The 72,089-nt window shown below is 39.2% G+C and overlaps 3 protein-coding genes across 3 annotated transcripts; 2 read left to right on the top strand and 1 right to left on the bottom strand.

Moving 5' to 3' along the window:
* The first annotated feature begins 12,175 nt into the window (after positions 1–12,175).
* On the top strand, positions 12,176–15,943 carry irx4b (iroquois homeobox 4b). Its single transcript, XM_023272252.3, has 6 exons — positions 12,176–12,681; positions 13,079–13,261; positions 13,486–13,598; positions 13,990–14,146; positions 14,320–14,473; positions 14,558–15,943. The coding sequence occupies exons 1-6, from the start codon at positions 12,637–12,639 to the stop codon at positions 15,139–15,141; spliced, it is 1,236 nt and encodes a 411-aa protein (XP_023128020.2). The 5' UTR covers positions 12,176–12,636; the 3' UTR covers positions 15,142–15,943.
* Positions 15,944–20,879: 4,936 nt separating this feature from the next.
* On the bottom strand, positions 20,880–24,720 carry ndufs6 (NADH:ubiquinone oxidoreductase subunit S6). The gene is made up of 4 exons (XM_023272255.3): positions 24,552–24,720; positions 24,190–24,243; positions 23,686–23,808; positions 20,880–21,017 (listed from the first exon to the last, which is right to left on the bottom strand). Exons 1-4 carry the CDS (start codon positions 24,693–24,695, stop codon positions 20,949–20,951), a joined length of 390 nt encoding a protein of 129 aa, XP_023128023.1. The 5' UTR covers positions 24,696–24,720; the 3' UTR covers positions 20,880–20,948.
* Positions 24,721–30,679: 5,959 nt separating this feature from the next.
* Positions 30,680–58,471, top strand: lpcat1 (lysophosphatidylcholine acyltransferase 1). Its single transcript, XM_023272241.3, has 14 exons — positions 30,680–30,892; positions 40,887–41,026; positions 42,780–42,994; positions 43,439–43,551; positions 43,777–43,837; positions 48,053–48,111; positions 49,996–50,030; positions 50,363–50,417; positions 50,629–50,711; positions 50,835–50,960; positions 53,045–53,198; positions 55,091–55,189; positions 55,265–55,406; positions 55,916–58,471. The coding sequence occupies exons 1-14, from the start codon at positions 30,806–30,808 to the stop codon at positions 56,047–56,049; spliced, it is 1,503 nt and encodes a 500-aa protein (XP_023128009.2). The 5' UTR covers positions 30,680–30,805; the 3' UTR covers positions 56,050–58,471.
* The last annotated feature ends 13,618 nt before the right edge of the window (positions 58,472–72,089 follow it).

The following is a 72,089-nucleotide window of genomic DNA, read 5'->3' on the forward strand; positions in this document are numbered from 1 at the left end:
AAGTGATATAAAAGCTGCGACCTAATCCCAGCTATTGTTTCGGAGATGCAGTAACATGAGGAAAAAATCTCCATCTGCCACATCTTAGACAAAACTCTGACCTTATGTATCATCTCTCACTTTGCAAATCCAAAGTCCAATCTTGAGCATATTGCAAACATTGTGCAGATATCGTCTCTCTCCGTCATTGTTGTGGGTCTGAGTGAAGCCACATTATGCAAAGTTGCATGTCCCATGTCAAGAAAACTTTCTAGAAATGTCAAATGAGCACCATACTGCATTATAACCACAAAGAAGTCTCCTGATGTAGCAGATTTTTAGCCACATTAGCAGCATGAGTTAGGGAGGCATGTCTGTGTCAAAATGAATTGTAATATTTTTATTGGTCATCCAATGAAAATTATAGTTTTTATTTTTTAAAATCTAATGTCTATAATATGTTTTTATATGCTAGATGACACATCATGTGCAGAAGAAGAAGTCAACACCATGGCTGAGCATTTCCACCTAGAAACTGATGATGACAGTCTCAAAAACACAGATTCAGGGTTTTATATGTAACAAACCAAATGAACTAACCTTGTCAGCTTACAGGCTGGACTTTCTAGATCATTATTCATGTTCAGAATTGGTTTCTGGCTTGAACATGTATGCTTGAATTACACAAATCTTACAACTTGCCAGTGTATAGCGTAATGTAGTTGGGTGAGCTGGCGTGCTTGAGCTGCCATGAGCTGGAGAGTATAGATAAAAGGAGGCAGGGACTATGTAGATCTGTGTATTCTACAGGAACCCACAGTATAGAGCTACACTGAAGTTATTTTAAGACAGGATCAGTTTTTTGTCATAGAAAAAACTTCAAAATATGTATCTTAAATAACAGAAGTGTGTCGTTGGGGGCTAAATAATCAACTGAGGGACTTTAAAGCTGTATTTTTTGGCATCATCAAGCAGAAATTCCACAGTAACCTTTGAGTATATTGAATTGCAAGCCATGTGAGAGGAAACTAGACCTCTGCGCCTCATCTTGACTCTGATTTCAGGCTTTAGAAAATCTGGTCCGTGACAGGAGACTTAAACCAATCACAGACTTTTTAACCACATCACGTGAGATAGGACAAAGTCTACAATGAGATCAGGAATTTTTGGCACAATGGGTTAGACGGAGAAGAGCGGCTTTTGAATCCATTGTGATGCCACATATTAATGTTGTCTTTTAACTTGACTGTTTTTGCACATCAGACAGAGAGCGGAGGGAGGAAGCAGGATAATTTTTTTTGGGACTTTTTCAAGATTTCTGCCCACTGCAGCTTCAACTTGTCCAGTATTTTAGTGGGTGGCCTAATATGTGCAAAAGTAACGACGCCTCAGTCAGTCTTAGCTTTCACTTTGCTTATTGCTAATATATCCATTTTATCATGTGGGGAGTCATGGGGGGTTGGAGCCTATCATAGCTGATACTGAGCAAGAGGCGGGACACACCCTGAGCAGGCCACTAGTCTATCAAACCCTAACACATGTTTACATGTGGCTAATTAAGATTCCTCAGATAACCTAACATGTATATGTTTGGACTATGAAAGGAAGACCTCAGAGAAATCCACTGAGAACATGTGAAGTTCACACAGACAACTGGCATTTTCAAAACCTTCTTGCTGTGAGGCGACGGTGCTAACCTCTGCATCACCACTGCATCAAGTATAAAAGTCAACGTACTTCGGGCTGCTTCCTTCATACCTGGGTTTACACATGAATAGAAGTCAGATCTAATATGACTAATATGAGGCATTCCCACTATGTTACAGATGCTGGTTTACCAAGTTAGAATGGAAGAGAAACCTTTCAAAAATGCCACACCTTCCTAATCCAACCATGTACAGAAGAAGTTAAAATATTCACGATGACCTAAAAATGAAGTTTTCCTTGATGGGACTCTGGTTAGAAGGAAAAATGAAATGGAAAAACACAACTTCATGCTGACAAACTAAAGTACAGTTTACCAGCCTTCTAAAATATGAATCATTGTGTCTGCTAAGGGCTGAACAGTGGCTTGGTGGTTAGCACTTTCACCTTGCAGCTAGAAGATCCCTGGTTCACGTTCCCTTCCCGGGATCTTTCCGCATGGAGTTTGCATGTTCTTCCTGTCCTTTTTCTCTGGGTACTCCGACTTCCTCCCACTGTCCAAAAACATGCTGAGGTTAACTGGTAACTCTATATTGTCCGTAGGTGTGAATGTGAGTGTGATTGTTTGTCTGCATGTGTTGCCCTGTGATAGACTGGTGACCTGTCCAGGGTGTCCCCTGCCTTCACACTAAGTCAGCTGGGATAGACTCCAGCCCCCCCGCCACCCTAATGAGGATTAAGCGGTATACAGATAATGGATTGATTGTATGTAGCACCATCTACATAAATATGTTAGCAAACTAATTTGCCACAAAGCACTGTAGCCTCACAAAGCACATAGGTAGCTCCCAATACAAGTTGAGTTGAATCAATATTTTTTTAGACTCGACTGACTGTATAGTGAAAAAAAAACATGTTTCATTTTAGGATTCTTGATATAAATGGATTTGTTTTAGAAAAATGGTTGAAATGATCTCATAAAATGAGGATTCTGCCAATGTACAGTAACACCGGGTGCGAAAACCCCTTCTGCTGTCTTTCACTTTGTGGATAATGACAGATGACTCATGGGTCACATATCTTCACAGTGTAATTACATATGAGATACGTGCATGTGCATGGACACACACTCTATCATTCTAGCACGTACACACACACACACACACAAACAGTTGCAGAGTAATGTGAGTCCTCATTCATTTACCCAAGTCATTTAGGGTAATAGAGCTTAATGGAGTGTATTAACCCTGTCCAGCTTGTGTTTCCCCCTCAGATGTGTGTGTGTGTGTTCGTGCACATGCACGGGGAAAGGGGAAACCTGCCAACTGTTTATCTGCAAGGGACACACACACAGGGGGAGCAGAGATCTGGTTTCCCACTGTCACAGATGCTTACCCGCCTCTCCATTAGTGATGTGATTGGAGTGGACATAGAAAACCAGCAGCCTTGTTCCCACTGGGGCAATCCGGGAAAATTATTGCCCAGCTCTAGGGGAACGTCAGCGCTCCAGAAAGAAGCACTTAATTGACTATTATCACATACAACTTCTCTGTCAACCACATAGCATGTGTTTCTGAGCATTTGGTGTGGATTAATACTTTGTGAAAGTGTGTTTGATGACACGGGATCCGTCACGGCAAACAGGAGCTGCAGGGCTCTATAGATGTAGAATGAGGAGATCAGACGCTCAGCAGCGTTTACTGGGGAAATGACAAATAGATGATCAGTGGAGATTGAAGATTCATACAAAAGTTAACATCTTTAGTTTGTCTTTACCCCCTTTTTCTGTTTGATACCAGGGGAAAATCATATGGTAATCTATAAAGAACACTATGATGTTTAGTCTTTGATTAAAAAAAACAAACATCATATGCTGAATATGCTGAACCAAGAAAGGCACTAAAACAAAGGGAATAGGCTCAGTTGGGGCGGACGCCGCTGGTGGCCAGAAGTCCTGGGAGGTCCAGTCAGAAATGTAACATGAAATCTGCAACCGCTTCCGAGTGTGTGCACGCAGACAAGCAGGCCCACTGTGTAGCCTTTGGTCGGTCACTAAATTGTGGATGACCTTTTCACCCTGGTCAATAACAACTGCAAGCTGAGCCCACTGCACCCCGAGGCTAACACCAGCACACACACCAGAACCACAACAGTCAGGCTGTAGTTCCCTGAACCACCAGAGGATGGCAGCTGTGGTCTAAGCAGCAGAAACACTGGGGGGAATGTAGAAGTGATGCCCCTTTTCATGGCTTTCCTCAATCTATAAATCTAAATTGAACACCCTGGCACAATGCTCTGTGACAAAATGTGACTCATAGTTTTATAGCGTTGTGGGATTTTCTAATTATTTCATTTTGTGGTTTCGGTGTGGAGGAGTTATTTCATGATGACAGTTGTGGATTTTTATTTTTAAACTAAAGAAATAAAGTACAAAGGTTCTGATTCAATTTGCTTAACCCAGATCTTGGGCTTCCTTTACCAGCTCAAAAACATTTTCAAAATCAATAAATCATTCTGTTAGTGAAGTTCTAAAAGGTTCCAACACGCCCATAACATAGGCAGCATGCATGGCCCACACAATTACATGAATTGTCTCCTTATTTAGTCCTTTGTCTGTATTTTTACCATCAAATTTGCACATCCTGACTGCAGCACAGAGAATACTTTCCAGCAGCATATATTGCAAATAAAAGATACAGAAAGTATTTTTTTTTTCAAGTTAGCAATTATTATTGTTATACACACTACAGTGGGGTTTGTGGAGACATCAAACAAAGAGAAAAAACTGTCTAAAGGAGTAGCTGCAAAAAATACTTGTCAAACAGGTCAAATAATATGACATGAGCGCAGAGAGGGTATAGTATATATATATATGAACAGAAATCAAGGCAGATCAAGAGAGATAATGGACAAATAAGCAGGGAGGATCAATGGGTGAGTTAAGGTAGGTTAAAGTGTTTGTTAAAGGCTCTATCGGTCTCTGTGGACTGAGGCTTGCAGAGCTGAATAATGTATGTCCGCTCCCGGAGTAATGAAGTGGAAGTGATAGGGAGGAATACGGCTGGCCTCCCAGGACTCAGCGCAAACTGTACACACTCTTAAGGACTGCCTGTAGCCTGAACCTGTCTAACTCTCAGCATCTGTCTGTCTGCTTCTTTTACACCCCACACACACTTCCACACACACACCGCACCGTGGCTAAGAGGGTTAGCTTGTCTCTGTTCCCGTGTCTTACATCATTGATGAGGAAGACCAGGGCATTTATAGTATCCCACTCAAGAGTTCAACAGCTCCAGATCTTCCACGAGGCTCTTATTAGACAGGAGCAGGAAGCAGCGTGCAGAGATAGCATGGCTGCTGTTCAGTGGTCACACAGGTTACTTGGTGTTGGCAGCCTTGTTTGTGGATCACATCGAGCCTGGTTTGCACTTGTACTCGGCTGCTGCTGCCATCCTGCCTAACAAGAGGCAGCCGCGGTACGCCGTGTCTTGTGGTGGAAAAGAAAAGGCTACTTTCTTTCCTCATGACCCATTTATTGCTTGTCCTCATCTTTCTCCCTAAACATCCCTCCTTCTTCTCAACAAGCATAAGCTGGATAAAAGGTGGAAAAGTTACCTTACATCACCCCGGTGTTAACGACATTTCACCCACGATTTGTGGGGCGCAAAGGGGATATATTCTGTACATTAAGGGATGGAGGAGCACTGTGAGCAGAGCGAGTCTTGCACGAAAACACATTTTCTCTTTGCTTTGTTTCACCTCAGAAAATCTTTAGATTTCTGTTGCAACGCAGGTTCAGGAGAGTATTGAAATACTCCCTGAAACATTGTCCTATTTTTTGTTGTTGTCAGACTGATGAAAAGATGTTAAAGGAACAGCTTGACATTTAGGGAAGCACTTGCATTTGCTTTCTTGTCGATTACTCTCTTATGTGTCCAGTGTACATAACTCAACTGCCAGCACCTGGTGATTTAACCTGGAAATTAGGTGCTCTGTCCAATGTTTAAAAAGTACCTTTAAAGATTGGTTAATTACCATGTTATATCTTTGATTTTTCTTTTACAGAGGCTTGGTGCTGCAACTTCCTGTAGTCTTGTCTCTTGAAGCTACCAGCCATCCAGTAGAGGCTCTTCAAAGTCTTGAACTGCTTTGTACATAAACAGCATTCTTTGTTCAGGGAACATTAGTTAAGGGAACTTCTGCCAACAAAAATTCTGTCCAACACAGACAACTCCTCCTCCACCCATTACCCTGGTAACATAAACGCCTTGGATACCTGTTGCTGCTACTGTTGAAATTTTACGCTTTTTTGAAAAAAATTATACTATTACACAATGTATACTGCTGAAGTGCATGGGGCTTGTGAAATAAATGTAATATAAAAAAAGATGCTTTCTAAGATTATATGGCTAAGCAAGTCAATCCAGTGTTGACTTAGCATCTGTGTAGGCCATTTATAAGGTAAGCCATTACCTGTTTAGTTAGAGATGCTAGAGCAATTCATTGAATTATTTCAGCATTTTTGTTTCCATTTAGCTTAACCGCTCAAATAGCTGCATCAGTGATAATCGCTTTAGTTATAATGTCAATACAGACATTTGTAAATTCCTTTGCAAGGCTCCCTCCTTTTGTTTGGCTCTCTTGCAATGTGCAGTAACTGATGGGAAATCTTGGGTGTCAGCTTTCATTCAGTATTGTTCACTTCTTTGCAGCTTCCTTTTAACTTCTGCTTCCTACAGTTTGGAATCTTACTTAACATGGCTGAACACACTATTACAAGGAACTATTAGGCGATCGTAACTCAACTACTGTTCCTTGCCAAGATTTAGTCTTAAACTGTAATCACAGGCAGCCAAAAGTTTTCATGTCAACGTCTGCCTTGTTGTTCCAAATCATAATGGAAAAATGCATGTCTGATAACCTCATCCCTTGTCTGATTCCCAGGATATAAACTTCTTATAAAAGCCTACTCTTTCCACCACAGATTTCGTAGAGCATTCTCCCCCCATCACGCTATCTATGTTTTGTGGTTTTCAAAATGGCCTTCGTTAAATGAAACAACAGCAACCTCCAAGCAGCAACCTACAAGCTGAAAACGGTAAGTTTTGCCAAAGACTTGCATTGTGCAATACAGCAGTCCTATTTATGATAGTACCACCAGAACTATTCCCCTGTTGCTATATGCCGGGGCACCATCACTGCATCCCGAGCTGAAATACAAACACAAACAAAACACAGCCAAGCCAGAGGTTGTTTTTTTTTTCGTCACTGCAGTAGAATGATAATGAGGTGCAGTCAGACCATTCTCCAGCACTGACACATAACTATAACTATTTTCCCTATTGCCATACTTTGCACTTTGAGCAGTGACCTACATTTATCAATTTTTAAACTGTTATATTGTTTTAATCTGCTTTGAAAATGACTTTTACAGAATCTCTTTGTTTGGCATGTGTTCTACTCAGGGAGTGCCTTCAAAATGTGTTGTGTTGTATTAACCCTATTGCTGTACTCCTAATTCCAGCTGAAATTTAAAATGGCTGCAGTTAAATCTAAATAAAATCCAAAAATAATGCCAATACAGTACATTTTGCTAATTTTAAAATAACTATGCACAGTTTTTATGTGGTTTAACCTATGAAACTGCTGTAATGCTGCTGTATGTTAGCATTAACTGTTACATTACTGAATGTATTATTTAGCTGTGGGTGAAAAACAGCACAGGGAAAACTGTAATTCAGTGTCTCCACCAAAGCCAGCATCCATCACCATAAGGCAACATCAAACTCAAGTATCAGTTCACTGTGCAGCGCATCACTCAAATCTCAACTAGTTCAGCATTGACAGGACGTAAAAGGATTCCAAAATGAAATGATCTTCAAAACAAACCTTCACAAAAATGAATTATATCTAGAATTCTGGGAGATTTTGCTGTCCTTGCTGACATTAAATGAATGCAGCATAAACCCCACAGTTGTTCTTACATTTTCTATTTTGTGCTGATTAAATACATGTCTAATAGTGAGCTTTAAAAGTCCCTGCTGGGTGGATTTTGTTTGCTGACAGTCAGGCGAGCTGTTCGCCCACTTTCTTTGTCTTTCTTTTTTTTAGCTGAATTCTACACATCACATTATTTCATATCCACTCAGACAAAAAAAAAACAAAAAACAAAAACATTAAAATCATGTTTTTACTCAGGATGTTAGATGCATTCTCATTCCAGTTTAGGCCCTTCAGCGCTACTCGCTGAGATCTTTTTTCAAGGTGAAATAGCTAAAACCAAGATGAAGGCTCAAAAAGCATCTACATGTTAAACAGTGATTAAAATTGCATAGATTTCAAACTTTAAGGTGGAAAATGTTCAAATGCGATGCACCGTGATTGAAAGAAGTTGTGATTGGAGTTGTTTGGCTCTCTTGCAAACACTTTTGGTGGTACTTAGCCCTCCTCCTCCTCTCACATTAACATGTTTCTATCATTAACCCCCATGCCCCACCCACTGCATAATAGCTGGAGCTGAATGCAGGAAGGAGGAAATAAGAATGTGTTTCCGTTCTTTTTTTTGTGTGCGGCATCTTGAATGAATGATTGATGTGAAGGGAACAAGATCAGAAAGATATAATCACGGTCTAACGAACGCGGAGCCTTAAGAAATATATACTGGAGGAATGCCATAAATTTATAAACAGACCATGTATTAATATATAAGTAGTCGATTGAATATTCAAAAAGAGGGAAGTAACATAATCTATGCACCTCCATGTGCAGTGCATGCTTCATATTCATTCTTTGTGGAATACCCTGGAAGAAGGCAACAAAAGCTTTGGAAGTTGCACCCGGACCCCCCGTACTCTGTACATTCTTCTACCCCTCACAAGTTATTTCCCCATAAACTATACAAAACCAAGATTAAACACAGTCATGTTCATTGTCAGAGGCTAAACAAATTGCCATTTTCTTTGAGTGGCATATGTTTTGTGTGAAGATGTGCAACGCCAGCGCAGGGAGATAACTTAATTTCCGAGCTTTGAGCACAGATGAGGGGGAGACAGTTAGTCCGTGTTCAGTATATGAGCACCTTTCACGGGACAAATGGAATGTCAATCAAGCGCCGGTACACAGATGCCTTCTCCCCGGTGGGGACCGAGATGCTTTCTGGTGATGCGGCTCTGTTGTTCCAGCCTTACTCTGGGTGCACTGGGAATATTTTGTCCTTTTACCCCTCCACATCCCCTCGCTCCATTTCAGATCCCTTGAATATTATCGATTTCTTGGCTCCTCAAGTTGGCTTCTTTTGGTTTTCCCTCTTCTCCACATCTAATTCTTCAGGCATGGAAAGGTTCTTACCCCACTCTCCTTTGATACCATTTGGAGGAACTGTGGTTAATTATGTATCTGGCAAGACTAAACAATGCTTAAGCTGAACACAATGGAGAATGACCTACTGACAACATGTTTTATTGTTTTTCAACAAAATATCAAATCTTGAAATACATTATGCACTTGGAGTTACTTCAGTATTACTTTTTTTTAAATAATTGTGTAACAACTCTTCCAATCTAAATGATCAGAAATGTTTTTTTCTTCTGAATTAGTGCCTATTCTTGAATGACATTGTGTAAAACATTTAACCAATTCAATAATTCAATAATCCGTAAAACAAATTTTCACAAAAATTAATCATATCTTATATTGCAAAAGTTAGAATATTGGGACATTTTGCTGTCCTTGCTCACATAAAGTGAATACAGCATAAACTCCATAGTTGTTTCTTTCACGTTTTTGTGCTATCAAATACATGTCGATAGAGTCAGGTGAGCTGTTCTCCCACTTTCCTTTTTTTTCTTATAGCAGACTCTACATATGAGAATATTTTGTATCCACTACTCCACTATTTACTTCGTATCCATAGGCCCTTCAGCACTACTCACTGAAATCTTTGTTCAAGGTGGAATAGCTAAAACTGAATTAGTGCCCACACCTGTGGCAGATGTTTTCTTTTTGTTTTTGTCTCTGCTTAGATTCATACAGAGAAAAACTTGAAACTTGAAAATTAATTAGAAGACCATTGCTATTATAATCACAAAAATGAATATGTGGTTATTGTCGTTGAACAATGATGTTTAAAAGTAACAGTGACTGTTGTTTTAAAGCTGGAAACTAAAATCCAGTGTTTTGTTGGGCCATTCATCCACCCCGATCTCCTCTCTGCACGACTTTCACCCACAGCACCGAGGTTCATGTACCATATTAGGCTATAATTTTTTCACTTAGTTTTGTTGTATTTGTGACAAAAGTTTTGTTTACACTCGCTGTTTAGCTTTTGCGCCAAACTTTCATGACCAAAGCTTGGAAAAGATCATGGTCTGGGGTAAAATATACCCTTTCAAAACAAAAATGAATCACATTATGAGCCAAACTTCACATTGCCTGAAGTGCTAATGACAACATCAGTTGAGAAAATTTCACAGCTGTGTCATGGTGTCTATTTTTAAGATTCGGGGAATTCAAAGTTACTTGGAAAAAAAAAGTATGCCAAACGGTACCTTGTGTGTTCAGATGTGATGCCAAGAGATCCTGACAAAGCAGCTGTATGTGACAAGTTGTAAGCTAGACCGGACTGGGACGTTGTGGCAATATAACCATGTCATTTCCTGTCATACTTACTATGGCCACTAGAGGATACAGTCACAATTAAATGGAATTATTGTAATTGGTTGCTTACACAAATTACCTATGGAGTTGTTTTTTTATGGGAGGATAATGTTACTTAAGCATTCCTAGTACTACACCGTCTGGTTTAATACAGAAAAGGTCTTCATGAGTCTGAGAGGAAACATCATTAGGATTTAACCAAAACTGCAATCTTTCCCCTATCTAAACCAAAAGTTGTTTTTTTTTTTGTTCTCTAAACCAAACTCCAAATGGTAGTCTGATGCCACAGTTCTGCGCTTAAAACTAATGCTTCATTTACTCTCACAAAATGCCTCTGAACAAAATCTAGGTTCTCTAAACAAATTTAATTTAATAAGCAATTAAATATTATGCAAATTTAGAGGCATCCTCTGATTAAAATCAAGTTTGTACCTTGTAAACAAATTAAATCATTGTGTACTTGAAGACAAACAATGAGTAAAATAAGCAGTCATGACGGAGTAGTTCTGTGTTTTAAAAACATGGATTTAGAGGGTTTTATACATGAGAAACCTCAGGTCTATACGTAGAGAGGGACTTTTTCTGTATCATTAGTTTTCTTCAGAATCAGTTTCAGTTTCAAACATATCTATATGGCTGAATTACTCCAATATTGCAATCTTCTGTTGTGATGTGTAGAGAGGTTTCACAGTGTTTAAGCAGAGTTGTAGGTGAGCTGGTGTGCTCGAGCTTCGGTGTATGGGGAGACTTGCATTTAGAAGGATTTCATAGATCTGCACATTGTCAAAGAGAGGGATAATTTTCATTGCAGAAAAATACTTTTAAATATGCAACATTGACACAGATGAATTTTTAGAGGTTTAATCAATGATCAGAGAGAAAATTTCATTTACAGAAGGCAGGCTTGCAACCTCGCAATCACTTACTAAAAATGTATATTATCTTGAATCTTCCACCGAGGCCAAGGCCCAAACTCGGTTTTATTAAAAGCGGTCTGGATCTTCACCAAAATTTGATGGGTTCCTCCAGTGCCATGATGGCAAGTGTATTAGATCTGATGTCTGTTGGCAAAATGGTACAGGAGTCCCCAGTACAGAGGCATTGGAGATGCTTCCTACAGACAGCATTAAATATCTACGAAAGGTATATCTATGAAGGGAATAATGAGTCTGGGGTGGGAAACAAATTAAGACGACCAAAAACAAAACCGCAACTACAGCATTAATAAATTCCATACATTCATATTATAGTTACATTTTTGGGACAAATGTAACTAAATATTTCACTACCACAAACCCCAACATTTTCCACATCCCTCTTTTTCTTGCATCTGCCCTAGACTTCACCCTCCTCTACATGTAAAAAATGAATAAAAACCTAAAGATGGATTAAGCAAAAAAAAAAAAAAATAGTTTCCACTTCGTCAGGGCAGCTTAAGACTTTGTTATTAAAAACATGACAAGCCATTCAGCTGCTAAAGGTGCTTACTCAAGGGAATGCATGGAGTGTTTATTCTTTGATTAATTTGCTTGGAGGAGACCTGAAATTTCCCCACTCATGAATATGTGGGTGACAGCGAGACTTCTCCGTGGTGACAAGTTATCTAAACTACAGGGCAAAACGATTATGCTAATATCAGGTTGTAGTCATCAATCATCTCGTGTCAATGTGGTGTCAACGCATCACCACATCCCTGATCCCCCCTCTGGCCATACTGCGTGTGTAGATGTGTGCGTATGCGTGCCATGTCTGCAGCTGTGTGTGTTTATTTGGAAAGCAGAATTGATCACATTCTCTTTACGCCTAGGGGACTGTTGGGGTTGCACTGCGCAGAGCTGTTCTCTTGGATAAGAGCTGAAAGAAAACTGGGAGGGAATTAATTAGGTGAGTTTCTTCGTCTTGATATGAACACCGGGCTACACGCACAGAGTCCGGGCTGACGTCAGAGAGACGCGCCTTAAAACCAAAGAGCGCATCACAGAGAGATGCATGGTTTGATCACACACACACACACTCACATAGACACACGAGAACTGGCTTTGGATTGTAAGATCGCAGGGACACTGTAGAAGCTGCGGCAGCGAGGTGAATGAGGCGGAACTGCAAGAGAAGCCAAGAAGTTACTTTTAAAGTCTGCTGATCGCGGTGCGTAAAATGAAAGTCGTGCGTAAATGTCTGCGTGTCTTCATTTGGAAACGGCGGTAGATGATATTCAGACGAAAAAAATAACAAAAACTGGAAAGTTCACCGGAAAACTTGCTCCGAAGTAGTGTCAGCGGCAAAAATCTGCGTTTGGTACGGATGCTGTTGGACGTTGCCCCGCGTCTGCACTCCTGCGTTTTTGATCTCATTTGAACCATGGCTTACTCTCAGCTGGGATACTCCTACTCCACCACCCCACAGGTACTGTCAATATGCTCGTTTTCTTTATTGTTACTGTTGGAGATTTATGCTGAATAAAGACGGCGTCAAGACTTTATCAGAACAGACGTCCACAATTTTTAAAATTTGACTCGTTCTAAAATGTTGCAAATCCAACTCTTCAACGGGTTGTTTCTGTTGCGTTTTCTACTTTATTAATTTTGCTTGAAGAAATACCTGACTTGTAAAAACTAACTTTTAGTAAATTTAAGGAAAAACATGAAAAATAAAAGTAGAGCATATACTTAAGCCCCAATATAGACACACCACGAGTTTTTCTCGGTTATAACTACTTTGTACACTGACTTCTTATTGTTATTATGTGTGTGCGATTAATTTTCACGCGTGGGACAAATTAGTTTTATTCATTTCTCCATAGTTTTTGATGACCTCCGGTTCTCTGGCCGGCTGCTTGGAGGCGGGAACTCCTCCGTCCCACCCGGTGCTGCGCTCCCCAGGTCACCAGCTCACCCCTGGAACTGGCATCGGGGTCTACAGCGGCCCTTATCCAAAGAGCCAAAGCTATTACAACACCTGCGCCAGCGACGCTCTCTATTCCAGAGTGAGAACCACATTTCACTATTAGCTCACTGATGTTGTTGGCATTACCTTAAAATGTACAATTGCGCAGAAGTCAGTAGAGACAGAAAAGAAGGGAGGAGAACGAGTAGCAAACAAGCACTGAAGCCATTACCAGAGCATTTCTGAAATAAAAAAGGGACTATTTTTTAGAGTTTAAGCTCGATTAGAATTTTATTCATGGCATTTATTTTTCAATCTTGTCAGGGGCCACTAGATCCCAAAGAAGGAGCTGCATCTGTGCATGTGGGGACATCTCAGACTCCTGCCTACTACCCTTATGAATACACATTTGGACAATATCCTTATGACAGATATGGGTAAGTCAGTGAGTGCTTTTATTGCCTGTGAATAAAAGCCTATTTTCTCAAAAGAAAACTTTAATATATTAAGATCATACATCATTTACTTAGGGCTGCTGACAAATATTTCTAGGGTGTCTGTCGTAACTTTATAATGACTTCATATTCTTTTATGTTTTCATATTTTAGTATTATACCAGAACTTTAATATCCATATTGGGAATTAATGTCTGGGACTAGTATATGCTATGCAGCAGTGGTTTGATTGTGGTATAATATCTCTCCTAAGACATCATTCATATAGTATTTTATAGTCAATAAATGAGAGGGGATTTTTTTTTATAGCAAATAACATTCACTTTTTTTGGTACGAACTAACTATTACAGTGATTGTCACCGTTTGTCTCAGGTATTCTTGCTCGGATGGTGCTTCACGTCGCAAAAATGCCACCCGAGAGACCACCAGCACCCTGAAGGCTTGGCTGCAGGAGCACCAGAAGAACCCCTACCCAACGAAGGGGGAGAAGATAATGCTCGCTATCATCACCAGGATGACTCTGACACAGGTGGGTTTTAGAAAAATATTACATGTTTCATGGAACATTTGTCTTTATTTTTGTTTACTTTAATTCCACATTTTTCTTACACCTTTCCTTTTATTAATTCCCATATAATGCACTTGCTTCTTGTTTATATGATTTGAAGTTCCTTTCTGACCTCCATTCCTTCCCTCTCTCAGGTGTCTACATGGTTTGCCAATGCACGCAGGAGACTGAAGAAGGAGAATAAGGTGACGTGGTCACCACGAGCCTGTAAAAGCTCTGATGACCGATGCTGTGAAGACGACAGTGACGAGGCTGAGAAGCCACCCAAGAGTGACAAAGACCTTCCTGGTAAGCAAGGCCTGAATGTTTCTTGGTTAGCTTAAGTTTAATTGGCATGCACAGACTTATTGTCTGCATCATTCATTGTTTCAGATCAGCAGTGTGCAGACCTACAGAGTGATCTTGAGGACTTCGACCTGCTGGAATCAGACGCTTCCGACTGTGAACCGAAAGCACAGTTTATACCTGAGGACAACGAAGCAAACCCGAACACAGACCTCCCACACGGGCATCTCACACACAACTCTGATCCACTGCACGGAAAAGACAGACTATCCCCGGACTGCCCCAAACTCACGCCGGTCCACCACCAAAACAGCTCCTTCTATCTTAATCCAGACCTTCGAAACACAGACACCAAGCCGAAAATCTGGTCCATTGCTCAAACTGCGGTGTCTTTGGAAGCCAGCTTGCAGCCAGAATACCCTCCTTGTATGCTGTCGTCGGCCGGGTCTTCCTCACCTGGCTATCCGACAAATATGGCACTCACCAAGGCAGACAGGCAACAGGAATCACCAGTCGCCACACTCAGAGAATGGGTGGACGGAGTTTTCCACGATCCTCCTTTCCAGCAGCCCAAACCAGCTGAGGTGTGGAAAGGCTTAAATGAAGCAGTGATGGACAGCAGAACACCTAGACAGTCCTTTGAAATTGTTCGGTCTACGTCATCTTTGTAGTCCACCAACACATCGTCAGTGGGACATTTTGACTGCTGGACTTATAGCAAAAGTCTATATTTTGTTTGGGTGACGTGATAAATTGACCGTTCGCTAACGCCTGATAAAATTTTTGGTTTAGGCAAAAGTAAACAAAAGCAGGATCCTCATTTTCTAGTCCACAGGTGTCGATTTTTCAGTCTGAAATGAACAATGGAAAACTTGTGGAGCTACATGTCTGATCCCCAAGTCCGACTGACTTTGATGTGGATTTCTTTTAAAACAAGAATCTGAAATATGCATTTGTGCACTACATACATGATATCATGCTAAAAGCCTGAGGCTTAAGTTTCATGTCTAGAGCAAAAAGTCGACACCACAACCAGCTGATAGTACATGTAGACAATGTGCAGCCTTTTAGGATGAGACATGCCAACAACTGCAGCTTAGAGCAGTTCCATCCATCTTTAAACTGTTTGTCATATGTTTTTGTTTTGGAAAGGCTTGAAAAAAGATTGATGTATAGAGTGTACATTACCAAACAGAGCAGTTGTGCTTAGTTACAATTGCTAAGCCATGATTGGATAATTGTTATTGGATGAAGGGGTTTAGCGAACGGTCAATTAGCAGTGGCAATTTGATATTCCCCAACTGTCTTACAGCTTACAGACTCTTACGAACCTCGTCGATGATCAGATGTCACCACACACTTCCCCGCAGCAAGGATGTACGGTTAACACACATGAAAAATATACAGTATTGTACACTTGCACTATAGCCTGCACATGCACTGAGTCACAGAAATAAAAAGTGTATTCCGTAGCATGGCCAAGTTCTCTGAGTGTGCCTTTACATTAGCTGTCCACTGCACAGGAACCAATAGTGGAATCACTTTAGATGATATAAATCCTGTTCAGGAGTAGTGGAATATACCTCCCCAGCTTTGGATATGTGTGTGTGTGTGTGAGGGTGTTTGTGTGTGTTTGGAGGGAGTGAAAGGGGGAAAGTGGGTGGTATTCAGCCGTGACTAATGGAAACACACAGAGGAGGGTGCTGCTAAATTGTTAAATCGATGCCACTTCCACCTCGGCTCCAGATATAGCTGCAATCAGCGATGCGTCCCTTTTCATTAGGCAGCTTTTGACTTAGTCAACCTGGGACTTGCAAGGAAATCCACCACAAGCAAAATGTTTCGTACAAGCTCTTAGATAATTTTAAGTAAGCGTCACATCTTTATCCACTCTAGTGATCTTTTTCTTTTTTCACACAGGCAACAATAAGAAACATCCCTGAAATAAACATAAAAATAAGTCTGGCATCATTAGACATAAATGTTTTATTTTTAAAAAAAATACATTCCCATCAACTTTAATTATTAAAGGAAACTTAGCAAATTTAGCCCACAAAACATTTAAACCGATGCTTTTTAAAACGCTGCACAACAAGAAACAGTGAGAAGTTAGTTTTTTTTTTCACCCACATCTTTCTCCTCCTCCTGTTTTCGATTTAGGAACAGTGATGAAGTATTTATCAGAACAGAGGAGGGATCTGCCTAGGCTTTGTATGGAATTAACCATTTCAGATTAAATAATTCAGGATGAATTCAACCGAGAATTTCATTCTGTTTCTGCCTCATAAATAAGTAAGATTTAAGATGATAAATAATGACATCTGACTTCTTATTTCTTTAAAGTTTTCTTTCTTTCACTTGCTGGCGGACAGGATCTTACTGTGGCAGACTGCAGATAAATCTTTTTCATTATTTTATTTGTTTTGGTTTTTTTTTGCATTATTCTATCTAAAATTAATGTAACAGAACCAATACAGTTTTGTTTCCTTTTTTAAAAAACACAACTTGCGGTAGATTTGACTTGAGAAGAAGCGGTGGTGGTATCATGAAGGATGTGGAATGGCAGTCAGATAAGAGGTCGGCTCAGTGCTGAGTGGGGTTAAGAGATATAAGGTTATATTTGTTCTCACTCTTAGCAGTCTGAGACATGACTTTTCTCTTGGGTACAGAGCACAGGAATAACTGCAAAGGCACATACAATATATACCCAATAAATGAAATCTGATCTAAGTTTGGTCAAAAAAAATGTCCATGTTCACTTATTTTTTAGTGATAAATTTCAGGAATCCAACGTATTTAACTCTGGTTTTGCAAAGTGCATTTTTTTTTTGTAAAGCTGTGTTGTACAAACTAATGTTAAATACATTCTATTAAGTTCTATTTTATGAGTAATTTTAAAAAAATGGTTACAATTACATTTTGAAGTCACAGCACAGTTAATCTGAAATTTAAATCACCAACAATTTTTTTTTTCAGTCAGTTGAGGGCAGCAATCCTAATGTTTATATTTAAGAATGATATGAAAGACAGGTGTGGCGCAATATTAACATTTATTATTTCTTATAAGTGTCAAATAAATAACATATCATTATAATTCTTGGTAGTAGTAGTAGTATCATTACCAGCATTATTAAGTCCAACATTCTTGTTTTTGCTCTATTTTGGCCTCAACCAACTCCTGAGTAAAATATCGGTCTCATCAAGTTGACAAATGTGCCTTTGTGCTTGTCTGATGTTGCTGTTTGGTTGGTTTTTAGAGCTTTTTCACTGAAAGCAGCTGCCTATTTTGGCCAAAAACTACAAGATCTGTGAGACTGAGCTGCAGCAGAAGGCTAAAATTATGGGACAGAAAACCTAAACAGCGAGCTGAAGAACACTGAAAACCTCCATACAGCTGAGAAGAACATAATAATCTGGTAATAATTCTATATGGGTTCATCACTATGAGGGAAAGCATTCATAAAACACAATGATTAGATTTATTGCTGGTATAAAAATACAGATTATAGTGACTATAAAAGTGTTCTGGCTGCAGGATGTGTATCTCATTCTGTTGGTAGAAGACTGAATTTATTGGTAACTGACTAAAATTTTAAAATCATTTTAAAATCAGAGCATGGTCAACCTAAACTTCAAAAAACCTGCTTGGATAAAGTGTTGTATGTGAGCTTCACAACGAGTGAAGAATGTATCGCGTCAGAACACTATCAGAACTAGAACTGTGGCTGATTTCTTGCTCGTACTTTACCCGTTTCTTGAGAGATTTCCCTCACCTCTATTTTTCACCACTGACCGCTCACACTCTGCTCTCCTCACTCCTCCAGCCATCTTCTCCCTTCTCTTGCCTCTTCTCCTTCCCCACATCTGTCTCTCATTCCCCCGTCCTCCATCTTCTCCCTCCCGCCTCCTTCCCTCTGCTCGTCTCACCTCACCTCTGTCTGCTCTCGACACACAAGCTCAACATCCAGTCTGACACGAAGGCCTGCTCCCTGGGCCATATAATGTGATTAAGACTCAGTGTGTTGCTGCACAGGTCGGGGAATGTTAGACCCACTGTTTACTTGTCTGGCTCACAGCACCAGGAGTTACTTGGCCCTTTGTGTCTTATGGGAGAATGGACACAGACGTGATAGGCAAGAGGGCTTTTTATTTGACCTCGAACAGCAAACTGATAATGTTCACGTTAATTTTGATTTACACTTATTGTTTCTTCATATCATTATTTCCTTCTGCACAATTCAGGACCACTTCTACTTTTAAAATATCAAGTGGAATGTCTTGCATAGGAAGTATTGACAACTTCAAATTACTCCTCTCTGCACCTTCTGTCTGACACCTATTTCCTTTCAACACTGTCTGTGCCTCTGTTGCATACTCAAACACGCACACACTCACTGGCATAGATATACACTCAGTTCTAAGTCTCTTGTGTCTTGTCACACACACTTTGGTTTTCCGGGGCTATCAAAGTGCTGAGTGCAAACTCTCTCCTCCAAAAACTGTCACATGTCGCCAGAGGTGTCTCGCTCCCTGCCGTAACCCTCTGAGCTCCTGGCACAAGAACAAGTCATTATTTCCATGGTAAAGGTCAGAAGCTCTGTCACCTGACTCTAAAGTGGAGCTGAGTGGAGTCGCCCCGAGACAATGACCAAAGGTCAGTTTTCTGTTTTGCCTCTCATACAGTAAGTGTAGATTTGAGGAGGACGGGCTGCTCCCAGATCTGCCTGTGAGCCCCTTTTGGTCACAGTGGCTTTCAGACATGGAGTCTCAGATAATTGGCTGCAGGGAGCTCCATAATGAGCCTCGGGGCCTGTAATGTGACACATCTTCAAGGAGAAATATTTTAATAGGGCAATTACAGCGATGAGGAGAATGTTTTGTGTAGAGTGAGCGATTGTTGTGGAGGGACGCTGCGTTAAGGAATTCAATGGCATTTAACTCCATTATCTATTGTGAGGCTCAGTGGCGAGGACATTTTCAATATGATTACAGTCTCATTTCAGCTCATCTTTGTCTGGATGGTCTGACCCAACAGTTCAGGTCATATTATGCTTAAGGATTGTATTTGCAATTACCATCTAATATTATGCAGAAAGAAACGGGTAACTGGATGTAGTGGGAGAGCTTGTGTTGATTTAAAAGTTCAAAACTGAACCCATGAGTGAGTCCGTCTGCAAATTGGATGAATCCACCTTTATAATCTGGAGTTCCTTGACATAAGCGTATGATGTTGAAGGATATTACATTATGCTGGGCAATGCGTTTAAGGGCAGTGAATAATTAAAGAGTGCAGTTAAACCCGGCACAAAAACACTGCGCTGTTTAATTCAGCACAATTCATATGCTCAGTTTCATCTGAAGATTTTGCCCCTGGCATCGCCTCCAACTCAACCAACCACCACCTCTGAACCAGTCAGACTTACCAACCGCAAGACCAACCAGTCAGCTCTCTGACACTGACCCGGCTCGCCTGCCTCATTTTAACAATGCACCTCTCTCCCCTTCAATCATCCACTGTGGTCTGACTATAGATGAGGTTAACTACAGCATAAGCCTCACTTCCAGGAGTCACCAGGGCCAATTATATCAGCCTGACAACTCTTCCCAACCTGAGCTCTATGGTGTGGAAAATGCAGTTCCACTGGCTGCATCACTGGGGACAGAACAGGCTAGTGCTGTCTGGAGCCTGAGCCGAGCGCAGGCCAATTTGGCATGCAGAGGTCTATGGAGAATAAGCCTGATGAAATATATATATGATCTTCTTCAAACATGTATTGTTCCGCGCTGCTGTGTCTTATCACGCTGGCTCCCTCCTGGTATCTTCCAGGCTTGGCAGAGCAAGACTTTACAGCGCAGATTGTGGGGATCTGATGCAAAAGGAATGCTAAAGCTCTCTCAGCACTCTTCAGAGTAAACAGCAGAGACAACACATCATATACGTGCAGATCAGTTATTCATGCAGGCAAGAAATGTATCAAAACAACTCTGGCTGATAACAGTGGAGCAGAGAACAGTTTTGAGGTGCAGTGTAACACTCAGAAGTTGTTCAGACCAAAAAAGGTTTACAGCACACAAACCCTCTTAGTGTCTGTATTGGAAAATACATAAAACTTGGCTTTTTATTTCAGGAGGGCAAGTCTTTTATCATCTTCGTCTGTGCTACACACATCTGCAGGACACTGCTGACCTCTGTCTGTCACAGAGTGGAACTGCATCTAATCAAACTAAATCACAAAACACCTGCTACTGCAGGAGCATTCATCACACAGAAAAGGAAATATATTTCCAACCATATTGGACTGTAGAAGCATGTGGAATGGAACATTTTAGACAGTATAGTGTTGAATAATGTTGTCTCTGTGTTTATGCCTGAGGGCTTTACAAAGAAGAATGCACTTTCAGACAGGCAGACAGACAAGACATAATTTATTAACCAATATGGCAATTTATACAGAGAAGCAAAGACAGAAATAATGTTTCAGTGGTGATGCTTCTGCTTGAACTGTAATCCACAGTAGCCACATGTGCCCACCCTTGTGTCTTTATCCTAGAAACAGAAATAGTGGAGTTACAAGAGTGCAGTTTACAGTTTGGGTGTTTTACATCAGTTTAGCTGTTAAGGTGATAAAGAAGGTGACAGAACCTAAAACTCCAGCTAGGGCTAATAGTTATCAAGACAGTGCTTGTCAACTTTCTTTGTAAATCCAGGTCTTCTTCTCCAGGCTCTTTGTAAGCTCCCAGCCTCCGATTCACAGTGTGACTCGTCCTCCAGACAAAATGAAATGATCATGTCACCTACTTCAGTTAAGAGGACCAGAGACGAAGCAAGTTCAACATAGCCGTGCTTTCTTTGTGGAAATCAGCTTGACAATAATAAATGTCTCATTCAGTGATAATAGGTATCATGATGGTGGGTAGCAACTTCCTTTGTTAACTCAGGCTTTCTGCTTCAAGCTCCGTTCACACAAAATGGGACTTTTAACACGTCATGTGACTCTTCTTTGCACAAAATGATGACAACTATTGTGAGCCGTCAGTCAACCAGTTGTGTTCATGAAGAACAATAAAAAAAGACGGTAAAAAGCACTGTTGCAAATTATGCAATGCAGGTATGCTGGTAGAAAACTGGTAAATGAATTTATTTTACCAATCAAAGGAGCTGCTTATTTGTAACCGACAGCATATTAGAGCTATTAACTTTATATATTTCAACACAATAATATAATGACGTGCATTTATGTCCGATACTGTCCCATAATGCAGGATATCACTTAAAGTTTTGGTCAAATCGAAGTGAAATTAATGTTACAGATTGAATATTCTCTGTAATAAATACCAGTAGAATAATCAGTTTTTCTGATCTGTGTTCCAACATCTGCAGCTCCAGCAGTATAAATGATCTCAGCAGCAAATCAAGACCAAACATAAAAACACATTTATGATTTCGGCCTCACCAACTACATACAATGTTGAGTTCCCATGGCAATGCGTCACATACAGCTTGTGAAATTTTATCTACTCTGCTTCATTCTGTGTTTTAATAACGTACAGATCAACAGGTTTGCAAACAAAATATATTCCTCACCTAAGAATTCGTATCACTTATAGAGAATTGTTAGGAAACAATTTGGTTAAAGGAAGACAACTCTTAAATTTTAAATCCAAAACTCAGAACATAATCTGCTCCCGACCAGGTTAGCTCCACTGCACAAGTTACCACAGTGATCTAGTCAGGTAGAAAGAGTGCCACCTTCCTGACACTGAAAACTAACTTTAGGCTCAGCATAACTTACTAAACCAATAATCTCATTTTGTAGTACAGACCTCTGGTTGTTATAGTGGAGAGCTATGATGAATAGAAAAATGTATTAAGGTAAAAAAGTGCTATTACTACAAATGATGGTATGGAGAAATGAGGAAGAGGTAGAAGACAGTTAATTGTGTAAGTTAATGTCAATGCAGCCACTTATTTCTGTCGTGACAAGTTCACATAAGAGATGTTTAAACTTTATACATTTAGAAATGATACTCCAGAAGTTCCTTTATATCAGATACTGTACATAATAAAGAACATGTGAATATCTCTTTCATTTTTGTCAAATCCAAGCAAAATGTTACTGATTTATTATTTTCTGAAATAAAATACCAAATAGACTAATCCAGACTAAGTTTTCTAATCTGTATTCTACTATCAGTGTCAGCAGCGTAAAATGGACTTGACAACAATTCAAAATCAAGCAGAAAACATATTTATGCATTTTCCAAATTTCCAACTGAACCCATGTAAGCTCCTGTAGCAACCCAAACAAATAGTTTTGTTCAGTGGGATTCCAAAGAGAGAGCTCAACACGTTTTCTAGTGTATTCCCTCAGCTGTATCACTCAGAGACAATAAGGTCAGGAAAAGTATTGGTGCTTCTCACAGCTGATTGAAATCCCGCACTCTGAATAGAACTTTCACTGGACCAGGTTACCTGTGCAGTATCAGTTATTATGGTGATCTAGCCATTTTAAAAGAGAACCACCTTTCTAACATTGAAAAATCTTGCTTTAGGCTCAATGTATCTTGCAAACCCATTAATCTTGCTTTGTAGTACATCCTCTTGGGGTACTCCATGATCTTAACTACATAAACTTAACCACAGCAATGTCATTTTCTGTTTTCCAAAATCACTAACAAGAAACCTGCTTGATTTAAAGGCGTAGTGCAGTTGTTCATTAGTCCATTCCTGCAATCTGATCACTAATCACAATGAACTAAATGTATATTAGACTGGTTTAAAGAGCACAAATTATGCACAATTTTAAGCACAGATTCTTGAACATTTTTTTAACATATCATTTTTTGCATTTTGCACCCTCTGTCGGAAACACTTTGTTTTAGCTTCTATTCCGCTCTGATTGTTCAGCTGCCCTGACAAATGCAAGGTAGCATTGGCTATGTACTGTAAGCGCAGATCTTTGAGTACGAGCAGACAAGCAACCCTAGCAGAAATAGCTCTAATCAGAAAATAATGGCAGACTACAAGGCAGCTGCTCATTCTTTGTTTGAGGATGTGCCATACTAGCCATTAGGCAGGTGTTAGCAAATATGTTACATGGATGTCTATAAGTAACAGAAAAGGCAGGTAAGGAGCAATGTTCTCGGTGGGTGAGAGCAACTCTGTTTGGTGTAGACTTAAGGGAAGGGAAATCTTAGTTATATGTCACTCTTACCAAGTTGATGTAGACTTTGGGGTGACCCAGAGCTCCTCCACCTCCATCACAGGACACCACTCTAGCCCCAATGTCAGTCACTGGCTCCTCTGCCACCAGCTTGATGGCAAAGTTCTTATTCACCTAAACACACATCAAGGAAAAACAAAACAATACAAAAGACTTCTGTTGTTATCTCTGAGACAAAATGACGTAACAGAAGATAGATAAACACTGTAATGGTGTTCATTAATTAACTATTTTGACGCCTTCCTTACATTTAGTACTCGGGTAAAGACATTTTTGGGACAGATTTCAGCATTCAGCAAAACGAGGAACAGAAGTACATTTTAGAATAAGATGCTTATCCTTGACATTATATTTGATACAATAAGTAGGTGGACAGATGTGGCCAACACGTTGTTTGATATAAGCGTGAGCTAAAGTCACTATCAATCTAGGTCATACACTGAAATTAGTAGCAAATCAGAGCTTCAATAAGCTCATTTGGTGGTTGTGTCTTACCTCTTTCTGCCTGCCAACGAACCTGGCTCTCCTGGGATCCTTTTCATCAAACACCTGAGAGGAAAACAAAGTTGTGCATTGCACTGGATTACAGGTAACACTTAGAGGTCTGTGGGAACTGTACTGCTAGCTGTGACAAAGAGCATCAATTATACCTTTAAGCAAAATATCAGTCAAAATACTTTAAATATAATGGAAATTTTTATCAATGACCCACACTGAATTCTGATTAAATAATTAGGAGACAGACTTTTGCAAGGCTGTCCGATGATGGACGTAATGGAGCTACTAGCTACAGTGAAGGTTAGCTAACATTAAGCGAACCGCGAAGAGCAACAACAGAGATGCAGTCATAAAAGTACCTGTCCAGTGTGAGTAATGGCTTCACCGGTGCTGGACACCTCTACGCTGTAGCGGTGAGCAGGTACAGCAGTCAGCCTCAAAGGAGAGACGAGCACTTTAGCATTTTTACTGAAGGACAGAACTCTACCCACAGCGGCAGCCATGTTTACAGCAGCCTGTTTACCCAAGATGCCTTGCAGAGAAAGTGGATGATGTTTGCTATCCCGAGTTTTAACTGTCAGGTACACTGAACTTTCGCGGTGTATACCAATCACACACCCTATTTAAGGCGTATTTTACTCTAAAATAGAACAAATAAAAGTATGGCCATCTTGTATTTAGACTGTGAAAGTAAAACGGACAGCGATTTCTTTTCGAAGCTAAAAAGGGAAGCTGTCTGACAGACATAACTGAGGGCTAAACACTAAGACGTAAGTCGCCCGGAAGCATTTGTATGAACCTCATAAGCAAGAACATCAACGCGATCGTGTTGTGTCGATTAAAACACAGCTTTCAGGGGTATAAGCCTCTGTTAAACTCTTTCTAGGACTTTGTGAAAGGTTTGTTTCCGTACTGTGACTTTGTGATATGACTGTATCCAGTCCTGGATTATGGTGTGAACAGTTTTACCGTGTAGCTTTGAAGCTAGCAGGTCAACTGCGACACGCTCGTCTCCTTGGCGTGTTGCGTATCTCTGCTGCAGGGACACCGGGCTGTACTGTTTACATGTATTTTATTATACAAGAAAAACAACAACTTGTCATTATTGTTCCTAAAATGGCCCCTTAGATGCGTGTGGTTGCTCAGTGTTTCAGGGTTATACATTATTAATTGAAAGCTGAGCTGTTTTAACTTGACAATAATATTTCAGATATTTATAATACGTGATCCGGTTTTGCTTGCCTAAGTGCAATGATTTATCTTGTCATTAATTATAAAAATGCATTTTTGAAATACAATTAATTTCTACCAGTATGGTTAGAATGTTATTCCATTAATGCATTGTTGAAAGCTCTAAAATTCTTTCGTCTAATTTATGTCGCAATAAGGCTGTATCTAAATTTAGTTCTCAATATTGAATGATCTACTGATAATTTCCTCGAATGATCAATGATTCATTTAGTGATTCTGTGTAAAGTCGGTGTAAAAGTGCCAATCAGAACCTGGGATTATTTCTTCAAAGTTTCTGTTTTTCCTGACCCAAAGCCCCAAAATATTCAGCTTGCTTTGTAGATCATAAATTTCTTGAGTTTTTTTTTTCTTGAGGAATGACTAATGTTTTACTCATAAAATACTGCGCCAATCAACCACAACTTTTACACCTGTGTAATATTATGTGAGTTCCCCTTGTACAGTCAAAAAATCTCTAAATCACATGGACACAGGGCTTCTAACTGTGTCCTGTGATTTCCTGGCTCCAGGATGTTGGCAACAGTTACTTTTAGTTCTCTGAGTTACGGGGTAGAGCCTCTGTGGCCTGGACTTGGTCCACGCATCCCACAGATGGTTGTTCAGATTAAGGTGATTAGTGGAGCTTGGTGGTTCGGTCAACACCTTGGGCTCTTGGTCGTGTCCCTGGAGCTGTTTCCTGAGTAGTTTTTGCAGTTTGGTGGAGCACATTGTCCCACTAGGGAACGCCGTTGGAGTTTGGAGGGCCATTGATTTTAGGGGATATGCTTGGTTTTCATGTGGGTTCTATGTGTCAAAGTAACTCATCCACCTGATGATCAGTGTTATTCACCTCACAATCAGCGGGTTGGTTTTAGCTTTGTGGCTCATGGTTGTATATCTGAAGTGGCATTCACCAAACCGTGATATCTGCATATAAAATCATCTGTTTTGAAATACTCTCTGCAGGCTTCGATGCAATGGCCCCCCTCCTGCTGAAACACCTGGCTACCTCCCTGACTCGGCAAGTGGCCCAGATGAGTCGGTTAAATCTTACCTTCTCCTCATCGGCAGCCGGTGCTTACAGATGTCTCTGCACGCTTACCGCTGCCCCTCGCACACTGCTTCTCTCATCAGCCAGAGTCAGCTCTGTCCAGCTCCCCTCGTCTGGCTCATCTCTTCTGGGGCAGTGCCGGCAGCTTCCCTGCATCCAGCAGTCTGCAGGGATGAAAACCAAGTCTGCCCTGAAGAGGCGCTGCAAAGACTGTTTTTTTGTTCGACGGAGGGGACATTTATTTGTGTTTTGCAAGACAAATCCAAGACACAAGCAGAGGCAGGGCTAAAAGGTTGAAGCAGTATTGAGAAAATTGCTTAGAGGTTGTGGAAATTTACAGAAACTGTGCTGCGATAATAAATTTCTTGATTGAAAATTGTTTACAGCTGTTTTCGTATCTTTGTATTTCCTTCTTAGCACCAATGGCTAAAAATACACAATTAGATTATAGTGAAGTAACCACAGCTATTGTCAAACTTCTGGAAAATTTGATATAGTGAGAATAGTTAATGTGAAATTAGTTGAAATGACACCATGCATCTAAATTTATCAAAGTATTTTTTTGGTAAATGAAAAACTTTGTCAGTAAGTTTTGACTGTATATGGTACATTGTAGGTCCCTTTAGACATATAATATACACTAAAACTCACACTTTTATTCTTGTGCTAACATAATTGCACAAGCGTTTTCTAATCATCAGTTAGCCTTTCAACACCATTAGCTAACACAATGTAGCATTAGAACACAGGACTGATGGTTGCTGGAAATGTTCCTCTGTACACCTATGGAGATATTCCATTAAAAATCAGCCGTTTCAAGCTAGAATAGTCATTTACTACATTAACAATGTCTAGACGGTATTTCTGATTAATGTTATCTTCATTGAAATAAAACTTTTCGTTCAAAAATAAGGACATTTCTAAGTGACCCCAAACTTTTGAACGGCAGTCTATATATAACAGGTTTGTTACCTTGTTATCATGTTCGTATGATGCTTTTTTTTTTTTATATGATAGAAGACACATCATCAGTGAAATAAGCAGTTAACACCACAGCTGACTTCAAAACTTCAGTGTACTGACAACCTTTTCAAAAACACTGATACATGATTTCAGGATTTTACACGCAACAAACCTCAAGAACCAATCCTGCCAACTTGCAGTTAACGTGTTGTTGTTTTTCAGAATTTGTTCATGGTTTGGACATGTATGACTGAATTACTAATTATTATAGGTTACCATTGTATACTAAGTCATTTAACAGTGTTTGAGCAGAGTCTTAGGTGAGCTGATGTGCCGTGTAGTTAGAGACGGGGGGGTGTCATAGATCTCAATGTTATCAAATAAGCAACAGTATAGAGTTACATTTAGGGCAAGAAGGGAATATTTTGAAGGGGGAATAAAGTTTATATGGCGTAAATCAGTGTTAGTTGTGACAGCTTTAATGCTTAACAAATTCACTCACTTAAAAATTTGAATTCATCTAAACCATCCTACTTCTCATCCCCAGAGATGCAGCTGTTACATAATTATAGCTACCTCTGTAATCCAGTTACTGAGTGAAATTAATTTATTAGGTTAGTATTCTTGATTTTATTGTCCTTGTGATGAAAATGATTAATATAAATGAAATATTTCATTACACAGACATTAGCTTTTCTGCTAGATACGTTTTCACTGTTCTTCCACAAGAGGGAGTCAAAGGCTTTGCTACAAGAATACAGGTTCCAACCAGCAATTACTTCATGTAACTATCACTATATGCTGTCCAGCCCTTGTGAGAAACTAGATGTTAATCTCAAAAACTCAATGGCCACATTTGATGTAATTGAATGATTACAGAAAGACAGAGAAAGTACCACGAGCATAACAATACTGACAGCCTGCAACATGCAAACTGATTAACTGAGGAAACCAGACTGGTTGAAGGATGTTTGACAACAAACACCGAGGATACGACTGGTCCTACTTGAATAGCTTTTTGAAAGGTTAATATTTACTGATGAAGGAATGAGGAACAACAAAACACCTGTGTATGCACGTACCAAATGTTGTTTCAGCTGAACACGTCTATTATCTAGAGAGTACAGCAGGTAAGTATTGATCCAATATTTGGCACCTTTCAATGGCATTTCACTAAAGCACAAACACATATTAGAAGTTTCCTGCATGCTTCCCATTGTGAGCCCTGTGAGCTGTGAAATGCTGCAAAATAGGCAAGACTGGTTGACTTGGAATACTGACTGATCACAACTGAGTCAGTGAGCAATTTTTTTTTGATGTGAGGCTAATAAACCAGTCAGCCACCGGATACAATGTAGATCAGCCATCTGTTGCTTTGAGACTCAACAAAGTCTGTTTACATGGACAGTTGCTGTCATCTAGAAAATAAAAGACAGCCAACAGAAATTGATGGGAGGATCAAATGAAGGAGGAAACTGGACTTCAAATGCCTACTGTACTTCAATGAAGGCCATCACCACAAACATCTCAAAGACGCATTCCACAGCCAGCGAGTTTGTGTCGTGTATGTGACAGTCTGGGTGTTTCTGTGACAGTCGCTTCAATGACTGACCTAGATATTTCAGATGTCCACTTTTATACAAAAGCTTCACGGTGTGATCCATTTTTTTCCACCCATGCACTTCTAAATATGGTGTCCCAAGTGGCAGAGGTTTTACTCATCTTATGAAATGTTCAGAAATGAAAACTGCAATATGAAACTTTACAAGAACAAATTGTTCAGATGAGACTATGGTATTTTTCTAGATCACATAGAGTCCAGCATGTTTGGTGTGAACCTGCTATGGACTACCTGAAAGCATGGTCCTGGCAGTGGAGCACCGAAGTGTGAAAAAGGTGAAAAAGGTGTTGGGGAAGAGACATATACAGACGACTCTACAAATGTCTGTAAATATACCAAAATGCTGCCTACAGAAGCTTGACAGAAGAAGAATATTCCAGCATGATAATGATCTAAAGCACACTGCCAAAAGTCAAAAATAGAAAAAAGTGAAAACTATGCAAAGTATGTCACCTGACTTGTATCGAATAGAACACCTCTGAGATAGACAGATAGATAGATAGATAGATAGATAGATAGATAGATAGATAGATAGATAGATAGATAGATAGATAGATAGATAGATAGATAGATAGATAGATAGATAGATAGATAGATAGATAGATAGATAGATAGATAGATAGATAGATAGAAAATAGATATAAAAAAGTCATCTGAAGAATGACAAAAAAACATCTCTCCAGAAACGTTGTATTCTCCATACTCGGTACAAGAGAGTCTGGCATTAATAATAAAGGTGGATATATGAAGTATTTAAAAAATAAAAGATTTGAATCTCAGTAATGTAAGGTGTGCAGACTGTTGTTATGTGATGCTTCTACTGAGGGATCTGTATTTTTAAAAGTGGAAATCCAACAGTTTTTAAATTTCAATTAAGTTAAATTTAATTTATTGGCAAATACTGTATTGTTCAATTAGTAATACATGTGAATACCTGTAAAGTGATACAAATTAAAATCGTGACATTTCAGTGATATTGCGCAGGTGTGTACTCAATTCTCTTGTAGACTGTATGTCATATGTGCCTGCATTGAAAGCATTTCATCATTTTTTGTAAGCAAAAATGCTTTTGTAAGCAACCCTGATTTCGTGTTAAGTTCTTTGGGGATGCAGCTAAGCAAAGTCAATAAGAAAGATCTGTAATTACTCTAAACATTAACGTTCTTTGTAATTAGGTCTAAAAATATTTAATATCAGTGGGCCAAGATCAGAACTGTTATTAAATACCGCCAATCAGTTATTTATAAGATCATTTCTAAAGCAGCTTGGCCACAGATTTGCCAGTTCATTTATTTTTTTTTTCATGTTGGGCATTGGTCTCTATAGAATTTATCATCTGTTTCAAAATAAAAGCATGAGCAGAAGGCTGCTTACGTCATGCGGCGGGTTTCAGTGTTTTCATGAGCTTGAAGCCTAAAATAGGACAAATGTAAACTCGTAGTATGTCGAGGAGTGATCATTTGTTTGAGGCAACAGTTTGTCACTGTGCCAGCATTAAAATCAGGTCGCATTACATAAACGTCACGCACAGTCATTTTATTTTGAACCTGACGAGCCCAAACCACGTGGTTGAGCGGCGCTGCTGGTTCGCTGTGAGGAAGCATCCTCCTCCGGTCCCGCCCGGACAGCATCAGTCTGCTGGAGCCGGAGGAGGGGAGCTTCTCAGCGGCGTGGAACAAAACAGTCAGCGGTACAGGACGTTTTAAACACCACTTCTATTTAATTGTTCAGCTGTCAGACTGTCAGCAATGAAGACGACCGCCAGTCATTCGTCGAGAGTTGGTAAAAACCCTTTCGTCCACCAGCTGAAACTCACCGACAGCGAGAAATTAAAGGTAACAGTCAACACATGATAAATGACTTTTTTTTTGTAGTGTAACGTCGTTATTTGTCGTTTAAAGTTACTTCCACGTGTTCTGTCAGTGTTTGTGAAGTCAGCTGACTACATTTAAACTTCACCTACCTTGTTTGGGTTGACAGACACTTTAATGACATCCTGTTTTTTTGGGCACCTTCGCGCTTTTGTGACATAATGTCAAACCAACGTCATTTTAAAAAAAAGCATTGAAACATTCTTCATCAGCATCAGGAGTGATGTGGTGTTGTGACAGTGTAAAGATGATTTCACAGAGTTTCCTGGTTGTGTCACTTGATAACAGCGCACCTTAAGTGATCCTCAAAGGACAGAAACAGTAAAAAGAACATGAACCATGAGGTCAGTAAAGTAGTCCTGATTAGCCTATATTGAGCGAAGCAGCACCACAACTTGAACATGACTTCCTCCTACCTCAGTCAGCCTATACTTCTCTGTTTCTGGTTGTTTCTCTCTCTCACACACACACACACATACACACACACTCGGAGTGTTTAGACTTGGTTGTTAGCAAAAGGCTAAGCAAGTTGACAGCTAAACATGTTTGTTTTGTACGTAGTAATCCTCATTAGAATCCAAAGTGACTAATTGTTTCGATTAGGTAAAAGTTAAGGTTTAGAATGTAGGACTGCAATGATAAATCTATTAATTGATCAACCAATTTAATAATTGTTGAATATTTTTAGAATCAACTTGAGTTTTTTTTTAAAGCAAAAAAGTCAACATTCTCTGATTCTACTTTCTCACACTTTTATTATTTACTCTTTTGTTTGCTTCTCTATGACTAATTATCTTTGGGTTGTGGACTAAACAAAACATTTAAAGATGTAATTTTGCAAAACATTGACTTTTCTTTCTTTCCTGTTCACAGTTTTCTTACATTTCATAGACCAGACAGCTAATAACGTTATCCAGAAAGTAATCAACAGATTAATCGACTATGAAATAATAATATTGCAGCCCTATTATGATGTCTCCTACAGTGAAAGCATATAAAACCACCTTCTAAATAGTGCAATACTCTGCTGGTTCTGCTACCCTTGGGCAGCTGTGGCTACATCCCTAAATCAACACCTAAAATCAATGGACTGCTTGAGGAGGGCAGTATGGCTGAAATACTTCGTCATCAATCAAGCAATGGATCAACAGATTCTCATGCTTAGATTATGCTGACAGCATGTCAATGTGCTGAACACACATTACTATATAATGTGCCCTGCTTGACCAACCGAAAAAGTAATTTTATCTTGCTACATGCAAATTGGGAACTAATTTGCATTGATGGGTTCATTCACTGTCAAATGAATAAAGACGTTTCTAAAGAAAGCCCTGGACCTTGTCAGGGATGTGCTTTCTGTATTGTTTGCAGTGCTATAATGAGACGCTCTGCTCTACATCAACAGGTTTGTCTTTCTCCCTTTAGCCTCAGGGCCCAGAATGCCTGCTTTCATCCAGAGCAAAACACATAAACATGACGTTCAGGAAGTTGGTTTTAACACTAGCACCACTGCTTCCCAACAATTAACAATTCCACTGAGATAAGTGGTAAAACCCATACTTTTTTGCATACTTTCACTACAGTAAAGCATGATTTTAGACCTAGCAACTTCATTTTGGTTTGCTTAATGCTGTAGCTACACTGTTTTTTTTCCCCCAGCACTTTTGGAGGAATGGCCTTATTAGTACAGTTTTTCCATTGGAGTTGCAGTAAATTGTAAACAGTTGTGTCGAGTCAGATGACAGCAGCAGTCACTGAATGTAAACTGGACCATGTGTGCGTCTGAGTTTGGTTCACACCTCCTGCTGCCTGCTTCGTGTGACTCTGAGGTGTGTTTTTCCACTTGCTGCTCGTGTCTACTCAGTTGCACGCACTCATGTAAACAAACATTAGCTGTGCCTGAACAAAAACAAACCACAAACAAATATGCATGGCATGCATATATTTGAAGGTATAGTTTATTTCTTCTTTTGACTCAGTGTGTTTATTATAGAAAGACAATTGTGTGATGCAGAAGTACATTTCTCCCCCTTGCCACTGGTCTTTCTGGAATTTCTTTTCTAACTTTCTAAACACAATCTGCAGGACTGTAGAGCAACAAAGTCAGCTAGTAAAACAGACTGACAGGAGCAGTTATTCCAGCTGAGTCACCCATTGCTGAACATTGAATATCACACAAACGTGGCTGCCAAATCTCCACCTCGCTGACAAAATACCTGTGATATTCGACACAGCCGCGATATCGGGGGACTGGTTATAGAGCTTTCTAAGATTCAATATCAGATATGACTCTAACAATATAGGACCATAACAGGTACTGCTGCCTTTGTTTTCATGTGGTAGACTCAGTTCCCACTCCCTGACTTTACCCTCTGCCTGACATGGAGCCTAAGTCTAACAAGTAGTTTGACAGATTGAGTGCTTCCTGGACCCCCTGGTGGAAATCAGGGCACACTCCTCTTGGCTCGTTAAAAACAATTAGCCAAGAGCAATTAGCCTTCACTACAGGGTATAGAGCAGTTAAATTATACTGGGTCACATTACCCAGGGGAGATGGATGTAATATGGCAGTGCTATGGAACATGGTGTGTTGGAAAAATAACATTAAAATGATTTTTGTTTTTAATGATTTTGATTGATTAGGACTGTCGACTGACATTAATAAGCTGATTGTTTTTTCAGGTAATTGTTAGTGACACTGAAAAATGTCCATCGCAGTACACCCGAGTCAAAAGTAATCAGCAAATATATTGTTTTGTGCAAGTAGCAGTTCAAAATATTTGAGCTACATCTATTTAGGACCAAGAAAACCACCAGTTTACGCATTTGAGAGCCTACAAACAGGACATTTGTGGAGTCTAAACAGATATATGGTACACCATACACAGTGGCATTGTCCTCTGTGACCTGTAGAAAGGTTAGAGCCCTTCTAGCTTAGTGTTTCTTTTTTTTTTCTAGGGAAGTTCCTTTTTGACACTACAACTTACTAGTGCCATTTATGAGCCTACCTGCTTGGTAAATGCCTACATCTTTAAAACCAAATGACCCCAGCCTGTCGATTATGCATTTGAAGTCTAAACTGACATAGAAAATAACTGTAATGATGACACCATCGTTCCTGTGTAAATTGGTGGAATTCCTTGTATTATCCCAACAATATAAGAAAGAAACAATAGTGTTATATTGGTAAAGTATTTCATATAAGCTTTTTCATGGCTCCATAACACTGCTTCATCTCATGCTGCCACTCAGCTAGACATTCGTCCCTTTGTGTGTCTTTGTGTTCATGTTTGGCTTTGCGTGTTTTGCCCTTGTATGTCTGTGCTTGAGTTACAGTGCAGCTAACTGACACATACAGCGTTTATGTGTGTGTTTAGAAAGTGCAAGTCCTCAGCTGTAAGATGGGTTGAGTGTCTCCATGTCTTAATGGCCCCTGACAGCTTTATTGTTGCCATATGTACAACCAGGCGGTTTGTGTGTTTATATATGTGTCAGGAGACAGTCGGACCATCATGGCTTCTTAGAATCTCTTCAATATTAAATACAACACACAATGGCCTCAGGAGTTGCTAAATCTGCCCCTCTGATTAAATAATGTTTGCTGGTTTTATCCATTTACAGTAAGCAACAGAAGTCGACAGCAGAGCCATTGCTTTATTCCTTCACACTTTTTCTGATTTCACCTCTGCATCACACACAAGTGGTTCAGTTGATTAAAGCAAAATTCTCTCCAGTTGCAGTACATGACTGTGGCACTGGAGGCAAGACAATAATACAGAGTTTGTGTACTTTGTCTTTTTAAAATATTTTTTGTTAATCCTGAACCAATATAAGGAGTAAAAAATTAATACAGCCTTAAAGCAACACAGCTGCTGCAGCCAAAGCAAGGTGGAGAGAGAAAAAAAACTGCAGACTGCTTGAATGCATAATTAATAGGCTTATCAATATTGCTGTCTCATTGTGTATAAGTTGCTTAGGTGGAAATTTTTTTTGTTCAAGGTTCAGTTTTGTTGTATAGCAAAATTACAGATGTTGTCCCTTTAAGCTTCTCACAAAAAAGGCATTTAATGAATAATGTATCAAGTAATAAAAACGATGTTTAGTGGAGAGATTAAATTCAGTAAACTCACGGTCTCAGTTACGCAGTTTTAGTCTTATTCTTTCAGCGGCAACTTTTGCAATGTTAAATGGTTTTGTGTGAAGAACAAATCATTACTGCAAGTCTTATGAGGTCAACAAGTGGGCTACAGGGCTTTAGTGCTTGAATCAGCTTCTGTTTTAGCATTGTATTGCTGTACAAATGCCTTTAGAATGATGAAATGTTCAGTAAATCTTGCTGCCCTGAAAACTATTTTCCAAGAGAACTGAATGATCAATAGGCAGTTCTTTAATACAAGTTGATCTGTTAGCTAGAACATAACATGCTCCGGGGCAGGTTAGGAGTTCAACATAAAGTTCAGCTGCCGATGCTGAGTTATTGTGACTTTTAGTCTCTAGAGAATCTTCAAAAACACTCCATTCAGTAATTCCCATCATGCAACTCATTAACACCTTTAGCTAGATCTTCACAGTCTTGTAAATGATTCTTGTACATCTTTCCATACACTAAGTTTGTAACACACTTTCTGATGACGTCTTCAAAGCTTTAGGCACGAGTGAAGATGACCATGATGACGTTATTAGTGTTTTCTCAGATTTCCTCAGGCCTCAGAAACCTTTTCACAGACTCGCTGAACACAATGTCAACATTGACTGTAGTCCTCATTAAAAAAAACAAAAAAACAATGTTCACGTGTTATGTTTTTCCCAATCTTGCACATTAGAGGACACTTTAGAGATGGGACTTCATGCTATGTTTGGTTTTGTTACTGAAATAGATGAAGTACAGTAACAAATTATTACACTCAGAGAAAAAGAAAAACTTTTTTTAGCACTGCGTATTTCAAGTGAGCTAAATACTGCTGAAGCACATTTTTATTGCAAGTTTCAAATCCTCAGCTGTAGATCAGTGACTGCTCTCATAAAACACTGGAAATTGCTCCCCTTTGCCCCGCCCCTGCTCATTCTTATGCCACCTCCTGAGAAAATGTCAGCAGATCCTCCCAGATGGATTTGTTAAGCTCTGATGATGATGCACAGCCACGGGGGGTGGACAGTCAGGGAGAGGCGTTAGTGCATCATAAATCACCCCCATTGCTGTTTATTTATTAATACAGCCCCGAAGTGTGCACCTGGGCTCCTCCAGATAGGAAGAAAGGATAGATGGGATAGGAAAAGGGGGGAGGAGGTTAGATATGACTCCCCAGGGTGGTGACAAAAAGCACATCAATGCAAAGTAGGTGGAACACAGTTGTAGGGAGAGCAGCGTGATAAATGAAGGTGCAGCCGAGTGAATAAACATGGAGAGTGAGAGACTGATTGATGGATGGATAGTTGAGGAGAGGAATTCTTTCGGGATTGGAAATTACTGTAAGGCTGGCCGGCAGCTTGATTAGAGGGGAATGAGGGAGCGCAATGAAAGTACGGGATGAAGAGATGGAACAGAAGTCCGACAAGCAGTAGGACGGAGCTTAAAATGTCACAGAGTCTGAATTTATGCCGGAGGCCGTGACTTTGTGACCCTGTTGTCGGGGTCATGGTAAGACTTAAACGCAGCGTCTAAACGTTTTCATGCAGCGCCTAAGCCGAATGAACCCAGACACTGTTCTGAGAGTTGATGTTGTCCACCGCTCTGTAGAGAAAGGATGCCATATTGATAAAAATGGATGTTATCATGCATTGGGTGACTAGACAATTACATGATCAGATACTGTTTGTATGGCAGTATTCAATTCTCATTTGTAGGCTAAAGACTATTAAGTGTTTTTGCTCCATTTACACTTCATCTTTCAGCATTCATCACCTCTAAATGTGTTGGATCGTCCCTGTTTAACCTGCAGGACATTGTCAAGACTCCAGTATAGTGTTTTACTGTCAAGGATCAAATAAGCCCAATACATGCAAGAGAAAATTCAGCTGTCACAGATGATAAGCTGAAAGAGACAGTGTGAAATTACTAACCCGCCCCCTCTAAATGCAGTACATAAGCCCTTAAAAAACTTGGAGAAAACCGTGGTTAGTACATCCACACACTCTCTCATTATACATTTAGGGAGAAGGCATGACAGGTCAGTCAGATGCCTTTTCGTCTGTTCTATGGCCTCTGTCTGCAGTAAACCTTTTTTCATTGACAAAACCCAAAGCGCATGACCAGAGGTTGAACTCACACAGTGTTTGCAGAGTTGCTTTATCTTAGTTCCTACCTTTCTACTAATACAGTAAAGTAAAATAGTAAAATATGACTGTTACACAAAGGTGAAATACATATGATAGTGCCAAACTGTCTGCACACCCATTCATTTTGAACACATCTGTTGACTAAACCAGTTGACCTGCCGTATCCTTTTACTAAAGTCCTAAGAAGTATTTGCATTTCTACAATTCTGCAGTTTCATTTAGCAGACACCTTTATCCAAAGCGATGTACATCTGAGAGTAGATCCAACACAAGCAAGGATCTAGTCAAGAGAAAACAACCTAGATAAGTGCCATAAAACAAGTTCAAGTGTGAAAATAGGATTGTGGTGTCTACAGGCAGTGCAGATGTAGTAGGATTTTAGGATTTTTTTTTTTTTTTGCAGTCTGTCAAGTGCAAAGGTGTTCAGTGAAGAGCTGGATTTGTAGTCTTGTGATCATTGCCGTTGTTGTTTACATTCCTCCTACTGCACACGCTGAGACTGGAGAGACCAGGTCGACCATCTCCTCCCACCCTCCTCCTTCAACCCATACTTCTACCTTCATCCTCTCAAGCTTGCCCCTCTTCCCTCCCCCACCAGCTATGGTGACCTCCATCAGCTCAGTCCCACCTCCCTCACGCCTCCTTCTCTGTTGTCTCGGTTGTGTATGTTAACATGCTGCTGTTACAAATAATTTCCTTTTAAGGATCAATAAAGTCTATCTTATGTTTATCTTTTTAAAGACTGAGAGGGACTCGAACAGAGTTTGGTAACTCGTTCCACCACTGGAGAACCACAGAGGAGAAGAGTCTAGGTATCGACTGGTCCTGTTGTGGTGGTTGTATCAGGCGTCTTTTGTTGGCTGAGCATAGTGAGTGGGAGGGAGTGTAGACCTGAATGAGAGAGTTCAGGTAGGAGGGAGCTGTTTTCAGTGTAGTTTTCAATACAAGCATCAGGGATTTGAATTTTATGCGGGCAGCACCTGGAAGTCAGTGAAGCAATCTGAACAGCGGGGTGATGTGCTGTTTTTGGCTGGTTCAAAACCAGACGTGCTGCTGCATTCTGGGTCATCTGCAGAGGTTTGACCATGCATGCAGGGAGGTCTGCCAGTAAGGAGCTGCAGCAGTCGATGCGTGATATTATGAGAGCCTGTACCAGGAGTTGTGCTGTGTGTTCACACAGGAAGGGTCTGATCTTCCTTTAATGTATAGTACTTTAATTTCACTGTTGTACTGGTGCATGCACAGAAAATAAACAAAACTCTTGGTAAATGGAAACACTTGTTAAAAAAAATCCTTGCCGTGACATAAAATGAAATGGTAAAAGCCAAAGCAACTGGATTTCAAATCAAAAAGAGACAAGCTTTGGAATAGTCCATGGGATGTTTTGAATTAATGTATAACAATTAATACTTTTATTTAAGTGAACCCCTGAAAAAGAACAGAAATTTCCTCTAAAAGTGACAGAGGAAAAGCTAATCTGAGAATGTTCATAAATATATTAAAATACCTTATCAGTCATTGTTTTAAACCCTAAAAAATTATCTTTGAGTATCAAAGTTTTTCATTTTCCCCCCTCTATAATAACTTGGTGTAACTCTAGACTGTTGCTTTCTCTAAAATATTCTGATCTACATCGTCCCTGCGTCTCTCTCCACCCACTCCTCCCAATTCATGGCACTTTGAGCACACCAGCTCACCTGTGATTCTGCTCAAACACTGTAAAATTAATCTATGCTACATGATGGCAAGTTGTAATGTAGTAATTCAGCCATACATGTTAAAAGTATATAAAAGTATTTCAGTATAGCTTAATTTGCCAACTCACCTGGTTACCATGGTAAGAGCAGCTGTTGGTTAATACTATGTTGAGAAGCTACTTTGTCAGAAATCCAACAGAAGAGCAAGTGTTGTATCATTCTACAGTGCAACTAAGCACAGTCACATTGCTCGAGTAAAGAAGTCAGTAATTTTAACTGTAGTCTGATTTCCTGCTTCACACAGCACAGAAAGTTTTCACAGAACACCACAGTTAATTTGATTACCTTAGAAGAGACAGTTTAGTACAGTACAAAGGTTGAGCTTCCTGTAGCTACTTTGTCATGAATGAAACTCAGTGTTTCAGTCAATGTTAAAATATGTGATTTTCATCCAGTACACTTTTAGTATGGTTGTATCAAAAGTATTAAAATGACTTAGATTCAATAAAAAAATCCAGCCTCACACACATCCCACAAACATTTAAATGTATCACTGACATTAGTAGAATGATGTGTGTGATTTACTAAAGAATACCCAGACATTGGTTTACACTCAAGCATCTCCATGCCAAGGTCATTTTTGGAATCATGATAATAAAGACAGGCCCTATATGAAAATAAGAGTAGTTATTAAGGATTATTTCCCCCTCCTGTGTATTTATTTTATCAATGCACGTACAGGTTATGTTACCCCAACTTCTACCAACCTAAGGTAACCAGTATTGATAATGTGAAGCTATTTTTTGTTGATGAAAGCCTGCAAGTTCCAAGGCTTCCTAAACAGGAAAGTGCGATTACACCAGGACTGCTAGTGTGATTGATAAATGGATGTTTGTTCCTCACTGAAGGCACAGATGGAATGTGAGTTTCCTCCTCTTGACCCTGTAGAATGTACAGGCATATTTCTCAGCTGCGTAAACAGGGTGTGAACTACACAGGACTACACATCATCAGTGAAAAGCACAGTCAATGCCATGGCTGAACATTTTTCACCTGCAATAGTGTCTCTAAAGCACAGATTCATATGTTAAAACCTAAGCCACCAGATCTTCTTTCTTTTTCTTCAAAATCAGTTCCTGGTTTGAACATGTGTGGCTGAATTACTGCAATATTACAACCTGCCATTTTGTGGCATAGTAGTTCCGCTGTGTTCGAGCAGAGTCACGGGTGAGCCGGTGTGCTTGAGCTGCAGTGAGTAGCGGAGGGGCAGGTGGAGAGAGAGGTTGGGACTTCACAGATCTGCACACTCCAGATGAGACAAAGGTGTAGAGGTACATCCAAGCCATTTTAGTGCAGGAAAAGTTTATTTCTATGGTGGACGCTCCTAAATGTGTAATTTTGATACACAGAGATGGCTTTTTGAAGGGTTAAATCACTGACTGGAGAGGGACTTTGATAAAGATCCTGGTATGCATGCTGTTCTTGACCTCACCATTGACCGGTGACATCACAACATCATAAACTGCAGAAATAAAGCACACTTTCTTGATCCCAGCTGCCTTAAAACAGAAGAGAAGAACAACACATTGTCCTACTCAGTCTGCATGTAGAATTGCTAGTATTTATTTCTCTATTTTGTGGTCGGCACAACACTTAATTGCAATTTTTGAATCAGATCCAGAGTCTTCTTTACCACAAATGTTAGTACTGATCAGAATAAAAATAACCAAATAGCTAAATCAAGTGCTTTTAAAATGCTGTTTCTGTCATTTCATACCACAAATAAGTGAGCTTCCACAAAAGCATCTTGCCCTTTACACACTGTATAAGAATGTGGACTATGTTAAAGACTTTGAATAATTATTGTTTGACAGTTGGCTAAAAAGCCACAGGAATGTTACAGTGAATAATAGGTTGTGCAAATGCGGTGGTATTCTAACAATGTAAACTGCACATATCTCTCTGTATGTTTTCTTTCTCTCCAGATAGCGCTGATGTCGGTTACAGTTTTTCCAGTGCGACTGCTGCTCGTGTCTTTCCTCATGCTGCTGGCATGGCCCTTCGCCTTCGCAGCCTCCCTGGGCCGCTCTGAGTTTGTCATCGAGCCACAGTCGTGGTGGAGGAGGTGTGTTGGTGAATGTTTGTGTGTGCAATGGAAAATGTATGTGCAACTAAGATATAGGATTGCACAGAAATATGTGAAAATTTTAATATTTTGTACATAACAGTATATTGAACAGTCTGTGTGTTGAAAATGATTTCTAAGTCTGCTGATATATTTTTAGCCATTGGAGATGTATGTGATAGCCAGTACAAGTACCACTGAAATTCTATGGTTCTCAATTCCAGTTTTGATGCCACAGCAAAATAAGCCATTAAATTAATGTATTTCAACATCAGCTCTTTCATGTGAAAAAAAATCTTTGACAGAGACTTTTAGTTGTTAATGGGTTATTACCATTATTATAGCAATATTTTGAAAAAGAATGCAAAAGAAATAGTTCTTCAACGGTGACATGTCATTTAAACTGCAGTGATCTGCTGTCTGATATATGAAAAAAGAATTCAGATAATAAACAGGCTAATAAATATACATATACACTACTGTTCAAAAGTTTGGGGTCACCCAGGCAATTTCACGTTTTCCATGAAAACTCACACTTTAATTCATGTGCTAACATAATTGCACAAGGGTTTTGTAATAATTAATTAGCCTTTCAACACCATTAGCTAACACAATGTAGCATTAGAACACAGGAGTGATGGTTGCTGGAAATGTTCCTCTGTACCCCTATGTAGATATTCCATTAAAAATCAGCCGTTTCCAGCTAGAATAGTCATTTACCACATTAACAATGTCTAGACTGTATTTCTGATTAATTTAATGTTTTCTTCATTGAACTGCTTTTCTTTCAAAAATAAGGTAATTTCTAAGCGACTCCAAATTTTGAATGGTAGTGTAGATGCAGTCTATGTAAATACATAAGAAGTTATTGACATTGCAAGAACCTGTGGAATGTGGACTTCAAATATTGTAAAACAGTACTGAGCTTCTAAAAGGTTTTGATTGTAGTTCGCTGTGTGTGTGTCGGTCTCTCCTGCTCAACGTCCTGCTCATGCTGATGTTGTAGAATGACCACAGAGGCAGCTGCACACAGAATGTTAACATACACACACATGCACACACTGCTTTATATTGACAAACTGAACAATAATGGTAACCAACTAACATTATCAGCAGCACCCAGCTCACATTATGAGCTTTTGCTACATTAGACTAAACAGGCTTGTGTTAGCGTTTGTGAACATCCGTCTAACATTGCTACAGCAGATGGAGGTGTCGCATTTCACAAGCTGTAACATTTGTGAATGTTAACATTGCGATGACATTCTGTAAATATGAAGTAACAACTGAGACTGTCTCAGCTTGAATATGTGTGCAGATCTGGATGTGTGTCCTTGAGCTGCTTGGATAAGTCTGAGCTGTTTTCTCCATTTGCTACAAATGTGACACTTTTTGCATTCTGACTTTGGACTTCGAGCAGACTTCTATCACTGATCCCTGATCATCGATTCATACTCGATGTATCTCTTTACATGACTTTTGAGGTGTTTTTTTGTGTTTCACAAGTTGCAGCTGACCTGTTGTTTGAGCTGCACTTGCTGATGGCATTCTGCAGAAATCAAAACCTCCAGTAAACTACGTTTTTGGTAGCCTACTGACCTAACTTTAAAGTACACAGAAATATGCACCGAAGGGCGTATAAAGCTGAGTTGTAAGTTTTGCTAAAAATGAACAGGTTGGCCAGTCAACATCTTAAAACCCAAGACATGTGAATTGTACAGACATTTGCAATAGTGTGTGTGTTCTTTACCAGGCTTGTGGACCTGTGTCTACGAGTGATCATGCGAGCCATGTGGTTTTGTGGAGGTTTCCATTGGATCAAGGTGAAAGGGGAGCGAGCGGCACCCTCTGAAGCTCCCATCCTCACCGCGGCACCACATTCTACTTACTTTGATGCCATCCCAGTAACCATGACCATGTGCTCCATAGTCGCCAAACTGGAGAGCGCAAGCATTCCAGTCTGGGGCAGTGAGTGATACACATTTACCAAAAAACCCTCAAAAAACTCCCAAGTTACATCCCGTAATAACATACAGCATATGCACAATGCAAAGTGTTGCATATAAGTTAAGTTTTTGTCAGCTAAACCTTTCTTAGATCTACATAATTTCCATTTTTTATACTGAATTTCTTAATTACTGTTCTATATTAAGTATATTCAAACAATGAGTTTAAATTCATTGATTTCAGATCTGGTTGCATCTATTTAAAAACAAAAAAGAAGTCTGACAGCACCTGAACACAATTACCCTGATGAAATTCTTAAGACCTTAGATAAGTTCTTAGGACCTTAATGTGCACAAGAGCAATTAATAACTTTAATTATTTTCTTGTTGAAAACTCACATTTATTTTTTTCCTCTCTTGTTTTGGCCTACATCCAAAATCTGTCTCTTCATCATCGCCCTCACAGCTTTGATCAGCTACATCAGGCCAGTGTTTGTGTTTCGGTCAGACCAACACTCAAGGAGAAAAACTGTAGAGGAGATCAAGCGGAGAGCTCAGTCTGGAGGGAAGTGGCCTCAGGTAAAGTATTTGAATGTGCACATAAAAAGACACACACACACACACACACACACACACACACAGAAGCAGCCTTACATCGCATCACATTACCATTGAAAGGTGATAGCGTGGGTACAGTGAGTGACACACTCGGGTGAAGGCCAGGCTAAAACAGGGACTGGAAGTCAAACGCATTTGTTTGTGTGTGTGTGTGTGTGTGCCTTAATGTGTATTTGTCTGTTCCAGATCATGATATTCTCAGAGGGGACGTGCACCAACAGGTCTGGTCTCATCTTATTCAAGGCTGGTATGTGCTCTGTCCTCCTCCTGCTTTAGCTGGATCAGAAAACCAGATGGAAAGTAGTCTGGTTTTGTGTGTTTTCCCTTAAATTCAGAATAACCCTGTTGCAGTCAAATCTTATTGAACACATACATAGATACATTCCTTTAGAATTTATTTATTTCAACTTTAAATCAAATAACATTCGAAAACAGTTTGGGACCTATTTTTTCTTTAGTCTTGTTTTCTTTGCTTATTTTTATAGATGCTTAACAGTGATAGCTCATATAGTTGTGGATCACATTTGATACCTCCAAGCCTTTGGCGATCCATTGATTTTATTTTACCACCATCAGGTCAAAATGAAAAATTTTTGAAATGGTTTGGTTTATGACCAAGTTCCTAGAAAATTAGTGACATTTCACAGAAGAGACACAAGGACTGCATTTACCAAATATAGGACATCCCTGATCCATCAGGCTTCATTTAGGAAAGACAGCAAGGAGGCGCACAGAATCTCAACTGACAAGAGTAACTGTTCAATAGAAAAACACGTTGCCCAATGACTGCTGCTCCAACACTTAGAGATCTCACTTAGAGAGAGATTCTAATCCAGTATACTTTTAGCCAAATTATGTGAATATCTCCTCTTGGTTTTCTGTCCATTTACAGCACTTGCTCTGTAAATGAAATGCAAAGAAAGTAATTTTGACTGTATATAAAAGATGCAAAACCTACATTCTTTCTTACAGCTAACAGGGGGTGACTTCTCTGGTTTGAAAAATAAGTCTTATTGTATAGAAGTCCATGAAAAAAACAACACTATTACCTTGTGATTTGTTACTTCAGGAAACATTTTCCTAATAGGTTTATGATCTTAGTCCCGAGTTTCATGTCTCCTTTAATACAATATGTTGTTCATTTTTTAAAAATTATATTCCCATTTACAGTATAACAAGAAAGAAAGCAGGCTATGTTTTAGGATGGAACTATGTTGTGTTTGACAGATCACTATCATACTGGTGTATGTGGTGTCCTCGAGTTCTAAGCCAGATCCGAGCATCTGGTTTTAAAGGAGCAAGATGGCAAAAGCCAAATTTCAAACTCAAGTCTTTCAGAGCAATAGTCTACAAACCCGTGCATGACATCGTGGTCTCTACATCCATCTTTTATATACATTCATGCTCATGCATATGGCAGGAGGAAACTACCTAAATATTGTAACTAACTAAATACCAACAGTCTTTATCCAGAATCACGGCCGCTATGTTTAATACTGATAAAAGTGAAATAAGAGAATGGATGTGAGGGAGCAGCAAAAACAGCTATAAATGTTCTACAGAATCAAGTCTGTATCTGAAGGAATTTATGACTGACCACTGGTAGAGTTGGTCTGATGACCTAATTATATTGTAGAATAATAATAGTTGTGACCATACAACTGTATAAGGCTTGAGTCATATGTGATTTTAAAAAAAAGCCAACTTTTTAAAAATAATTCAGATGTTGAACACACAATATTTCATTTTCTGAATAAACATGAACACTGTTAAAGTCGCTGATGATGCTGTCATTCCTATTTTCATGGGCTGCTTTCAAAATCAGGGTTTTGAAAGCTGGGATTCACAAACTTTTCAACTTGTAACCCCCTATATAAAGGTGCCAAAATAATGACACACGCAGCCTCGCGCTCACACTAACAGGCTTATCTAAACACAGCCATAACAACAACACAAAAGAACACAGCAGCCTGACAACCGTAATATTTTTTAGTAATCTAGCAGAGGCAAGTAGCAGAATAAATCAAAGTAATCCCTGTATATAAACTGTAGTACTGAATAAACATACAGTCTGTAGGAGGATATATCCAGACATCCAAACCAAGATCTTTTTAGTTCTATGGCTGCAGTTGTTGATGTGATAACATAAGATTTCTGCTCTCTCTCCTCTGTCCTCCACATTTTCTGATGCAATAACTGTGCAAACCAAAGCTTAGAATTGAGTTGCTCAGTAATTCATTGTGGTTCTTTGTATGGGTGGGTGTGTCTGTTAATAAAGAGGCTCAGTGTGATCACACAGTTCAGTATTCATTTCATTTAGTGTGCCTGAACTTGTGAATGATTATTTATACATGGAGTTGACTGCATAGCTGCCAACTCCAGGTGTAGATGTCAGAACAAATAAATTTTTGTTGGCCCAGCAGCTTTGGAGGTGCAGTGTCTTGCTTCAGGACACAGAAACTGGGCAGAAAACTGTTGCACCCATCCCTTTGAGAGCTTGTTGTTCTGCTCACATCCCGTGTGTGTGTGCTATGTTGTCAGCCATTGTTCGCTGCCTGCTCTGTTTAATCCCCTTTCTTCCAGTCAGTAATTCTGTCATTCCCAGTAAGCCCTGTTGGTCACACTCTGTCCTGCTTTGGTTGTATGTGCGTGTGTGTGCGTGTGTGTGTGTGTGTGTGTGTGTGTGTGTGTGTGTGTGTGCATGTGTGTGCTTGTCCAGTTTGATCTGTCTGCTGTGTGTTAGTACTCCTCTCTGGATGTGTCTCCTCTAGTTACATCTCATCACTGGCTCCCAGCACAACAGAGGAACTGTGTGTGTCTGTGTTAATGTGCTTTTGCCACCTGTGCGTGAACACACTGAGATACCTCCAGTTCTTTTCTCATTTCAAACAGGCTTTTAATAGGGTTGTCGCTTTCATCTTCACCCTTTTCTCCGTCTGTCCTCTTACTATAGTCATTATTATTCAAAGGGAGTAGGTAGTCGTCACTTTTATCAGTTTTGTGTCTCTTCATGTTCTCTTGTAGTGTCATTAGAAGCTTGAACAATATAACTTCAATCAAAGGTCATTCAGTCGTCTGTTTATTGATGGAGGTTCTATGTTGATTACAGCTGCTCAGAGTTACTGTCTTAGTTCGTTTTTCATCACAGGAGTTTGATTCATTAAGTTCCCCTCTGGTGTGGGAACTTCTCAAACCCCGACCTTCATAGGTATCATGTTAAAGCGTTGTTGAAACCAGCCTTAAGGACCTGCTAATTATATACATTTACAAATATTTAAGCTGGACATTTTAAAAGTAGCCTTCTGGTACCAGGTTTTCTCATCTTACTTTTGCAGTTGGTTGTATAGTCAGATATTGTACTGTATATTTTGTTTTTCGGAAACACTGAAAAAAATATATTCATTTAAGAATATTTTTCATCTCAAAGCTCAAAGTCCTACATCAGGTAAAGCTTCACTATCTAATAGTTTCACACTTATCAGACACAACATTTAACTTGCCTGCCTAGTATTGTGTAGGTTCTCCATGTGCTGCCAGAACAGCTTTGACCTGCTGGTGCATGGACACAGGACTTCCAGAGGTGTCTGGCATTGGGTGTTGGCAGCAGGACCTTTGGGTCCTGTGGATTCGAGGTTGGGGTCTCCATGGTTCAAAATAATTATTCTTGGTGACAAAACCTCACTGATTTCATTCCCATTTCTACACTTCACTTCAGCCCTATGGAGTGTTCAAGTGTCTTTCAACTTGATTCGCAAGTTTACTGTTTTGGTTCAGTCCACTTGTCAACCCCGTTTCCACTGACTCCAGCAAGTTAGTAACTAGCTGGTAATCATACTGAAGCATGTTGCTGCCAAAAAGCAACAAGTTTCCCCCACAAATTGTGCTCTGACCTTATCAAGTGTGCCCAATCCTGACTCCAAATGAATGCTAATGGCTAATGTGTCTTTGCATGTCTAAATAAGCGGCTAACACATTAGCAATATTAACAAAAAACTTAAGGTGTAAGTCTTATTCTCCTGTGTAATATTCTTTCCCCATTCTAATATATTTGAAGGTTACACAATAGCTTCAGTAGGTCTTTGTTCAGGGATAAATGCTGTCGCTAGCTTTTATCAGCTAACCTGTCATCAACATGACATTGTAGAGTCTCAATAGAAAGGCTGTCTGCCAGTGCTAGAGGTTATTCAGAGGTTGTGAGCTTGTCATTCATCTCAACCGGTACACTCTGCTATGTTCAAATCAGTAAAGATCTGCTGGGAGAATGTACAGTGATGTATTAATAATGCAGTTTTTGCTAAGTACGTATATATTGTGGAACTGATACAAAGCATTTATCAAATACAGCTAATTTCATAGTTTGATTGACTTTATTTGTCCACATGATTAGTGGAAATACTATTCCTTATACTTTATCCTCTACTATTATTCTCTCTCTACCTCCCTCTTCTCTTGTCTTTCTCAGGTGCTTTCATCCCAGGACTCCCAGTGCAGCCAGTGATACTGCGCTACCCAAACAAACTGGTAAATACCCTGCATCCTGCCCTTCCCTTCCAGTTCTACTTTCTTGTTACCGTTTTTGATGCCTGCTCCCTACCTGCAAACTTGTACGTAGCTCAAGTTCAGCTGGACTACACCTATACATACACTTTGTACACACACCCATACATACTGACACACTTGTGATGTAATGGTTTCTTTTCTTTGCATTAGTGTGTGTTTCTCTTGTGTTGAATGACTTCATGTTCTAGTGGGATGATATTTCATCCCCTCCATCTTCTCTCACACTCGTCATGCACACACATATACACACAGGTGTCATGTCTCTCTCTCAGCACCTCTTCTCACTCTCTCATAAATTATGCACTTCTTATTACCTAGTTTTTCTTGTCTGTTTCCCTAGAAAGCTTTTGTCACAGTTTCTCCCGTTTTGATCACTTTGCCTACTTTAGTGACAACGTGGCACTACAAGGCAGCTCAGTGTGGCAAAGGAAGTATAAACAAACTGCACTAACAGGGTCAGTTGCCTTTAGTTTGTGTTTTCCCATCCAGACTCCTTATTTCTGCAACAGCAGGTTTGTTTCCATTCCGCCTCTTTCCATCTGTTCATTTAGCTATGGTGACCTTCTTTAACTGGAAATGGAAATAAACACTCAGACAAATCAAAGCACATTTGGCTGTCCTGGCTCAACAACACCAGTGCTCATGAAAGAAGCTAAGAATACCACAGGCCTGTTTTTAAATGTAATGTTATCTCAATTTAATAGGCAATTTTACCACTATTAGTTCGGATTAACGTAGAACCGAATGAGGTATTATGAAAAAAGTTCAGACTGTACCTGTTAAAAGCAAAAGCTGTTTCTGATTTAACTTTGACATTAAGTCCACCCTCTGCAATGCTGATGGATTTACTCCACTCTGTCAGAACAGCAGTCCCGTTACTTGAATTTCTTTATTGCAAAAAAGTCACAGGGAGCTGAGTCTGGTAAGAAGACCAGGTTGGGAGTAACACTTGTGTTGTTGTTTCCAAAATACATATGTGTTTTAAACATGATGTGAGCAGGCACATTGTTATTTTGGAGCACCCAGTTGCCATTGCATCACAGCTCAGGCCACTTGTGTCAAATTTTTGCCTTTAGACACATAAACTCTGTGTTGACAGTCTGACAATGAGAGATGAAATAACTGCACAACTGAATGTGAATGTCAAAGAAAACAATGACTATGCCATTGGTGCTCCTGTGATGATGCGTCATCTTTGGTCTGGGAAACTCTTCCATTGTTAAATCTGCTGTTTAGTCTCTGCTTCATGGCCATAGACCCCCCTTCTCATCAGCATATTGAGTGTTTCATTATCTTGGCACAATGATGCAGTTCTAAGCGCAAATTGATGTGAAAACTTATCATTAATCTTTGTTATGTGTCTTCTACTTTAAAGACATTACAGTACATTACATTGCATATTAGACTCTGATCGGATTGGTTTGGAAGTCACCAAATCATGCTCAAAAAAACATGCATTAAACTTAGATGTATGGTGTTCACAGAGAAACTTCTTTTAGCAGATGAAATGAAATGAACATTTTACTGCATGGAAAAGATCAAACATTCAAGCAAAGTAACTGTAAATAAAAGATAATACAATGCCATTCACAGTGATATAAAATTAGAACTGTGGAAATGTTGCCTGCAATGCTGGTTTATGTATTTCAGCATAATCAGTACACATCTCAGCATTCAAGCATTAATCAGCAGTAATGATTAATATATTAAAGTGATTTCTTCTTTAGAAACACACAACTGAGAAAAATAAACAGTAGTTTCAGGGAGTTAGTAGAGTTTTGTAAAATTGGCTGGTGTTTCTTTGCTTGTTCAAAGTGATTTCCTCTTTCCTCGTCCTTTCCACAGGATACTGTTACATGGACGTGGCAAGGTCCTGGAGCGTGAGTGTCTTTCTCTCACACACACCTACACTCTTCCATACACAACACACACACACACACACACACACACACACACACACACACACACACACACACACACACACACACACACACACACACACACACGCAGCTTCCTCGGCCCTCTGCTAAGTATGTGGTTTAAACACCAGTGACCTGTTTTCCATTAGAAAGGAACGTAGTAAAGTGCTGTAGGGGAACCTACATGATCTCCAGGACCATCTGTTCAGTCTTGTTTGAATTCATCATATTATTTTTCTCTTTCTGTTCCCGTTTTGCCATTTTCACACTAAGCAAACTCTGTTGTTTTCCAGCTTTAAGATCTTATGGCTGACTTTGTGCCAACCTCATAATTCTATGGAGATTGAGGTGAGTCATTTAGGAATCTGTAAGTTTGTAAATTACATATTTAGTGTTATCTTCAATCTTTTTTCCAAGTTGTGAAAAACAAAACAACAAAAATGGGACAGTCATCTAGTGTAATGAATATAACATGTAATTCTGTATTTATTATTCTGTGGATCAGACACAGTTTCAGGGCAGGACAACATTGACATTCTCTCTTTCTGTCCCTCCTTAGTACTTACCTATTTACACTCCATCAGAGGAGGAGAAGAAGAACCCTGCCCTGTTTGCCAATAATGTCAGGAAGCTCATGGCCAAGTAAGTGTGTATGCGTTTGCATATTTGCACAAGTGGCTCAAATCGGATCACGCTTGCTTTGGGTGCCTTTAACTCACAGATATAAATTTAGGCCCTCATAAATTGTTGCCTCTGTCTCCAAAGAGCGTTGGAGCTGCCACTCACAGACCTGTCCTTTGATGACCGTGAGATCAGCCTGTCACAGGGCCCACTGCGTATTTATGACTACAGCTGCTTGCTGGAGTTCAACCAGCTGATGCGCAGCTTAGGGTGAGTGGAGTGAGACTGGACTGACTGGTTGAACTGGGTGGTGAGTGAGTGTGATTTAAGCTCAAGGGGCAGTGGAGGTGTATAAACACTGACACCTATTGGTGGCAGAGCAGAAACACACACAGGCAGGTCTGTTCCCCTCAAGACTGAAAGTTTTTTTAAAAAAATTACACAGATATTCGTCTTCTGGTTAGATACCAGTCGATACGCTGACACATTAAGACATGTGTTTGCATTTTATTGCATTTGTAAGCATATCACACAACCTTTCGGTTAACTGGAAAAGACGTAAGTGTTAAAAAGGAGTAGTTTGTTTTTTAGCGTTTGTATAAAGTCAGCTGTCTGCATGTTTTCTTTTCTCATGAGCACTAATAGGAATGATAAATTGCCTTCTTTTTAAAGTAGATACATGGTGGGAGCATGTATCTCAATAAAATGTTTTGTGTTAGTCCTAAATGTATAGTGGACACTGTCATAGTGTAATAAAAATGATCGTATCCTGAGCACAAGCCCAACAGGCCAATCTCACCACCTCACCACTAAAGACCAGGTTCCTTTTGAAATGAATGAGTGGAGAGCCAAATCTGCAGTACCATTGGTCATCAGGACATCAGCACTGCATGTATAGAGTTACTCCTCAAATCTGCTAAAACCAGCTTATAATGTTTGGTGACTTTGTCCCAAAACAAGCTTTAACAAACATTGTTTTAATAGGTTGTAATTCTACAGTGCATGTGCATGAATGCACAACACCAGCTTGTATCAGTGACAAATCCCTCCCTTACAACATCTCTGATGTGACGTATTCTTTAGTCATATTGAATTGGGGTTCTGTATCCCTTCATCATCTGTATGAATGCACTGAAAAACTGCATTGCAAGCTATCACTGTTCAATACTTATTTTATTTTTTAATTTGAACATTTTATGCAGAATGTTTTTTTTATTTCACCAGCTGCCTAAAAATAACTCCCTATGTTGATTATTTTATTCATATTTTGTGGTTTATTGTAGTGACTAAAAAAGTTTGAATTGCAGAAAAAAAAACAAAACCCGACACACAAATTTCATTCTACTTATTTTAATGAAGTGCCCCGCTTCGTTTCCCACAACTATTAGATCACAGAGTATTTGAAAGTTGAGAGGGAGACTTATACATGTATGTAAACTGCACATTCAAACCAAACAAGTTCACACACATTGCTGATTAAGCCCATCAGTGCCAGGTAAATCTTTCTGCATTTCACAATATAATGGAATTTTAGAAGCGGTATCTGTGGCTTGATTCTCAGACTGGTGCACCAGTAGCGACGTGTTTTACAGAAGTCAGAAAGGATTGGTTTGCCAGAGCTGAAGAGGGAAGCAAGTGTAGCGAAGAGTGTGGTGGAAAAAAAATGGAAGCATCCACAACAAGCTTCTACTGCTCCAGATGTAAAAGAAACTCAGCACTCAGAGGAAGGACCACAGTCTAGAAAACAATCACCAGCAAGGACAAACATTATGAGCACTTAATGGCAGTGTTTGTCTAATTACTTTGACTGCTGGAGGAAGAAGACAAATGTTCTGCACTGTTGATTTAAGTAAAAGAGCAACGTGAGTAAAACACATCCAACATTTACTTAGCACTGTAGCATAAAGTGCTCAATGGCCAGGATAGAGTACATCACTTTAGTTATATATCATAGTGTTTATTACATGTTGTATTATTAATTTGAATGTGCAATGGAAAGTACAGCACCTATACAAACTGTACAATTGAGTAAATCCCTGTAACTACCACTACTTACTATTGCAAAGCTACATCGTGCAGTAATACAACAAAACTGAGTCAGTTCCATTTACCAGGTTAAAGTAACAGACCATTGTAAGCCTGGATGAGAGGATTTAGATTTACCTTGAAGTGATAAGAGACACTTTTACATCCTTGAATATGAATATGTGGTTAGTTGTATAGAATTTTACAGGGTAGCAAAAGTGAATGTTATAAGCCTATATGTCACAGATATGTTTTCCAGTTTGACTAACTCACATTCATGCATGATGTGATTTCTTTATTGTTTCCTCTGCTTCACTCTGTCATAACAGGCTGAGAGCAGGAACCACAGCTTTGGCGCTGGAAGAGCAGGCCAAGAGAGCCAGAAAGCTGCAGGGAGACAGGCTGGGTTTGGAGGACTTCGCCCAGTTCCTCAACCTGCCAGCTACAGACATACTTGAACAAGTCCACAGCTTCTTTGATCAGGTAAACACTATGAAATACAAGGTACACTGCACAGAATTTAACAAAGAAAGGTTTTAAAAACAATATCAATCCATGTGTGTTTTAAAGTGAAATACGGCAATAGAATAAGCTCCAAGGCTGTCATTTGATAGTTGACAGATATTTGATTAATTGTTGAAGCTTTAATAAACACATTAAACTACACTACCAGTCAAAAGTTTTAGAACACACCAATTTTTCCAGTTTTTTTTTTTTTAATCAGCAGTCCATGATACCTTCTTCCAGTCCAGTAGTCCATTGGTGGTGTTTCATGGCCCAGGCCTCTTTTTCTTATTCTGACGTCTTAGCAATGGCTTTCTTGCTGCAACCCATCTGTTAAACCTGCAACTCCAAGTCTTCTCTTCACAGTTCAAACTGACACTTCTTACTACGACCACTATTAATGCTCTCGGGGATATGGAGGGGGTTGGTCAAGAAAAGTTGGGACACCTGTAGGTTTTGGTAGCACCAACTTTCAAGACTTGATCAACCTTCATTGCTTTAAGAACAGCTTGAAGTTGTTAACCCATTTCTTGTTCCCTGAAAAAGGCCTTTTTGTGTAATTCTGAAATGTACATTATTTTTCAGTTTTGACTAACCTTACCTTTTTTTTTAAACCTCTGGCAGTTCACCACTTACCTTTGTACCATTTCAAGCTATTCGTTGGACTACTTGAATTTCAATAAAGAACTGGAAAAATTGGGGCTTTGTAAAACTTTTGACCAGTGGTGTACTTTGCTAGAAAATATGATAGTGGTTAACAAATTTCAACTCTAGGAAGGTATAGTTTTCATAGCAGCATGTAGGACTAAGAATTACATTCTACCTGTGATGGAATGAATGTTCTTAGGGATGAAGGGGTCTCAGTGAAAATAGTATGAGAGGAATGTAGCAGAAATTCATTACAGCGGAAGTGTTTTGATAATGTGTGTGACTTCCTGTCACACTTTGGCAGTTATCAGAATTTTTTTTGAAATTCCAACTCCATCTAAGAAGTTCTTCTGTGTCATTGAGAGGTTTCTGACATCTTAACATGTTATTATTTGAGGTGCCATGCTGTATTTAATAGCTTGTTGTTTGTGTAGTTGTTTGGCTGTCATTTATTCCATGTTTCAGCCTCATGTGTGATTATTTAAGTGGAGCAAGACTGAGTTTCTCTCTCCCTCCAGCTTGAAGCAGGTTTAGTTTTTAACAGGGACACATGGTACGACAATAGCCTGTAGGTGTTAATTGCAGCTTCTGGTTTCCTAGCTTTATCCTAGTTTTTTTTTTTTGTGGTTTGATAATACTTGATCAACTCCCACTTCTGGAAATTTTGCAGTGCTCTAAATGTCAATTAGTGTAAATTTGCTCAATTAAATTTGGAGCTTCTTGATGCCTAAATGTAATACTTGTTTTTAGCAGAGTGCTTTTTAAAGTGCATAAAGACCCTTGCTTATTGCATGAACATTAATTTCTTTCTTAACACTTTCACAAGTTCAAATTAATGAGGATTTGTATAATTAGGATGTTTTTTCATATGAAGAACATACACAGTAGAGACTTCATACATGCACCACAGACACCCTGCTAGGTGTAGATGATCTGAGTAGAGTTTAATGTATTTTGCTGAGAAAAAAAATGCATATGAATGATTTAATCTTCTTCTAGCAATCTTACTTGAACTGTGAGCATTTCATTTTACCATAATGCTCATAGTGGAGCATAAGGATGTAAACATTTCTGTAATATAAAATGCAAAAAAAAATGCATGTCTCTTGAGTGTACATGCTTTCAAAGTGCAGATAATGACACTTCTGCTGCCAGTGACATGTTTATATAAGATCAATTTGTTTCTGTGCTGCTTTTGCTCATTGAGATTATTTTGTTCCCAGCATGGAGTTGGACAGATAGACATCAGACACTATGTTACTGCTCTGTCCGTCATTCACCGACCTTTAAAGCCAATGGACACCCTCAAATTGGCCTTCAAGGTGAGCACTTTTACCACTCACTCTGGTTTCATGTGGTATTATAAGACTCCAACAAAAGTACATGCCTTTGTGCAGATGTATGAGAGCGAGGAGACTGGGGAAATCCTAAAGGAGGATCTGGCAGTCATCTTTGAAATAATGTTGGGAGTGAAGGAAGTGGACCTCACAGTGATGTTTTTAGCGTTGGGAGGACCTGACACAGGGAGGATCACTTATGGTAAGACTGCGTTTAGGTTTTTAAGCATTCTGAAATTTGTACAGAATTGTCAGATAATCCAGTGTGCCATTGTACATCATGTTGTAGATAATTAACGGCATGCTGTCACCATTGCATTTGACTTCTTCCTGGCTTTATTGCAGTAGATGAATACCATCTGTCGGAAGAGGTTTTTAAGTGCCTTTTCTAGACACTGTCCAAGCTGTTTTGTGCACTAGTTTACTGTCCCATTAAAGCAGTCTTTCCTTTTAACATTAAACCATCTAGTAGATTTCATTTCCCAGCTACACAAAATGCTAATTGTACTTTATAGATAAATGGAGGCTTTCAGTTTTATCGGTAATGAGAATTATCATAATTATACTAATGCCTCTAAACAAAACAAGTAATTATCTTTTAATGCTACACATTGCACCCTAAATTTGGACTAAAAGTTTTGTTGTGTTGCCTTCTAAACCCAAAAAAACTTCCATGTAACATTCGTCTTAATCTCTTGCCTCTTTTCCCAGATGAACTTCATAATTTTATACAGAAGTTTCAAAACTTTGCCCTGGAATGCCTTGATTTTAAAGACCATCCACGAAAATTCTGCATCACCCATCGCACAAGCTGCAACGGCAATAAGCAAGACAAAGACAGCTAAACAACAGACTTAACCCCTCTATTTACATTCTCTGTCCTGCCTGACAGCATCATCTACAGATGCTGCAGTTTAGCTGCCACCACGGTGCCTTTAAGTGCAGGTAGAGAAAGAACAAAGTTTCTAGGAAAGGTAAGAATCTGAACTCCATCTGTTATCTCAGTTCTCTTTAGAGTTTTTTCATTTAGTTTTCTTTATGATCTAAAAAAAACCCTGTTTTGTAATGCTCTACAAATATTTATTTAAAATTAATTTTCTCATGTATCTAATGCAGATATTTGAAAGAAGGTATATTTTGTCCTTATGGAAGAATTTGTGTCGAAGGTTAGCACTGTCGTTATCTCAGACAAATGGACAATATCGCATTGCCCTTTTCTGCTGCTCTTCAGTTTCATACAGAAAGACAAAGAACTCTCTTTTCAGGTAGAAACTACAGAATCTGACAGATATACAACAGTCTGCCATTACGTGACAAGTCTGGAATGCTATCCTACCAATTTTCTTTACTTTAGCTGCCATAGGCCAAAGTAAAATAGCTTTAACGTTCTGATCCCCAAGCACTTTGTAGGTGTTTTTTGCTCCTGTCAAATTCTGACTCACCAAAAAATGGCAATCTGTAAAGTCCTACACCTCTATGGGAACAGCACAACCATGCCTGGAAGTAGAACTTAGAAATGTCTTCTAAGTCGTATAACAAAGGTATAATGACATGAGTTATAAAAAAAAAAAAAAAAAACAATAGTTACATTTCTTTGATAATTTATTTAACAAAAATGGAAAGAAACTTGGAAATAACATGGACAGAATTTTTTGTTTCCACAGGTGTTAGCAACACTGGAAAGAACTGCTTCCTCTACATACCAAATACTGACATTTGTAATACTTCTCTCCTCTCTGCTTTGTGTAAACACAACCTGTAGTTCAGCCCAGTTCAGCTGAAAAGTCTAAAAAAAATTTTGTCACATGACTGTTGCAGCTGAGTCAATAAGGACTTCTGTGCAGGATTTTTATTGATGTTTTTTTTTTATTTTTGCAGAATTTGATTGCTGCAAACAATTTATTTTTGGTATTTAGATAAACAAAACAAAAGAGAGACATGTAGAATATAGTGATTTTGATGAAATATCTCAATTTTAGGCCTAGACTAGATGGAACAGCAAGTCACAAATAGGTAGTTCAAGGACTGTCAGAAAGTTAAAAATCCAACTTATTTCTGTTTTTACTGTTTCTCTCCATGAAAATTGGTGTAATTCTGGAATTTTTTTAAAATGACAATATGCCCTTCAAACCTGCTGGCAGGTTTTGTGTTTCACAGGGCTAATAAGCAAAAAAGTGACAATTGGGCCTGCATTTATCAAAATGTCTTAGAATCCTGGAAACGGTGCTAAGTTAGCACAGTTAACAGGAAGGAAAACCACACTTACCTCAGAATACAAGTTAATTGTTACTTTCAACAAAGAAACACTGAAAGTTGCAATGAGGGATTTTTTTTCCTGACATTCTCAGTCAAATTATGACATGCTGTAGTTTTTCAGACAGTTGCTGTTCAGAGTTGTAGTTAAATGTGAAATCTACATGCGGAAAATAGTAAATGCTTCATGTACATGGGTTAGTAAAAGGTTACTTAGGCATCCAAGTGATGTAAAAAGCAATGCTTACATCTCTATAATTTACCAATAATCTATTTGCATTAGTAGGCAGATTTTTTTTAATTGTGAGAGTTTTTGTGGAGAGAACATTCTGCATCCCACGGAAGGTCAGGTTACCATCACCTGGAACCCTTGGACAGGTTCAGACATTTCTTGAGCTCTTCTCGATGTCCACCAAGATAGGAGACATCTTAAATAAAGATAGTTGAATACTTTCAGTTCTAATCTGAAAAGCTGGACCAAAGATGTGTCAGACTGACTCCTGCCTTCCTATAGCTAAAACTACATCTACCTACAACCTTTCCTGAGGGGATTATAAAATACTGACTCCAGACTGACTCTTCTGCCTGCTGGTGACTTTATATTTTCATCAGTGTCAGAATACATACATTTTTTTCATGTAGTTTGATGAATAATGTAAAAGTTATTTGATGTTTTTAATGTCAGTACTGTTGGTCCAGAATAGTTTCTACACCTGCAAGTTAAGAAATTTAGAAGTGGCCTACTTTTCCTAAAAATTAAAAAAAAAAAAAAAAAAAAAAAAACATGGACTGCTTAGCCATTGTAGAAAAGCAAAGTTCAATTTTGAAATGAATAAATAGAAAACATGTCTTCAGTTTCTTAAGCTTATTTCTCCTTCTCTGCTGGTTTAAATGCTGACCTCTGATAGTTTATGTTGGACACATTTTGTACCTTATGACTGAAAAGTTCCTGTTATATTTCATAAGGGCAGAAATCAAATCTTTTTGATTTACGAATAAAATGCATTCAATTTTCTTCTTGACACTTACTTTGTTCATCCACTAGGTGGAGCCTTGCTCTCACACATTCACCTCAACGTTGTTTGCCTTCTCTGAAACTGCTCTACAGGGTTTAAAAGTCTAACCGGCGGTTCACAGCTGTCATAAAGCTCCTATTAACTGAATTTTGTCTATTGCTGCATTTCCTCTCCCTCTCTGTAATCTACTCTCAAATTATCTTGTCTCAGGGACTTTGTTTTTTCCTTTGATCAATTTTGGCGACACCACAGTAAATGAGATGTCTGTACTTACTAATCGTATTGCTTTCATAATGAATCTTCTCCTCTCAGTCCACATGGGGGTGCTACCTCCCTATGCCATGCACTGCAGAGAGCCCATGCACCGCTGCCCACCTGATGGACAGGAAAAGCATTACCTCATCCCTTCCTTTCATTCCTTCAGGTAAAAATAGACAGATTAAGCCTGGGCTTTGATGAGAGAAGCCTACAGAGGAGGTGTGGAAGCAGGGAGAGAGGGATAGAGATGGAGGGGAGAGACTAAATGGATCGTTCTGCTCCAAATCCAATTCCTAATAGCTGGAGGGAGGGTGGGTGGGAGGAGGGAGAAGAAAACAGTCAAAGAAAGAGGAGAGGGAGAGTGGAGATATCACGTCTAACAATTAAGACCTGCCTTCGGGGTCTAAAGAAGAAGCTTTGTTGAGAACATATAAATTGCTCATTGAGCAGTGCCTCTCTGCAGTCTCCCTCAGATAGTCCTGCCTCAAAGGAATCTGCCATAAAAGACAGCAGCAGCAGCCCACAGCAGCATAGGAGGGCTGGAATCTGTTCACAGTATTCGGGGCTCCATCTCCAGCCGTCATCCTGGCCAAGCAAAATCCCCTGTACAGTAAACACAAACCTGGATCTAATCCCACTCACTGTAGTGTGGGAAACATCACAGTACATTTGGTGGAGATCCCTTGTGGTAACTGTACTTTGCAGGGTCAAAGATCCACCTCAGATAACAATTATCTTCTTTAATTTTGTTGTATATGCCAAGTGGATGAACCTCTTGAGGCCTAGAAATTAGCACACTTTCTTCTGAGCCAGGTAGGATGTCTGCACTGCAGCTACAGTATTTTATATCAAATTTCTTTTTACGTTTAATGCATTATATTATATGACTAAAGGTTTTATCAACTGGGACTTGTGGTCAGAATTATCTACTGCAGTTGTTCCCAACCAAGAATAGAAGTACTCCAGGGTGGCTTCTGCAGTTACCAAGAGGTACATAGAAAGGCTGTGAAGTTGCTTAGTTACAATCAAAAGATAAAAATTATGATTTTATTTTGTCTCCACAGCGAGAACATGCAAGTGTCCAGATGGGACAATTTATCCACTGCTACAGATATTTAGATGTGCTATTTTTTTTTAATCCATAAAAAGTCACAGATTGCGTATTGTGTATTTATGTGTCACATGTCGCCTCTCAATAGCATTTCAATAGCTTGTGTAGTAAAATTAGTATTTATTGCTTTAGTATTTTTGTGTTGTCTTGACCGTGAATGTTGTTGTGTATCGAGTAATTTCCTGTAGGGATAAATAAAATTTCAGTCTTTCAGCTTTAGGTACTGAATAATTAAAAGCTGGATTAATATAGAGGATAAATGGTTGAAACAGTTTAATGACATTAATAAACAGATAGTTCAGTAGTTAAGTAAAGAAGGTTAAAGTTGGCCACTTCAAAGTTACACACAGATGATTCAAAATAGTTAAAGACACCCTAAGAAAAAATATCAAATTTTTCTCTTCTTTTTTTTAACCTTGTTGGAATGTTCATTTGGGGATTTGCTATAAGACACATATTGAGTCATATATGCAGTCAACACCATTACTTAGCATTTTCACCTTGAAAACGTGTCTTAAAAACACTGATTCAAACTTCCTGTCAGCTTGCAAAGTGGGCCTTTCTGTATCATTATTCTTCTTGGGAATCAGTTTCTGGTTTGAATATGTGAGGCTGGATTAATCCAATATTTTAACTAGCCATTGTCTGGAGTAGTTTTACAGTGTTTGAGCAGAGTTGTTGGTGAGCCGTTGTGCTCAAGATGCAGCAAGTGGAGAGGTATGGGTGCATCAAGAGGCCCAGACTTCACAGCTCTGCATATTCTAATCTAGAGGACAGTATGGAGCAACTCTTTCGAATCCCATCTAAGCCATATTAAAGCATGGAGAGATTATTTTCAGTGAACATTCTTCTAAATAACACTGATACACAGAGATGAGTTTATAGGGATTTATTCAATGGCCAAAGTGGAACTTTAACTAAAACTGGAGGATGAATAATTCTAAATAGTGACAGCAATGGATTCACAAAGTTACAAAAACTAATTGACAGATGGTCCAAAAAATAGCTACAAGGATGAATGGGTCAAAGAATTTGTTATAATTACTGGATTGTTTTGATAGTTAACTGGAAGTAGTAGATAGCCACAACAATAAAACCACTTTCTGAATATTAAGTAGGCCCTAAGTGTGCCACCAAACAGCTCAGACCCAGTGGGCCTCTTGTGGAAACCTTTTAATGTCCATCACCAAAAAGTTTGCAGCAAATCCTTTGGTTCCAATGAGTTGCAGCATCCAAAGATTAGACACGTTTTGGCACATTCTGCTGTTGCTTGATTGATTGAGATTTGGGTTGTTTGGAGACTAGGTCAGTGCCTTGGGCTCTTTGTCATGTTCCTTGAGCCATTCCTAAGCAGCTTCTGAAGTGTAGTTGGGTGTTTTGGGGTCGAGGCAGGTGAGATTAGTCTGGAACAATGTTACGGTGAATGATATGTGTCAAAGTAAGATCCTCATGAATGCCAGGACTCAAGGTTTACCACTGGAGCATCACAGTCTAACATGTTAAATGGTTGAAATAGGCAGTTGGAAGTAGTTCATAAAAGGTTCAAATAGTAAGCTAGATGTTCTGATAAATAGGTGCTGGAGTTGATGTGACAGTGCTATAAGGGCATGTCAAACAAAAATGGTTGTGAACCACTGATCTACAACATCTGAGGGTCTTTGAAAAAAGATCTTTGTCTAGCGTCCAACTATAAGTAGGATCGTCTCTCCCTGTGCTGTCAAATTCAGTCTCTTCCACTCTCCTAATTGAACTGGTAATTGTTGCTACATTTTGACTTTGATTTCACTGTTGAATTGCTCTTCAGCTGGCATCATTTAAATATTTTGCATTTAAGTGGGTTTTAGCTGTGACCCGATTCTGCTTAACTAGTCACTTCACAAGTGAAATGCATTTTTGGGGGAGCGATGGATGACACATCTAAACAAACATGTCAGATTCTTCTGCCACTCTCAGCTTCATGTTGTGGTTTCATATATCAGCCCACAGAGTACACTGACAAAATAATACATTAAATCATCACCAGTGAAATTCTCTTTCTTCTGAAGCAGCACAAGTTTAGAGCTGGCTCCTCTGCTCGGGAAATAAGTCAGTGTATGAAAGAAATATATGTCACAACATATTACACAATGATTTATTTAAGTGTTGTCTATCATTTATACAGGAAATTCCCAAGTGTGGTCCTCAGTTTCAGCAGGGATGAACCATTTCAGACTGAAATGCAATGCCCCATCGGGAAAGGAAAGGATTCTTGAAGTGATTATTTATTAAAAATCAGAAAATAGCCTCATGATCAAAAATTGCGGTGGGTGGCATTTTGACAACACCAGTACTATACATTCGTCTTTGTTGATGCTAAATGCCAACTTATAACATCCCGTCCTTTAAACTTTTGGTCTGTGTGTAGTTTTTGCCTGTATTTCATTACAGTGTATTTCTCCCAGAGCTGCTGTTTCGAGGGAGACTGCCGCCCACCCTCATGGATTTTTGTTTTAAGAATGCTCCACAGGTCCTCAGTAGGGTTGAGGTCAGGGAATGATGGTCACTACACAGTGATTTTTTTTCTTCTTTTACTTCCATAGCAACAGTGTTTTGTTTTTTTTGTTTGTTTTTTTTTTGTTTTCTGTGAAGCATTTTCCTGCATGGAAACAATTTCTATCCAAAAGGCTTGATTCTTCTTTTTATAATGGTAGGAAGGATACACAGTAGCTCGGTGGTTAGCACTTTCTCCTTGCAACGAGAAGATCCCTGGTTCGCTTCCCGGCCTTCCCAGGATCTTTCCGCATGGAATTTACATGTTCCCCCTGTGCATGCATGGATTTACTCCGGCTTCCTCACAGTTCAAAAACAGGCTGAAGTTAGTTGATAATTCTAAATTGTCCGTAGGTGTGAATGCAAGTGTGATTGTTTGTCTCTATATGTAGCCCTGTGATAGACTGTTACCTGTCCAGGTGTCCCCTGCCTTTGCCCTAAGTCAGCTGGGATAGACTCCAGCCCCCCCGCGACCCTAATGAAGATTAAATGCTGTATAGATAATGGTAGGAAATGGTCACTTAGGAGTTCAGTGTGCCTTTCAGGGGTCATTTTGGCATCCTGTGGGATCCTAAAGGGACCAAACATCTCACTTCCCAATATTCTAACACACATCATCACTCCACTACATCCTCCCTGACGTTGTAGTGTTTTTAGTACCATCTGGAACTCTATCCATCTGAATCATCTGATGCAGCACAGTATTTTTGAGCCCAGTGCAAAGATCTTTCTTTGAGAGCTTTGGTTATGATGGCTGAAATGCAGCTCGTACATAACAGTCAGGCCTGAGACGATCATGTATCGAGAGCTTCTTGGGACTCCAGAGATGCCAGCATTGGCTGAAATATCTGTTTGCTGCTAAACCGTGGCTTCTTTACAGCTGTCTTTCTAATCTTAAACCAAAAAAAAACTGTCATTCAATTGAAAATTCAGTGCACACCGAGAATATCTAGATGGTTTTCATTTATTAATAGTCACACATTGCTACAAATCTGGGAGCAGGCTCTCATTATGGCATCTGTATAATGAGTGAACCTGAGGAAGCTGTGTTATTCCAGCTTAGCGCCCAGGCAGATGAATGAGCTCACAGCTGTGCACAGGACTATCATCTGTTGATTTTCCCTAATTAGCCTTTACCTCACTGAATTTGTCTTTGTGCTCAATTACTTACAAATGTTTTCACAGTTCAGTGGTCTCCCTTTAGTTTTCATACCTCTTGCGAGTCATTGCACTATTTCAAAATTTTCATCCAAAGAAAGATGTTTCTTCCCCCTAATATTGTATGAGAATTAATGATGATAGTTAATAATGGGAAACAACTTCTTTAAGTTTCCCTTAAATTAATATCACCTGTCTAACTGTTTAACAAACCTATCTGAGACAGAAAATAGTTATTTCAAAAGACATGAGAAATTAATAATACTTGCAAAATGATTTGGAACACAGTGTATAGGGAAATCACTGGACTCACTATAGGCCTTCTCTATTGGCGCTTTTCCATTAGCACCTACTCGGCTCGGCTTGGCTCTACTGGGGCTCGGCTTTACTCGACTGGACTTGGTTTAGGTCATTTTCCATTACAATTGAGTACCACTTCATTGTGGGTGGAGTCGTCATAGTACGGTGGCCCAGCCACAGAGTTAGCGCTGATGGCTAACTAGCTAGCTTATTGGCTGCATACAGGAGGCAACGATGTTACTTTCAAAATACATTTGTTTGTTTAAAGTGAGCTTGCCACCAATGGGATAAGTAATGTAAAAGTTTCTTGAAGTCACAAAACACTCACCGGTTTTCATGAAGGAGTCGCTCTCGTGTGTCGTCACTCCCTGTCCAGTCAGTGGCCTGCACTCTGTAGATTTTACATTATTGGCTCCACTCAGCACGCTTGGAACCCCGGCCAAGTAGGTACTAAAAGAGTACCTGGTGCCAGGTACTATGTCCTAATGGAAAACCTCACAGACCGAGTAGAGTTGAGCCAAGTCGAGCCAAGTAGGTGCTAATGGAAAAGCGCCATATGACACTTCTATGCCTGCCCCTGAAGACCCTCTTTAAGGCTGTTTTTTGTGGGTGAATAGAAGTTCCTACTCTAGAGTAGAAACCTTTGGGTGAGCTTGATACTGATTGGTTGATTCTGAGACAAAAAAAGCAGTTTCTCTGCCCTCTTGATGTTATCATTGAGTAGCAGTCTTCTTTGTCATCAATAGCATAAAGTCAGTCATGTCAGCCAACATAGTAAACCCTTCTTTGCTGTATTTCCTACATGCTTAGAGAACTAGAGATACATCCAGTAACTACGATGTTGTTGTTTTGACGCACTCTGAGTTAAAGTCACATTGAAAGTATCAGATCGTACAGCAAATTGGACACAGAAAGGCTGAAAGAGCTGTTTAGTAGGATTCTCCTGTAAACTTTCACAACACATCACACGTGCCCTGAGTTCCTGCAGTTGAAACCCGCCTCATGTTGCAGCTTCTGGGAACCATGAAATGCTACAAAGGCTTTAATCAAGACAATTCTTCCAATAGTTATTTAGATATTTTCTTTTTGGGCCAAAATACTTGACCAATATTGCCAGTGTAAAGCTAGTGTAGTGTTAAAAAATCAAGCCTATGCTCAAGTGTTAAAAAAAAAAAAAAAAAAGAGGCATTTTCTCAAATTGACACTTTAGGTTGGCCCAAAATGTGAGTTAGTCCCCATAGACCCCAGTGTAAAAATGTCCAATTTTAAACATTTTTAAAGATTTATCCATTTCTATTATATTAGGCAAGGTTTCAGACTAATGCTTAATGTTGCTGCAGATAAATGTTTTGTATGTTTTGCCCATTCATAATTATAAAGAAGACCTGAGACTTAAAGTCTGTTAAAGATAGCTCTTTTTTGGCTATATTATAAGCAGTGGTATATGTTATAATTTCTAGTTTCTCACTGGTTTGATTTGCAGCTGCTTTTGCTAAAACAAGATTTTTGGCAACCAAACTGACGACACTCTGGAGCACTGTTTGGGCCTAAAGTTATGCATAACTAAGGACATGGCTACTTTGACTAATGCTGTAGGTGGGTACAGTCACAGGACAGTGCTTGACTCAGAGAGGTTAACATGGAACACTTCAGATCCACTCACGCTCTACCTCTTTGCTCACTTTTGGATTAACTGGGAGTTATGAGGAGTCACCACAATGAGCTTCGAACCTGTTGTTTGGAAAACCCGGGTGACGTCATGGAGGTTCCTCCATCTTTATAAACAGTCAATGATCTAAACACCTACAACTGGTACAGCCTGATGACCACTCAGAAGAGGGATGTCACTCCTCCTCATGTAGTTATCTTTATCTTTTTCCCCTCTTTTGTCAATGGTGCACTGCAGGCTTAATAAAGGTAGTCAACAACATGGCTATTTTGTGATTGGCTGATGGATTCATCCACTTTGCTGGAGCAGCACGACATCTGTGGGCTGCCTATGGAGGTTTTACACTCTTCTTCTTGTTTGGGCTGTTGGCCTCCACAGACTATACTCTTCTTTTACCTCATGATGGCTTCATGCAGTGCCTGCTCCAAAAACAGAGTGATGTAGGTGTTTAAGGAGGGATGCATATACCAAATTCTTCTGAGTAGCTTTCTATGTTTTCATGGTCCAATCTGCTCACTTTTGAACATCCATCCTTTATGTCATATCCAAAGATGTTCGTTTTTTTTTTTAAATACATCATATGTTTTTACTTAAAAAAAAAAAAAAAAAAAAAAAAGATTTCTTAGAGAGAGGAACAGGCACCCTGCTGTCTGAGTCGCTGTGAATCCACTAGATCAAAATGGTGCCAAGAAGCAAGTACCGCAGGCAATTCCGCTTTAAAAAAAAAAAAAAAACTTATGTTGCTTTTTTATCTCTATTTATATTGCAGCTGCGATGATTAAATATGATTTTGACTTGGAACACGTTCGGCTAGCGGTATTGACAAGCTTGATAAGCGGGTTTGGAATTACAAAAATAAAAAGGCCTGTGTTGACAAGCAGCTTTAAAGGCCTTTCTACTCACATCCATTGAAAGAGGTATCCAAGTAAAAAGCTGTGGAAAATTGATATGTGCATGTGCCTTCACTCTAAGTGCTGCATATTGATGGTCGATGGGCTGCATCCATAGAATATTGCTATATCCTTTATGTTTTCCCTCTGTGTTGCATTCATGAAGCATGGAAATGTGCACATGATCAAGGGACCCTCCCCATAAAAGACACCCTGTGCTGTATGGAGTCCATTAGCCATTGAGACAAGCAGGGAGGAAACACTTGCATTGAGAGATGGAGAGATGTAAAGAGAGCGAAATTGTGGCTGAAAGGTTCAAGGCAAGTATCAAGAAAATAAATCAGAACTTGTCTGATGCGATTGTCAGGGTGCAAACAGGATGTAGAGCCTATCGGGTGGAACGGCAGCATCAGAGAGCAGGCTGGGCTTCCTATAGAGGAGCAGGACAGTGACAGTTACAGTGATGACAGATGTCAGAAATGAAGATGGGACACTGTGGATCTGGATACAAACACACTGAGTGATGCTGCTTCGGAGTATACCTGCCTTCACATTTTCAGCCATGATGAATCTTTTACATTACTGATGACTGTGTTGAAAAACATGCATAGTTAAGCATGAATTTCCCATAAGACTTTGGCATATTGTGCTATAATATAAAAGGCAAAAAGATTTGTCCAACGCATTTGATTTGAAGGGAGTTTATTTGGTGCAAACATGTATCAATTAGAACTGTAATATTAAAAATTCCCAAAACTGGTGATATCATGTTAAAGACTCCTCCAGTTTTGTTTTGTTTTTTTGATTGTCCTTGTATTTTACCTTGTTTGCATTTCCATATGGAGATTTTTATATGCTGAAACACCCATCATGAGTCAAATAAGGAGTTAACACCAGCCTTTCCTTTAAGCTGCACTCTACCAATGATGCCCAAAAACATGCATTCAGATTTCTGGGGTCAGGAATGGATTATTTTCATGTAAAAAAAAAAATAAAAAAAATGTAACTTTAATGATACTGTAAATAACCCAGCAGCAGTATCTGTCTGGTTGACACTCCAACATAAGGATATCGTACAACACATTATGGTTACAGTCTCTCCCCACCTCCCTATTATCATATTTTTAATGACATACAAAAGTCACAAAGTTAAACATAAATTTGACAGCAATGTTTTTTTTCAAAATTTCTATCGATGTGAAAATATTGCTGTTGTGATTTCCTTTGGCCATGATAAGTGTTTAGTGAAAATCTGATACTATGTCATTTAGTTTATGATCATTATGACTAGGTTTATGAAAGACTGAGCATGAGTTAAAGCATCATCACTTACAGAAAAACAAAAAAAAAATTCAATGCAGATTTGCAGCTAAAAGCAGAAAGTGGACCTTGAGTTATGATTATTATTTTTTATTTCATGATGCTATAATAATCCAGTATGTTTTCTGTCAGAGTATTATTTTGTGTGTGTACTGGAAAAAAAATCCAGTGTTCATACACAACTGCAGGCTGTGTAAATGGGAAACAAAGACAGTGTATTCCAGCGTGTCCTGTGCACGTTCATGCTTGTGCACAGGACAGAGAGAAAACTGTGGCTATACGCTCCAAGCTCATTAGTTCTTACTGAAGATAAACATTTTTAATCATAGCTCGTAAATATATAATTCTCACTTTCTAAAGTAGTAGGGCACTGTACTTTTAATAATCTTTAACTAACACACTAGTGCATTTGTTGTCATTGGTACTATTTTCAGCTGGAAACTATCTACATTCATAGTAAGTACATTTCATCCAGTGCTGTGGTGCGGCTCACTGATGGTTTTTTTAGTAGTTTTTGGACAACACTGGACGCTTGTGTAGCTGAGGAATAATGTACATCATATCAGGCTGTGACTACGCTCATAGGATCCATTTATTGCTGGCTTTGGCCTTTAATGGGATTTGACAACAAGAAAAAAAAGAATGAATATTTCCAGACACATCCTGTACATGGATTGTTTTTATTACTAGAGTATGTTTCCACAGAAACAATAATGTTGAATTCATGTGGGAGTTTGTGAAATACATCACGCGCTGTTTTACAAAGCAGGCTTTCCTCCATTCCAATAAAGAGCGTGCTTTTTGGTCTATTTAGCACAACCTATAGACCACTTGACTGGCTGTTAGGAGGGGTAATGTTCAATTTGGCATTCCTGGAAGCAGTATCAAACTGAGTGAGTTACATGATGTGGCTGACTAAAGAAACAAAACACTTTTCTAGTTTTCATTCTGCTTGTTTTTATTGCTAGCTCCTATTAAGATTCTTTATCCACTTTTTATTGACATGACGTCGCCGTGACTGTCCTCCATCTTTCTGGTATTGAATAATTTAAACAGGTGTGCGGGTTTTGTAAAGCTAATTTATCATATCCAGTTAACGGAGTCATATTCCCATCCCGGTGCCAAATGGACAGGTCGTCATTTGGCCTGCAGCAGGCTGTCAGTGGGGCTGAGGCCTGTGTGCGGTTGAATTTGTTAGTGTGTAAGCGTCCATCCTGCCTTCAGCATCAGTCCTTTTCACTGCAGCCATAATTACCACTGTCTGAGGGTAACCAACAGTGGCGGATCTCATTATGCCATGATATGGGTCGCGTCTGCATATACAGGCACACATACACTGCCTATTTACATATGAATGTATCCAGTTTTGCACGCACACCCACAAGCAAGTACACACTCATCTATCCACCCACATGCGCACACACACAAACACGGCATTTACATATAAAAGCCTTAATGTGCGACACACACGTTACATAGTACACACACACAGCAGCCTATTCATACATGCACCTCACACATATGGGCTACTCATAAATTTAGACACTTCCGTCAGAAGGCCTTCGCCAGCCGACAGGGATATGAACCCAATATAGCATCCCAGAGATAAGCCAGTGACTCTGGAAGCAGAACTAATATTATTTGCACGGTGTCGAACGTTTATCTGGCGCCGCCTGCAAAGTGATGGTTCGGTGTCACTTTTGTTTAATAATGATGTGCCAATAGTAATATGCCTGCTGGCTGGAAACCTATTACAGTTCAAAAGATTATCCAAATACAATCTAATTTGGAATATTGCATTTTGACAGCCTGTGACTGGAGGAGGTGGGATGGTAATGCGATATTTTCTTTCCTTTTTAAAAATCCCAATTAACATTTTTAATGCTCAACAAACCAATGGTGACTGCAAATATGCAGAGGTGTTTGACTGTGCCAAATCTCCTGATGGGTTTCAGACAAAGGAGTGGGAAAAATAACTTTTACACAATGTAAACTTTTGATTAGGTGAGCGACGTGTTTGGGCTCTCCTGTCAGTTGACTTTAAATTGACATTGTGTGAGAAAAAAAAGAGCTAATCTTTAAATATACTGTAGGAGAGGAAACACTGTCAAACTATGATACCCTATAAACACAAAATCCTTATTTGTCATTCATCATTCTTATCAGGGATGACAGAGTTGCCGTTGTTGTCTCTCTAAGTGGGGTAATCTTACATGCAGCGTCCTTTAATATCGCATAGATTTACATTTAAACTAGAATTACACAATTACTGCTCATATAGATACATTTTAGTGACATGCAAGTCTATGTGAAAATGCAGGAAATTAGTTTAAAGAAACATCTCAGCATTTACTGCACATTTTATGCATCTGTCTTAAGATGGAATAGCAATTCAAAATGCTACTTATCACTTATTAAGGCCTGTCTTTACATACCTGCAGCATTGAATTTAGCTGCCTTATTATCACCTTCCTCTCATAAATACTTAACCAAGATAGATCAACACTGTAGATTAAATTGTTGGGGGGTTGAAGAGATAGACTTTTTCTAGTTATTAAAACTGAAATTAAAATCCACCTCAGATCATCTAACATTGTTATATATCACCAATATCTAATGTTTAATGTATTCCTGAAGTTATTTTGTGATGAAGTGTTTTAATTTACCCCTTTTCTTTCCCCATTTTTTTTCTTCTGCTCATAGCCACTTCCCTCAGCTTGTTTCATCTGCAGCCCTACACTCAGTTATTTCCGGCTTTTACGTGAACGGCTTGTTACAGCCAGCAGAGAAGCAGTGAGTAGTTGCTTCAATCAAAGTGGGCGTATTAATATCACAATTGTAGAAATATAAGATTCCATCTGACTTCTGGAAGGTTTTAAGACCATGAACTTTGAATTTTTCATTTTCAGTTCCCTGAAATTTGTCCCATTTGTTCATTTCTTGTAACGTCATCTCAGCCGTACTGATGATGTCTTTCCTTTAAAGCGAAAATGAGAATACCTAGTGGGAATGTAAGCTGTTAATTTATGCACAGATTTGTGCATAAACCTGTTTACAGGTTTGTTGCTGAGCTTCTGCTTTCATACCCGACATTAACATTCGTTTGACTGAAGCAAACAAACAAAAAGCCTCCTTAACCTTTTAACTGATTGTCAGCTGTTTTCTAGAGCACAAGAAAACCATTAATGTCAAAGAGTGTAAAGATCATACTTAATCTGCAGAGATGTTCATTAATAGTAAATGTAGTATGTAACACAACAATATCTGATTCCAAACTGCTTGCTGTTTTTTTAATAACTGTTGTTCCACTTGTCCAGTATCTGCTGAAATTATAGTATAATTGACAGTTTTTTAATTTTTTTAAATAACTTTTTTCAAAAGCCATGCCTGTACTTTAGTACATTTCAGAACTTCTCTGTCTGTATTCTACCTCTAGACCTCTTACAGCCTCATAATAACTGCATTTATCAGTTTCATTATCAAGGCTAGTGGGTAAAGGACATTGTGCTTTTGCTTTTGCTCTTCAGCTTTAGAATTCTCTTTCAATCAAATGTTCCACCATTTTTCTATGGAAAATCTCAAGATGTACATGTTTTCAAAGGTTTTTTTCAGCCTTAATATTATTTGATCTCAGAATTTGCCTGCCTTGTAACATGCACTTCACTTTAGTCAACTGTAGTTCTTTCAAACTGTGTCATCTAATTACACTTGATCGGATGTTAATGTTTAGATTAGGTTTTCAATGAAAATGCAGCAATAATAAGGTAAATCTTTCATGATTCTCCTGATACATGCAATAATTTCATAAAAACCTATCAGTGGTGGCTTATAGAACACCACTTAAAGAGAATCCATCAGCAGGAATGAGAAAACACACCCAAGTCTTTGAAGTTAATGTACGATGTGGGAGAAAAAAGTTATAAGACTGCACCTATAGCAAGCAAAACCAGAACCGATATAAATGTAGCTACCATCCTCTTTGAAGTGATCCCCTTGTGAAATGACACTCTGCTCCCAGGGCTCCTGCAACATTTGGAACACTCCATGGAAATCCTGTCAAGCACCATGTGAGAAGCACTGGATCTCCTCCACTGTTAATACAGCCGCCTTTCAAGTTGGATTTCATCAAGGACGAGGAAGAAGTTACAGGGAGCCAAATCTGGCAAGTAAGGTGGGTGGGGAATGTTGTCTTTTGGTGCAGCCAAAAACAAAAAGTATGCATTTTCAAGGCCCTGCCAGCAGGCATGTTGACATGATGGAGCTCCTACTTTGGTGTAATTCTGACCAGACGTGTCTTCTCCAGCCTTGGAGGAAATTGGATCCTCCACCGTTCAGAATGCTTGTCACCAGTGATGATCCTCAAAATAACAGCAGACTCACA

This window comes from Amphiprion ocellaris, chromosome 15 (genome assembly GCF_022539595.1).
Source record: "Amphiprion ocellaris isolate individual 3 ecotype Okinawa chromosome 15, ASM2253959v1, whole genome shotgun sequence".
NCBI lineage: Eukaryota > Metazoa > Chordata > Actinopteri > Pomacentridae > Amphiprion > Amphiprion ocellaris.

What these genes read in the sequence shown, in the direction of transcription:
- lpcat1 (XM_023272241.3), top strand. Translation starts at nt 30,806, where the DNA reads ATGAAGACGACCGCCAGTCATTCGTCGAGAGTTGGTAAAAACCCTTTC. An exon ending in CCACAGTCGTGGTGGAGGAG is followed by an intron (nt 41,027 to 42,779) that starts GTGTGTTGGTGA and finishes GTTCTTTACCAG; the next exon opens with GCTTGTGGACCTGTGTCTAC. An exon ending in TCTCATCTTATTCAAGGCTG is followed by an intron (nt 43,838 to 48,052) that starts GTATGTGCTCTG and finishes TGTCTTTCTCAG; the next exon opens with GTGCTTTCATCCCAGGACTC.
- ndufs6 (XM_023272255.3), bottom strand. Translation starts at nt 24,695, where the DNA reads ATGGCTGCCGCTGTGGGTAGAGTTCTGTCCTTCAGTAAAAATGCTAAA. An exon ending in TCGTTGGCAGGCAGAAAGAG is followed by an intron (nt 23,809 to 24,189) that starts GTAAGACACAAC and finishes ATGTGTGTTTAG; the next exon opens with GTGAATAAGAACTTTGCCAT. An exon ending in CCAAAGTCTACATCAACTTG is followed by an intron (nt 21,018 to 23,685) that starts GTAAGAGTGACA and finishes TTCTGTTTCTAG; the next exon opens with GATAAAGACACAAGGGTGGG.
- irx4b (XM_023272252.3), top strand. Translation starts at nt 12,637, where the DNA reads ATGGCTTACTCTCAGCTGGGATACTCCTACTCCACCACCCCACAG. An exon ending in TATCCTTATGACAGATATGG is followed by an intron (nt 13,599 to 13,989) that starts GTAAGTCAGTGA and finishes CGTTTGTCTCAG; the next exon opens with GTATTCTTGCTCGGATGGTG. An exon ending in CCAGGATGACTCTGACACAG is followed by an intron (nt 14,147 to 14,319) that starts GTGGGTTTTAGA and finishes TCCCTCTCTCAG; the next exon opens with GTGTCTACATGGTTTGCCAA.